We start from the raw sequence: 72,089 nt of genomic DNA, 5'->3' as shown, positions 1-72,089 counted from the left end.
TCCCTGCTGGCCCGCCCCCGCCCACCCAGGGTCCTGAAAAACGCTGGGATCCTGACCATCTGCGGGACACTCACCCTTTGAGGACGGAGGCGCCGGGATACGTGGCTTCTCAGCGCACGTGGACACTGTAAGCAGACCAGAAGGCTCCAAGGCTTCAACCCCTCGCCGCACCCGCTCCGCGGGTGCCGCTTCGCTGCTGGGTGCCAGCGCCAGCATCTTGTTGGGAGGAGACGCGAGGGAGTGCTAGCAGCAAGGCGGTAAGGGGCGCGAGGCATCAGCAGGGCTGCGAGCGTGCAGGGACTTCATTTCCCAGAAGTCCCTGCAAGACCAAGGAAGAGCTTCCGGTCCGCTCTCCCTGCTGGCCCGCACCCCACCCCTTTAGCCCCTCCTATAAAAAGCCATCTAACTCCCGCAGCGCGGGACGCAGCCCGGGCTAAGACCGGGCAAAGAGCGGGCCGTTTGAGGCCGTTCGAGGACGGCAGAGGACGGCCCCGGCCCACTCCCCTTATTGTTGATATCCTGCATGTTAGTGTATCTCCGTGCTGTGACAGGTTAGTTGAAACTGAAGACCCCCATTCAGTGAGTCGAGGGGCGTTCCAAATAACATTGTATCCACAATGAGTACTAGGATGACACGTAGCAAAGCTTCCAAAGGTGGCACAAAAATCTCTGGTCCTATGGACGACTTTATCACCCGCACAAACATAGCCATAGATGAGGAAATATCCAAACTCCAATCCCGGGTATCCCTAGAATTGATAGCAGCTCGCAGGCTGTCTGAGGTAATTGCCCTTTCCAAAAAATCTTCCCTTGGACATATAGCCTCTGCTGTTACGCCAGTACGCCCCGCTCGTCCAACAAGTATTACTACCCAGGTGGATCTACACCAGCCCCCGATCTCAACCAACCTCACTCCCCCCTTAGAACAATCACGTACTACAGAAGAGCTAAGTCTCCCTGTACCTCCCCGCGCACAGACCCCCATCCCTAATCCCCCTTCCCAAGTATTCCCAAATTCCTCCTGTGTTAGTGGTGCACAACCCAAAAGAAAACGACAATCACATTCAGCTTACTCGCGCAAAAAGGCAAAGGTGGCAGCCTCCCATCAGTTTTCATTGCCTAACGCCCAGGTTTGTAATGTTTTACCCGAGGGTTCCCCTCGCACGCAGTTAATATGCCAAAGTATGGGAGAGGGCCCAGCCATCATATCTCCAGCAAACAAGGGGGGGGCTCAGACACAGGACCAGGGAAGGAATGACAAGGAATTCATAGACCAAGTCTAGGAAACATTAAAAAAACTTCTCTCACCACTCGACTTAAGATTGTCTAGGATTGAAAACAATCTACTCGAGATGGAGAAGAGCATTATTGCTCTGGCCACTCTTGGCCTGAGAAATCTCGAAAACCAGGGCGTGTCCTTATCTGATCCACATTCACCATCAACTGTTTCGCAAACCGAACAGTATCCCCCACCACTACCTGCTGCTGAAAGGCCTGTGCCTAAGCCGAGGACGGTGGCCGTGGACCAAGTTTCCGTAACCGCCAATCCTCAGGCCACCAAACCACAGATCCCTCCACGGAACTCTAAGCCTGCAAAACCAATTTCAAACCCGGTAGCTCCCCCCAGACCCCTCCTTACCGAAACACAGGGTTCGCGCCCAAAAGAAAATTTTAGAGGTGGTTATATAGATCTTCCTCCAGAGGCCAATGACTACGTGGTCGTGTTGACAGGAGTCCCGGAGATCGGCACTGACCAACATGAAAACCACTGGTCATTGAAAAATAAAACTATGCACTGGCTTAACGTTAACAGGCCGATTCCGAATGGCATCAGAAGTCGAGTGATGATGGTCCGTAGAATACCCTGGGTGGGCCCAACCAAGAAATCTAAGCAAGGGGACTGCGTAGTTGTAACTTTCGAAGACCCACTCACGGCCCACCATATCTGTTCCTGGCCAACTAGTGAAGATTCCTTAGTCATTCCAAGGCCGCTATCCTTCTTTTATCCCCCACGCCAAGTACACACTCAAGTGGATAATTGGTCCTTGGTGCAGCACCATCCATGGAACGTCCACCCCACGAGGCAAAAGAATAATCTTCTACACTGGAATGGCCTTTCAACCTACAATAGATATGGAGGCTTGGAGGAGGTCGATTGACTTTCTATGTCCCCAGCATGCCCACAACTAGCAAAAGTTCTGTCCCCTCAGGCTACAGTCACAGCTGGAAACCCATCCAACGGCCCCTCAACAACTCATGCTGGACTTTTGCCTGCTCTGCTCCGGGCCATGGAACCATCTAAATTGGCTCTCCTAGATCACAAAAAAGTGGAAATGAGGCCAGTTAGCCCTTGTTTGATCCCCGCTCTTCCTGTACAACCCAAACCCATGGAGCCCGACCTGCTTGGTAGTGTTGCCTCTCCAGGCGATTCTTCACTGAAGGTCCTATGTTGGAATGTGGCGGGCCTTGCACGCAACTTTGATAACCCGGAATGGCATACTTTCCTGGCACCCTATGACATTTGTTTGTTACAGGAAACATGGTGCCAGGAACCTATACACAGAGTGGGGTTTTCGACCTTCTACGTACCGGCTGTGTGCCACCAAGGTTCTAAAGGACGTCCATCAGGGGGTCTCCTCATTTGGATCAACATTGCACTAGACCTCAGCGTTTCACAAAGGCCCACTGAAACACCTGACCTTCAATGGCTATCACTGCACTATAAAGGAGGAAGGAAACTAGAACTATTTAATCTCTACCTAAGGGGCACCAGGAACAAAGGGTCTCTAAGCTCCCTAGGCCTAACTAACTTCCTGTCTGCCTGCGACGCCAACTCTCTCGTCCTACTGGCAGGCGATTTTAACTGCTGCTTTGAGCCCTTGGCCAAAGAAGACATTCTGGACACCAATGAGGAGGACAACAGGAGGGGCATCCCTACCTTGAACCTTGATCCGATCCCTAAATGGACACAAATGGCGATCGACATAAATGCCCTTTGTATGGAGTACAATCTGAGAGCAACGAACGGGCGCTCCAAATAAGATCTCATGGGCGCCCATACATACAATAGGACGGGCCACTCATCCAGAATTGACTTTGTTATGCTCAACTATAACCTCTGGCCTTACCATCAAGACATGGAGGTTATAGAGACCTGTGACAGTGACCACAACCCTCTTGCTTTAACCATCACTGCCCCCTGGCAATCCGGGTCCCATGAAACAACCAACCAGTTGTGGAAAGCTACACATGAGGTTCTTCCATCAAACTGTGGCAGACGTCTCAAATGGGCAAGAGTCTTAGCGGATGAGGCCAGGATGTCTCATGCCGAAACAATCTTATTAGAGGCTGAATCTAGGCTTGCCCGTACTTCCAGCGATAGTAAGATGTTTTTATCAGTATTTACGGAAACTATTACGGCATTAAGTGGGCTGTTCATTGTTCCCAAACCCAGCTCCAGATCTGCTTCAAAGGGGACCTTGAGATCAAGTGAAAAGTGGTTCACACCAAATTGTCGACTTGCCAAAGGTAATCTTGTGGCGGCAGTAAAAGGAAAAGACCAAGCTACCATCAGGTCCGCAAGGCAATTTTATAGGAAAACTGTGAATGAGGCTAAGCGGTCACATGATTATAACTTTTGGCGGGACCTAACGGAGGCGAGCACAAGGAAAGATGCCAAGGGGTTCTGGGACTTGCTAAGATCGAGAGACAAGCCCATTGATCTGCAACTGACTTGTAACATCACTGGTGCTGCATGGTTTGCCCACTTTTCGAATTTGTATTCGGCTCATGCAGGGCCCTTGAAACCAGACCCGATCCCAAGGCCCAGCTCCACAGATCTCCTTCCAAACGAAAACCCATTTACCACCTTGGAAGTAGAGAAGGCAATCAGGTGTACTGTTTCCAACAAAGCGGCAGGCCCGGACGGGATCCCGGGCGACCTGGTAAAAAATAATCCCCCATTTTGGAGCAGACTACTTGCTGCTCTTCTTAATGAGGTTGTGATGGGGGGGTCTTTCCCTGACTCCTGGAGGGGGGCTGAAGTAGTCCCCATTTTCAAGAAAGGTAGCAGGGAAGACCCAGCCAATTATCGTCCCATCAGTTTGCTGGATTCAACGCAAAAGATAGCGGGGAAAGTGGTATTGGGCAGGATCCTGGAGTGGGTGGAAGAAAATCAGATATTGTCTGATTTCCAAGCGGGTTTTAGATCAGGGACAGGCACTGTCGAGCAGACATTCCGCCTGTTGATGCTCTATTGGAAGGTAGTGGTGCTAGGAGGGGGCAGTTTATATTTAGTCTTCATAGACTTAAAAACTGCCTTCGACCTGGTTCCAAGAGTGTTACTGTGGAAGGTCCTCGACGAGCTAGGTCTACACCCCTATCTGTTGGCCCTGGTGATAAAATTTCATGAAAACAACTTTGCCCAAATCAGATGGGGTGCCCAGGGCGAAAAAACCCTGTGTATTCCGGTAGACAGGGGCGTCCGCCAGGGGTGTGTGCTTGCCCCCACTCTGTTTTCGCTTTACGTTAATGGAGTGGTGGAGCACCTTCTCCAACATCCTGCAGATGCACCATCCCTGGCCGGAAGGAAAATCCCGACGCTCCTGTTTGCGGACGACACCCTTCTGATTTCGAAATCACCCGCAGGCATACAGTCTCTACTTTCCAGTTTTAAGGCCTTTTGCGACATCAAAGGACTGGCCATAAATATTGGCAAGACCAAATTCCTTGTCCTCAACCCGCCAAAAAAATCTGTTAAACCACCCACTCTTGACTCTGTTCCATTAGAACGGGTCAACGAATTCGACTATCTAGGCATACGTCTCTGTGATAGTATGAGCTGGAAGGCCCACCACCAAAAAGTGTTCCTAACCCATAAGAGGGTTGTTGGCGCTCTACTTAAAGAGCAGCGTGCTTCCTCTGTAAAACCCATTGGGGCTCTTCTTGACATCTATAGGGGTAGGGTTGTGAGCGCAGCACTATATGGCGCAGAACTTTGGGGTACCCAGAGAGTGGACACCTAGAAAATAAATTTCACAAAGATCTGATGAGGCTACCCCAGAGCACCCCCACAATGCCTATCTTCCTTGACGCAGGTACTCGACCAATCTGCGAGCAAGCTAAATTACGCCCCTTGCTGCTCTGGTCTAGAATCTGGAACGTCCCCGAGCTCCACAGTTATGCAGACGCCTTAAAAGATGTACTGTCCTTACCTGGCTGGCATAAGATTGCCTGGCTTCGAGAGGTTAAGAGGGCATTGTACAAACTTGGTCTAGGAGCTGCATGGGAAAATAAAACAGCACCTCCCAAACAAGTTCTGAAGAAGGCATACTGGTCTTGGGTGGATAACGAGAGATCTGCTAAATCAAATCACCCAAAATCTGTTGCAAATTTTTTAATGGTTAAAGACATCCCCTTCAGAGAACCTTACTTGGATTTGATCCACAGCTCACATGACAGGGCATTATATTTTAAATGCAGGGTTGGGGTCCTACCTCTATGTCAGTTCACCTCTACCTGGAAACCTCCACTTCAAACTGTACCGCATTGTCCATTTTGCGAGTTAAAAACTGAATCTGTTGCACACTTCCTATTCGAGTGTCAAGTCTATATGGCCCCCAGACGGAGGTGGTTAAAGCCTCTTTGTAGGAGCCTGGGAACTCGCTCACATCTGGAAGCTATAAGAATACTGCTCACAGATACGAGACCCTTTTTCGCTATTTGTCTGGCAAAGTTCCTAGGCTGGGCTTGGCGCATAAGATCTGCTAAACAACGGATGTTACAGTAGAGTGTCCCTTTTTAAATTGTAAATTTTGTATAAATCTTATGCTTCTCTTCTGTAAATAGGAATGTTTTAAAAGATAGTATGAATTGTAAAATGCTTTGTTTCAAGTATTGTTTTTATGTTGTCATGTCTTGCTTTTATGATATGTTTCTATATCGAAATAAAGCTTTACTACTACTACTAATAAACATTCTTCCTATAGAAAACAGGTCCTAACTATAGCTACCTACTGCCAGTAGGTAAAATGTTTGTAATTAATGCAAGTTGCTTTTTTGGTTGTCTTGTTAAAATTTTAGTTATATATTTTATTTGGGTGAATTGTAAATATTTTGATGATGTTATATTTTATATTTAATTTAAACATGTGTATAAAATGTTTTCGGTTTATTTTAAATTATATTATGCAAACAGTGTTTTTTAGATTTATTAATGGTAATGTGATTATTTTGGTGAAATTATTTTAGTTGATATTTTGTACATCAATATTTTTGAGATAGTATATCTTTGTTTCCAATATTTGTGTTTTTGAAATATAAATACAAATTAATATTTTTAACTATAATATTTGTGGTTTTACTACTTTAGTATAGGAAGTTGATATTTTTTGAACGATATTTCTCTTTCGATATTTTTGTGTATTGATATTGTGTGCATTGAGATTATGACATTTATCCGGCTGATCTCCTCTGTGAGCTACAGGGAGACAACAGGCTCCAGAGGCCTTCCTGCAACTGGTCAACTGAGTTGCTGCAACGGGGCCTGCTTTGATCTGCAAATAGACGTGGCTATGTCATGCTGGCCTTTGCTGGATTCAGACTCTTGGCTGGCATCAGAGTGAATTTCTCATAAAAAAAAATGTGAAAATTCTAAAGTCTGGCCTCCTCGTGACTTTGTACAGGCTTGCTTGTGCCAAGACTCTGCCAGCCACGATGCCTTCCAGCATGAAGCTCTGGTAAACTCTGCTCTTCACATCAACAGCAATCCGTGGTGATGTGCATCACGAGACCTGCAGTTTGGGCTACAGCACTAATAGCCAGCTCTAATCACCAACCTGAATCTACAGCAACAATCGTCTGCAACACTTCACCAGCTCTTCGTGCTACAGTGAGTACCATCATCAACGCTCTTTTCACTACAGCAATGACAGTCCACAATGATGGGGAAATACTGGCACCCTCCCAGGAGCAATTGAATGAAACTCACTAGACATAGCGGGTTTGCTCAGAAACAGAGTGAAATTTATTTATTGGTACCAAAAGCATGCATCATTGCTATTTAGCAAGGAAGAAGTCAGATCTGCCACCTTAGGGGCTCTCAGACAGCTTCTTCCTAGAGTGACATATTTCTAGGTGTTATATACCTAAAGGAATGCCATGTTAACGGAACTAGAGTAAGGCACCAAGCCAACTATGGCTGACATGTATGTGCAAAACAGCCAGATATGGGCAGACCAGAAAGGCAGGCTCTGCACTGTGTAACACTTGCATATCATGTAGTCATGACAAGCAAGGTGACCTGTAAGGGGGTACAGAATAGCTTGTTGAAGCTTGTTCAGTCAAGGACAGATAGGAAGCCCTTTTGAGCTCGAGGCCTCATGTTAATGTGATCTATCTGAGCATGATATCTTTTGAAGTGCATACACATGAATTTATAAGGATATTCATATATATTTTGTAACAATCCCCCCTTTTGGATAGACCTATCCAATATTAGTGTAAAACCAAAATATATATATATGTATATATGAAGGAAACATTGGTTACATATCTTTGGATGGCATTACACACTGTTTGCATAAAATGCATATATTGTTACATTGATACATCTTGATGAGATCCTTATTATATCAGCAGGCTGTTGTGATACCGGCAGTAAGTGTCCAACAAATATTTTTCTCTGTGCAATGCATAGTGCTACAGTATCACTTTAGTCACTCAGTTCCGCGGCACTTTCTGCAAGTGTCAGTAATTTAAAGGCACGCAGGGAGCGGTCACCTGCTTCTCCTCCTGGTCTGCAGCCATCTTGGTAAGGGGCGGTATCACGGACCTACCCTGCGTTGTCCTCTTCAGTCTATTTTTCTGCAGGTGCAGACCATCATATTTACTTCACTCGACAGCATCAGGAGATGTAGATGTCGTGTCGCTCTGGCACTTTATGATGGGCCCTCATGGAGCGTAGAAATGGTCTGGTCTGTCCTCCTCTTGACTGCTGTGTTGCTCAGGTCCTCTGGTGACAGATGGCCATCACTTTCTGGTAAACAAAAATAGGGTGGGAAAGGGCCTACAGGGAATTTAAAGACCTAGCAGTGACATGTTCCCTAATAGACTCAAAATACAAATAATGTTACCGGGTCTAAAGAAAGAATGTGGTACTACTGTCGGTGTGTTAAAGGAATTACATCTATGTGTTTGTCGAATTAGGTGGGCACCTTGTGAACTTTAACAGGGTTCCCATCAGTCACCACTCGGAACCGCCCTTCATCATTTGGGATTCCTGTATAGCCATTCATTAGGAGCCGGCATAGTGGAGGAGATGTTAAACCTCTGATGTTACCGATGCCGTCCTTGATGGACTGAGTCTCACAGGCTATTTTGAAGCTGGAAACAGAAGTGAGAGTGACTGAGTGTGCAGTGCATATGGTGAGAGTAAGAGTGAAAAGTGAGACTAAAATTGGGTGAGGGGGCAAACAAATTATTTTATTCCGTGTTTTGCCTACTCCACCAATGTTAAAAAGCAGTGGGGTAAATTAAACAAATATTCACCCAGAAATATTGGTCAACATGTTTCTGCAATTAGAGGACCACAGAGTCCATTGCATTCATCAGGACCTATCTTGACTTAAGCTACTGCAATAGTGAGAAATAATAAAAGTGACTACAAAAATAAATCTGCGACCTTAATGGAGATCACCTGGATCCTTTAGGTGTCATCTGATTCCGCAGTTTGTTGTATGTCACTACTGAAAAGACAAACATAACAGACAATAGTAACCACATTAATTTACATGCAGTTAGAATGAATACATATATAACTACATAGCCTATTCCTTTTTCAAAGGAGTATTATTAGGTTTTTCAGTTTATCTGACACATAAAGACTTCTAATGATCTTTTATGGCAGGTTACTTTATCTTACCATTATAGACAAAGTAGAAGGCTGCGCCTCGCCTGGCAACGGCTCAGGATACGAGGGAAGCACCGCTCTGAAAGGGGAAAGGAAGCAAAGAACAGGAGATGTCACTGCTCCTTTAAATAGTCCAATACTGGTGTCAGGGCAACTTCAAGGCTTTATCAAGTATTTACAGAGAAGAACGGCCGACCGTTATATCCATCAGCCATGTGCAATATTACCCAGTAGGTTCTGTTGGTTATCAACTGAGTACTGTGAATAAAACACATAACGTGTCTTGCGTCTTACGCGGCTAGTTTACTGTCAGCGAGTCAGCTCACAAAATGAGAGTCGCTCGGTAAAGCATAGTAAAAGCGCCAAGACCTGAGAAACCTACGTGGAGTCAGCAAACAAAAGTTAAATATCCTTGGGCATGCGTAGCGCTCACCTGTCCGTCGGTACCTCGCCGCCTTCCTCTGAGCCGATGGGGAGGTGGCGAGGCACCGCGGGCGCATTGGTTAAGAGCGCCTCAGTGATTGGACACGCGGCGGTCACATGGTGTTTGTAGACCAATCGGCGTACAGCTTTTCCTTCAGTCTCAGATAGGAAGCTATCCGCACCGTGATTCGCTGGCGCCCCGTCACGTGATCCGACCCTAGAACGAGTGTTTCTATTGGTTAAACCCCCGCTTCTATGGGAACGGGGGGTAAACATAAACACTCAGTGTTTTCATTTATATGTCGGGACGAGAAAGATTTTACTGTAGCGAATATTCAAAGTTAAGAGTGTAATAGGGCCAAGGAGACAGAAGGACAATTACCTTGTGGTATGAATTAAACTCATATTTTGATGTTTGTGTGGACAGTTAGTATCGGATCTTGCCCTTTAGTAGCCCTGAATGAAGTCACGTTTCTGTGGCTGGTGTTTCAGTGGTGACCTTCCATATAGGGTGTTGACTATCGAGATTTACATGAAAATCTGGCTTAACCAAGCGTTCAGATGGATTAATAGTAGTGAGTGTTTTCTCATGATGAGTCTCTTACCAATGTGTATATGCAGAGATTAAATGCGACAATGGTCCTTCAGATAGAGAGAGGACCAAGGGATCTCATCGTTGAGACCACTTCTATTCGTGCCCAGCCTAAACACCCATTTTTGTTCTCTACGCATGAGAAAAGTGGTGCGATCTGTTACATGCGGTGGTATGTATGGCTGTTCAAGAACGGTCCACACAAATGCAGTGGGGTCATGTTTTCTCTCTAGAAAGTGATTAGTCAGTTTGGTGGCTTGTCTTTTCCGACGGATAGTGCTCTTATGTTCGGAGATTCGAATTTTCACTTTTCGGGTAGTCATTCCGACATATTTGAGCCCGCATGGGCATGTGATCAAATAAATTAATTTGTCACTATTGCAGTTTGTGAATTTTTCTTGTCTCCATGGTTTATTGGTGCCAATGTCTACCTCCGTTGATTTTGTAGTTTGGGGACAGGCTTGGCATGTACCACACGGATGGTGGCCTCTTACTGGTGGCAAATTCCAGATCGTTCCTAGAGCCCTAGGTGTGTTGTCCCGTGGTCTAGTATGGACAATACGATCTTTTAAATTTGGACCTCTCTTGAAGGAGAAAAGCGGTTTCTCAATGAGGTCTCTCCCAGAATTGAGAATAGACCAGTGATTTCGGATTATCTTCTGGAGGTCATTTGAGAGGGTCCCAAACGTGGTGACACACGTGAGTCTGTTCAGTGTGGTTTTCTCTACAGGTGGCTCTAGAAGGGCCATTCTGTTATTGTTACTAGCACGTTTCATTGACTTTTTGACCAATTTAGGAGGATATTTGCGGTTTATCAGTTGTTGTTGTAAGGCTTTAGCATGTTTTGTGTAGCCTTCTTTGGTTGAACAGTTCCTCTGAACTCTTAAGAATTGGCCATATGGCAGATTCTCTTTAAGTGATTTTGGATGGTGACTATCAAAACAGAGTAAAGAGTTTTTGGCCATTGGTTTTTTGTAGAGCTCAGATTGTAAGCCTGCCGGGGTGGAGAAAATTTTGAGGTCTAAAAATGCAATGGCTGTCTTGCTTGTTTCTACTGTGAAGCGTAGAAAGTTGTTTCTGCTGTTGAGCCAACGGTGAAAGGTCATAAGATCTTCTTGTGTCCCTCTCCAAATCACCAGTATGTCATCAATATACCGCTTCCATATAATTATGGAAGCGATATACGGATTGGTATCCTTCAGGATAAACTCCTGTTCAAAATGATGAACATAAAGGTTCGCCAGGCTGGGGGCGAAAACGCTCCCCATACTGGTGCCAGACGTTTGGAGATACACTGTTTCTTCAAATCTAAAGAAGTTTCTCTTCATGGCTATGGTTGCACAGTCCATGATGAAACTGGTAGGTGTTATACTGTTTAGATCTCTTTGCCCCAGGAGAGAAGAGATGACTTCTAATGTCTCATCCTGGGGTATGGACGTATACAGTGACTCCACGTTAAATGAGACAAGATGGTCAGTGTCTACATTGAATTCAATCTCTGGAAGAAGGCGCAGCACATCAGTTGTGTCTCTGAGATAAGTAGGCATCTCTAGGACCATAGGACGCAGAAAGTGGTCCACAAAGGTGGACAGTGGCTCCAGGACAGACCCAATGCCTGATATTATTGGCCGTCCGGGCGGTGGTCTTTGCTCCTTATGCACCTTAGGAAGGCAATAGAAATAGGGCATTACCGGATGTTCCGTGCATAGAAAGGATGCTTCATTTCGAGTTACCCAGAAAGATATTGAGAGGCTGTTCTCAACCAACAAGGAGACCTACAATAATTTTTCAAAGCTTGAACAACAAGCCCTCAAAACTTTGACTGCCAACAATGAGTTAACCATCAAACCGGCCGATAAAGGCGGTGCAATAGTCGTCATGAATACCAGCGACTATCGCACAGAGTGTCTGCGACAACTGCACAACAGAGATGCCTATTGCCCCCTTGAACAAGATCCAACCCAAGAGATACAAAGGCAGATTAAAGTAATGGTGGAGGAAGCACTGGCAGAAGGCTGGGTAACTCGAAATGAAGCATCCTTTCTATGCACGGAACATCCGGTAATGCCCTATTTCTATTGCCTTCCTAGGGTGCATAAGGAGCAAAGACCACCGCCCGGACGGCCAATAATATCAGGCATTGGGTCTGTCCTGGAGCCACTGTCCACCTTTGTGGACCACTTTCTGCGTCCTATGGTCCTAGAGATGCCTACTTATCTCAGAGACACAACTGATGTGCTGCGCCTTCTTCCAGAGATTGAATTCAATGTAGACACTGACCATCTTGTCTCATTTGACGTGGAGTCACTGTATACGTCCATACCCCAGGATGAGACATTAGAAGTCATCTCTTCTCTCCTGGGGCAAAGAGATCTAAACAGTATAACACCTACCAGTTTCATCATGGACTGTGCAACCATAGCCATGAAGAGAAACTTCTTTAGATTTGAAGAAACAGTGTATCTCCAAACGTCTGGTACCAGTATGGGGAGCGTTTTCGCCCCCAGCCTGGCGAACCTTTATGTTCATCATTTTGAAATGGAGTTTATCCTGAAGGATACCAATCCGTATATCGCTTCCATAATTATATGGAAGCGGTATATTGATGACATACTGGTGATTTGGAGAGGGACACAAGAAGATCTTATGACCTTTCGCCGTTGGCTCAACAGCAGAAACAACTTTCTACGCTTCACAGTAGAAACAAGCAAGACAGCCATTGCATTTTTAGACCTCAAAATTTTCTCCACCCCGGCAGGCTTACAATCTGAGCTCTACAAAAAACCAATGGCCAAAAACTCTTTACTCTGTTTTGATAGTCACCATCCAAAATCACTTAAAGAGAATCTGCCATATGGCCAATTCTTAAGAGTTCAGAGGAACTGTTCAACCAAAGAAGGCTACACAAAACATGCTAAAGCCTTACAACAACAACTGATAAACCGCAAATATCCTCCTAAATTGGTCAAAAAGTCAATGAAACGTGCTAGTAACAATAACAGAATGGCCCTTCTAGAGCCACCTGTAGAGAAAACCACACTGAACAGACTCACGTGTGTCACCACGTTTGGGACCCTCTCAAATGACCTCCAGAAGATAATCCGAAATCACTGGTCTATTCTCAATTCTGGGAGAGACCTCATTGAGAAACCGCTTTTCTCCTTCAAGAGAGGTCCAAATTTAAAAGATCGTATTGTCCATACTAGACCACGGGACAACACACCTAGGGCTCTAGGAACGATCTGGAATTTGCCACCAGTAAGAGGCCACCATCCGTGTGGTACATGCCAAGCCTGTCCCCAAACTACAAAATCAACGGAGGTAGACATTGGCACCAATAAACCATGGAGACAAGAAAAATTCACAAACTGCAATAGTGACAATTTTATTTATTTGATCACATGCCCATGCGGGCTCAAATATGTCGGAATGACTACCCGAAAAGTGAAAATTCGAATCTCCGAACATAAGAGCACAATCCATCGGAAAAGACAAGCCACCAAACTGACTAATCACTTTCTAGAGAGAAAACATGACCCCACTGCATTCGTGTGGACCGTTCTTGAACAGCCATACATACCACTGCATGTAACAGATCGCACCACTTTTCTCATGCGTAGAGAACAAAAATGGGTGTTTAGGCTGGGCACGAATAGAAGTGGTCTCAACGATGAGATCCCTTGGTCCTCTCTCTATCTGAAGGACCATTGTCGCATTTAATCTCTGCATATACACATTGGTAAGAGACTCATCATGAGAAAACACTCACTACTATTAATCCATCTGAACGCTTGGTTAAGCCAGATTTTCATGTAAATCTCGATAGTCAACACCCTATATGGAAGGTCACCACTGAAACACCAGCCACAGAAACGTGACTTCATTCAGGGCTACTAAAGGGCAAGATCCGATACTAACTGTCCACACAAACATCAAAATATGAGTTTAATTCATACCACAAGGTAATTGTCCTTCTGTCTCCTTGGCCCTATTACACTCTTAACTTTGAATATTCGCTACAGTAAAATCTTTCTCGTCCCGACATATAAATGAAAACACTGAGTGTTTATGTTTACCCCCCGTTCCCATAGAAGCGGGGGTTTAACCAATAGAAACACTCGTTCTAGGGTCGGATCACGTGACCAGGCGCCAGCGAATCACGGTGCGGATAGCTTCCTATCTGAGACTGAAGGAAAAGCTGTACGCCGATTGGTCTACAAACACCATGTGACCGCCGCGTGTCCAATCACTGAGGCGCTCTTAACCAATGCGCCCGCGGTGCCTCGCCACCTCCCCATCGGCTCAGAGGAAGGCGGCGAGGTACCGACGGACAGGTGAGCGCTACGCATGCCCAAGGATATTTAACTTTTGTTTGCTGACTCCACGTAGCTTTCTCAGGTCTTGGCGCTTTTACTATGCTTTACCGAGCGACTCTCATTTTGTGAGCTGACTCGCTGACAGTAAACTAGCCGCGTAAGACGCAAGACACGTTATGTGTTTTATTCACAGTACTCAGTTGATAACCAACAGAACCTACTGGGTAATATTGCACATGGCTGATGGATATAACGGTCGGCCGTTCTTCTCTGTAAATACTTGATAAAGCCTTGAAGTTGCCCTGACACCAGTATTGGACTATTTAAAGGAGCAGTGACATCTCCTGTTCTTTGCTTCCTTTCCCCTTTCAGAGCGGTGCTTCCCTCGTATCCTGAGCCGTTGCCAGGCGAGGCGCAGCCTTCTACTTTGTCTATAATGGTAAGATAAAGTAACCTGCCATAAAAGATCATTAGAAGTCTTTATGTGTCAGATAAACTGAAAACCTAATAATACTCCTTTGAAAAAGGAATAGGCTATGTAGTTATATATGTATTCATTCTAACTGCATGTAAATTAATGTGGTTACTATTGTCTGTTATGTTTGTCTTTTCAGTAGTGACATACAACAAACTGCGGAATCAGATGACACCTAAAGGATCCAGGTGATCTCCATTAAGGTCGCAGATTTATTTTTGTAGTCACTTTTATTATTTCTCACTATTGCAGTAGCTTAAGTCAAGATAGGTCCTGATGAATGCAATGGACTCTGTGGTCCTCTAATTGCAGAAACATGTTGACCAATATTTCTGGGTGAATATTTGTTTAATTTACCCCACTGCTTTTTAACATTGGTGGAGTAGGCAAAACACGGAATAAAATAATTTGTTTGCCCCCTCACCCAATTTTAGTCTCACTTTTCACTCTTACTCTCACCATATGCACTGCACACTCAGTCACTCTCACTTCTGTTTCCAGCTTCAAAATAGCCTGTGAGACTCAGTCCATCAAGGACGGCATCGGTAACATCAGAGGTTTAACATCTCCTCCACTATGCCGGCTCCTAATGAATGGCTATACAGGAATCCCAAATGATGAAGGGCGGTTCCGAGTGGTGACTGATGGGAACCCTGTTAAAGTTCACAAGGTGCCCACCTAATTCGACAAACACATAGATGTAATTCCTTTAACACACCGACAGTAGTACCACATTCTTTCTTTAGACCCGGTGACATCATCACTTTCTGGTACCGTCCTCTCAGGCTTTGGGGTACTGCCTTGCATCTTCTCCCCTCAATCCATTCATGGCATTGGTTCACTGTCTGTGGTCCAGTCCACCTAGAACTAAAAGAAACAGCTTTTATTTTTCTCACAATGACCATGTATCCATAATCACTTTAGAAGTCTTTGCCACGTTGCAGGCAGTACTACAGTCAGAGCATCAGGCCCTTTCAGGCCTGTTCCATCAGTTGCTTTTACTAATAATCTATTTTGTATTTTTATTTTTACTTTGGAGTTTATTTACTCCTCCTGGCCTCAGGTTGGAGGGTGGTATGGGGTATGCATGTTATACTTTATTCCCTAAAACAACATCTTCGGCATAAATGTAGTCCCTAAGTGATCTCCTTCTATCGCTATTTATGCCCTGGTGGGTCCCTAGCCTTGGAGAGATGGATTTACTGAAGTACTGTACCTCAGTTGCTGCACCATTCTTCCATGCTGGATACACCTCCATTCATATTGAAAACATATCCACCCACACCAGCAAATATTTAAATCCATTCACTGGGAAGCAACATGCATCTACACATTCATCCTCCCTTGTGCAATATCAGAGGGTCCCTTTCACTGGGAAGCAACGTGCATCTGCACATTCATCCTCCCTTGTGCAATATCAGAGGTTCCCTGCTCCAGTCTTGTAAGGGAAAGGAACATACAGCGTGGGGACACAGGCATCTCATCCTGGTAGGGAGGCCCACTTTCCGCCTTATTATTCGCTCTTGCTATTGAACCTCTGGCTTGCAAGCTGCAACATCACCATCAGGATAAGGTACTTCAATGTAACTTATGCCAAATATTGATTTCCCTCTATGCGGATGATATTAACCTTTTTGTAAGAGACCCTCAGCAAAATATTAATCCTCTGCTGCCGTAACTCATTATTTTTTTGAAACTCTCCGGAATTCACATCAAGTGGGGGAAATCACAAATATTCCCCTTAACACCTTCGGTCTCTAGATTCCCCCTGGATTTCCCATTGGAATGGTGTGAAACCGACCTGCCTTATTTAGGGATATGAATCTCTGGTAACAGGGATGGATTGAAACGCCTCAATTATGGTACAACTATGGATCACCTTGCAAGCAGGGTCACCCGTTGGATCTCCTTGCCTCTCTCGCTTGCAGGTCGAGCTTCCGTGATAAAAATGGTGGTGCTTCCACACCTATTGTATTTCTTCATGAATATACCTTAGAACCCTGGTCGCTATTTGTTTAAGACACTTCGCACAGAAATGATACGGTTGTTCTGGGGTCTTAAACAACCGTGAATACAATGGGCCCTAAGCACAGGGATGGTTCGATATTCCAGATCTCAAGTTATATTTTACATGTGCACAAGCTCATTATGCCTATATTGGGATCTACCCCCTAGGTATATGCCACAGGTGGCGGCAGAAAACTGGTTAGCTGACCCTATCCCGTTGGATGGGATGTTGCATGCACCTGTTCGCACACATGACATAGCACCCACTACTATCACAGGCACGGTTGATGCTTGGCATCATATACTGGGGCTCCTCTGGGATCCCATGGTGTACTTGCCCCTGATTCCCCTGTCCTATCACCCCTGAATGCCCCTACTTCAGGAAAAGGGCTTTCTTAAAGTATGTGAGTGCACCAACATAACTAAATGAGGTGATCTCATTCATGATGGTACATTCTCTCCTCAGATAATTTTTCCACCGGATACAACCTTCCTCTCTCGACATTTTTCAATATGTTTGTCTCAGCAAAGTATAAGCTCTGTTGTTCCTGAATTCCCTCATACATCAGGTGCTGGGAGCCACAGAACGGGGGCACTTGGTCTCTACACTCTATCACAATACACATACACAACACCTGAGTCCCCTAACACCTCTTGTACACATAGGAACACAGACCTAGGGCATGACATAGCGGCCGAACAATGGCAATATTGCTGTTTACAAACTGAACAAATTTCCGCCAGCTGTCGATTGCATATTATCCATTATAAATTCCTGCAGAGCTTATACTACACTCCTGTAAAACTGTTTTGGTTCAAATTGAAAGACACAGATCGATGTGAGAGATGTAACAGTCCGGGGGCTTGTTTCCTGCAATTGGCCTGGGAATGTCCACAGATGCGGGAATACTGTGTCCAGGTTTACAACGCATTGGAGAGGATGACTTCTGTCTCATTGGAGTGTAGTACTCTAATTGCTCTGCGCAGGTCCCAAAAATATACCACCGATACATTACCATATCTCTATTGCTGGCTAAGCGTAGAATAGTGTAGAAATCAATGAAGTCTGGTAGACAGCTCTTGTAGTTGTGGTTTATTCTTCAAGTTACATCTTGGTAAATTCCAATGTAAGTCTTAATATAAGCCCCACCAGGAGCAGCCTCCTGGCTGCTCAGCCCATCTTCTCCAACAGCTCCACCTTCAATTACAAACATCCATAACATTCCAAATTACATCATATAGCTAGATCATCAGGCAGAGAACCAGGGCCAGGGAGATGCATTTCATAAGAAGCAGATTACTACACATAGCTTGTAGAAGGGGTAGGGGGCGAGCCCCAAAATTCAAGGAATGGCTTGATGACTTAGTAAACTTCCAGGAGCAGCTGACTATATATGTGGAAACGCTCCCAAGAGCATCTAGGCCCAAAGATATATGGGACCCTTTACAGAGCTATCTTATGGTAGGAGCTGCGGACGATGTACCGGATACAAGGATGGAGGAGGGAGCGTAATATGAGTTCTCCTTCATATCAACCTCAGTAATACTGTAATGTTGCGGGCCTTGGGATAAGAATGTACTACTTTTAAATAGCCCTTTTATGAAGATTACTTATCACCCCTTCATAAGTTCTGAGGTGGATATCATATGAAATATATTATGGCTCAGGTACACCACACTTCAGTATGATATGTTGTGATCAATGTGACTGTACTAAGGAGAAATATTTTTGTTATGACATGATATTACATTATTACTGATTCTCTCCCTACATTTCTTCCATTTGCCTTTACGAGACAAGAATGCTGAATTTGTACCCTGTTATTATGTTTGTAAATACCAGCTTTAATGACTGTACTGTATGCTATACATAACTAAAATCAATAAATAAATGTTTGAAAAATAAAAATTAAAAAAAAGAGTTTGGCGCAGAATTGTACCACAATCTTGGGTTTTAAATATCTTCATGGCAAAAAATGAATGAAGAATACTGACAACCACAATATTGTGAAGGCAGGTATATGTAGATGCAGATAGATTTACTATTCTTAAATGTACATTTGTGGACCTTGTTGATGCCGACATATTGAAGGTAGGAAGTTGTTTACCTCAGTGAATATTTGCTTATGTGTTTTTGGAAGACTCTGCCCATTGATAGAGGATGAGAAGGAAGACTGGAGTTTATTGTAGACTAAGTGGAGACTCTGATTCCCGTGAGGCAGCTTGTTAAAAGAAGCAATGTTGTGCATAATGGGCAGTTATACCATTTAGAAGTACATATTGAAGATGCAGGAGGGATGGTGGAGATAAGAAATAGAATGGTAGCTTCAGGAAATAGAAAATCAAATTGGCATTTAAAACCTTTGTATTACACACAGAATTTGAAATGGCGAAGAATAAAAAAAAAGCAAGATTCCTTAAGAAAATAATAGCAAAAGCTGCTTATAGAGAGTAACTAATGGTTTGTGAATATAGGAAGCTCCCAGAAAAGTTTCTATTTTAAATCTAAGCCTCTTTTTGTGAATATTGGTACCAAATAAGATATATTCAGCATTGGTCAAGAGTACACAAATGGCAAAAGTGTGTTTTATTAGTATTATGAATAACTATTCCCCAAGGGTATTTCCAGTTCTCAGATGAAGGGAAAGAAGGGCCGCTGAAATTCAAATATCCGAGTTTGTCAGAGCTTCTGTCATTGATACCAGAATTACCTTTAATTTTGCAGGAAATGATCATTATTAATTTAAAGCTGACTAATCTAAAAGATACTGCATATGAATATAGAATTTCCATGCAATTGCCTACGATTTTACTAGAAACATGCAGTTTATTCTGAACAACTGATACTAAATTCATATTGCAGTGCTACCAGAAAAAATAAACCCACCACACAATACAGACATATTGACCAATTTTGTTAGTAAGTATCAGATAATAGACAAGAAGAAGTCCTTCGATGTATAATCAGTAGATCTTTTTTCCAGGCTCTTTTGGACCAAACCTCGAACTGCCCTGATCAATGAGGGCAGTTCGAGATCAAGCAAGTACCTGGCATGGATGTCTGCATTTCATTCATATTTGAAGGTAGAATGTGGTAGTTTACACTTTTCAGCCCACAAGGAGTTTTCCTCAATTCGAAGACATTCTGGATACATTTAAGCACATCCAAGGCACATTGAACAAATATATAGCTTTGGGAAATCATATCAGAAAGTCTTAATAAAGTTATGCCAGTGGTGCTTTCATAGACTTACTATCTAGTGGTCAAGACTTGCTAGTAGAGTGTTTCCTAGTTTTAAAATATTACCAAATAAATGATCCACTATATTATGAAAGAATGCAGGCATCTATTATCATTCTTGCTGATCAGATGTTGTATTCTTCTAATCAATCACTGTGTTTATTTCCCTAATGTCTTTCAAATACTTAATTGTTCATGGGACTACAGAACCCCATGTAGATTACTTCAGCGTCTTAAATAGCTAGTGATTCAAGTGGGAAGGGGATTATCAGATATTAGGAATTCTTATTGGGCATCACTTTGTGAGAGATTGATGCATCTTATAAGAAGAAATGGTTTGGGCGTTTTATTGTTTGATCTACTGCTGGACAAGAAATAGTGAAAATACTAATTTAAAATGTGACATCGACAAATACTTATAAAAGTTTAGACTAAAATATTAGAGACAGTCCATATGGTGTGACATGATATTACCTTTGTACCATACAAAATGTTACAATGTACAGTCACAGTTTATGTAATGTGAGTGAACTATAATACAGCTTGAATATACTGGAAAAATATCCACAACTAACATTTTCACAATAGGTTGTTGGTTAAGTGAATTGCGGACAGTATATTTAAAATATTTGTCAACATCCACAAATGCAAGATGTATTGAGAAGGAGAAAGCTTCAAGCTCAGGCCCTGGTTGGAGGGTGTCCTTCCTGGGAAGATTTTGGTTATCGTGTCTTAAGGTAAGAGATCTGCTCTAATCATGTGTTGCCAGATGTTAGCCATTCAAGTGGATTTCATAATGCAATAATTGGATCTCCCAGAGCATGAGGAAAATGGAAAAGGGTCTTGAGGAAGAGGAAGGCATTTACATTTTTGGCAACATGTGGCTGAATGGAGAGTATCTGAAGTAGAGAATAGCAGTCAGCTTTTTGGAGGCATCAGGAAGCATATGAGGTATCTAGATTTTTTGGGATATGCATTGTTATGTTATGTTATGTTATGGAATCTTATATAGCGCATGGCTACCCCAGCGACGGGGCGTCCCAGCGCTTGCAGACATGTCAGATCCAGGAAGGTACAGGAGGTGCTAGATGGATGCAAACAACCAAGTTTTTATAAGTTTTCGAAATTGCAGATGATTTAGAGTAGCCCGAGCTTTAGGGGGGATAGAATTCCAGAGCTTAGGGGCCAGATACCTGAAGGAGCGGCCACCAGCTCTGCTCCTCCGAATTCTGACAGTACAGGCCAGTGAGAGGTCCGCTGAGCGGAGTGCACGCGTGGGAGTATAGAAAGAGCACAGTCCTTGCAGAGTATGGGGGCCAACATTGTACAGGATTTTATGGGTAAGGCAGAGGGTTTTAAAGTGAATGCGCTGTTGTATAGGGAGCCAGTGTAGTCGACGGAGAAGGGGGGACGTGTGGCAGGTTTTAGGTAGAGCAAATAGAACGCGGGCGGCAGCGTTCTGTGCTCTTTGCAACCTATTTATTGCAGTCTTGTTAGATCCTAGCATGAGGGCATTGCAATAATCCAGGTGAGATAAAACTAAAGCCTGGACTATGATCTGGCGAGTGGTAGGCTCAAAAAAACCCAGAATGGGTTTAAGAGAGCGAAGACGCCCAAAGCAGGTGCCTGCCACTTTTTGAGCATGAGACTCCAAGTTGAGTGTATTGTCCAATAACACCCCCAAGTTTTTTACTGACTCCTTGGGTAAAGGAGCAGGTCCCAGCGCCAGAGGCCACCAGTGCTCTTCCCAAGTCTGCGTGCCATTGCCAATCAGGAGAACCTCTGTTTTGGAGGCATTAAGCTAAAGGCAGTTGTTAGATAGCCACCTTGAGATCGCCAGAATGTCTTCCTGGAATTTAATTTGGTCCTCCACATTGTTGTTGGAGAAGTTGAAAATAAGTTGCGTGTCGTCCGCATAAGATGTTAGTAAGATCTTACGTTCCCGGGCCAACAAGGCCAGGGGGCGGACGTACACATTAAACAATGTGGGACTGAGCGCAGACCCCTGAGGCACTCCACATTCAAGAGGGAGCTTGCTGGATGAGTACGGCGGGGCGTGCACCTGGAAGGAGCGATCAGATAAAAAAGACGCAAACCAATCCAGGGCCGTTTCCCTGACTCCGATCTCCCATAGTCTCTCAAGTAGTATCTTGTGGGAGACCGTGTCGAAGGCCGCACTCAAGTCCAGCAAAACCAAAATAGAGGTTGCGCCCGTATTAAGTGAGGCCCTTAGATGTTCTGTAACTGTTAACAGGGCAGACTCCGTACTGTGATTAGCACGGAAGCCATGCTGGGACTCATCAAGGATCCCATTGGACTCTAAATAGGCAGTCAGAATGGAATTGATATGTGCTTCCGCTACTTTCGCAAGATAGGGAAGCAGCGAGATAGGTCAAAAACTGTCTGGCCTTGAGGGATCCAAAGTAGGTTTTTTTAAGAGGGGTAGTACTTTGGCATGTTTCCAGGATTTGGGAACCTCGGCTTGCTGTAAAGATCGATTAATCAGCTCCCGCCCTTCCTGCAGGACAGAATCATGAAGTGCTCTGAACAGATCCGGCTTAATGGGATCATCCGGAGAGCCTGATTTTACTCTTAAGGCTAGGTGTTCCATCCCTGACTGATCTATAGAAGGGAAACTCAGGAGAGAGTAAGGAGGGTCAGAAATGACTTTGCCAGGATTAGAGGACCCCAGCGGGCTGTCCAGTTGTAAAGAGTCATATATCCCTTTAACTTTGTTTATAAAGAAGCCAGAAAGTTCTTCGCACTGTGCGTCAGACACTATCAGATTACCTGTGCCTCCCGGGGCTTTAGTCATGTCTTTTACCAGGGAAAAAATCGTTTTGGAGCGATTTGTGCTTGAAATGATTAGGTCAGTATAGTAACTGGCTTTAGTTTTCTTTATAAGCTTATGATAAGCTTTAGTGGCCATTCTGAATTTAGTTTTAGCTAGGGGATCATACGATCGTCTCCAGGTACGTTCTAGGAGCTTACAGTGCTTTTTAGTTTCCGTAAGAGTCTCCGAGTACCAGGGGTGGGTCTGAACTCGCCTAGGTCTGGAGTATTTCATGGGGATAAAATGGTCTAGAGAGTTATTTATCCACTCTCTGTAAGCATAATCTGCTTCATCCATGTTACCTGACCACACAGGACGGGTCTGGTTAAGCCTAGCTTCAAACTGAACTTTATCTAGGTTGTTCCAGGGACGCCTCCGAAGAGAGGGAGGAGGGATCTCCCTACCATTGACTGGAATCCTAACTGAAACGGACACCAAAAAGTGGTCGGTCCAGCTAAGAGGGCTAGGGGATTCTGCTGTAACTTCCTCAATATTAGTAAAAACTGGATCAAGGAGATGGCCTGCCTGATGAGAGGGTCCCATAATCAGTTGGCGAAGCTGACAAGCTTCTAGGTCGCCAAGAAACTTTGATATATTGGGGGAGTCTTGACGCTCGAGGTGAAGATTGAAATCACCAAAGATACTAAAGTTAGCTGATTGAAGCGCCAGTGACGAAGTAGTTGCTAATAGCGACTCTTGAAATGCACTTGCTGATCCTGGGGGATGGTATACAAGGAGCCCTGTAAGAGTGAAAGTATCAGAGACTTTTATATTAAATAGTGCGCATTCGCTATTAGATAAACTAATGACCTTAAGGGTGCAAGTGTATTTAGACTTGTAAATCACCCCTAGTCCGCCACCCCTACCGATAGGTCTGTTTTGAACACATATATGATATTCAGGGGGGAGGGCCAGAGCTAGGGTAGCCGTAGAATCCTCAGAAAGCCATGTTTCTGTCAAAAACAGAACATCAGGCCTTTCATCTAGGAGGAGCTCATGAACGTCCTCATGGTGCTTTACCAAAGACCTGCAATTAAGACTTAGTATATGAAGCTTGGAAGAGCAAGTGGGCGCTAGGGTTGAACAAGATAGTGGAGAGCAAGCCTCCGAAGCCTTAAATCCACAATGAATGCAGTTTATGGTAGAGGACCCAGGGTGGCAAGCATGCGCCAGACACTTAATCTGAGGTCTAAGAGCAAGCAGCTCATCCCTGGCATAGGGCGCCATCAAAAATCGACAATCAGGGATCTGGGCGACAGGCGACGGACCAGCGCGGACGGGCGCAGACGGGCGCAGACGGGCGCAGACGGGCGCAGACGGCCGCAGACGGGCGCAGACGGGCTCGCCTTTGGCGAGCCTTCGGCGACCCGCCGCGCGAGTCCGCTGCGCGGGAGGTAGAGTCTCCGCCTAAATAGGCACCGGTCCCGCCTCTGGCGATAGAGTTACACCCTCGGGGGCCGTGCAGCAAGGTCAGGTACGCCCTCCACACAATCGGCACAAGCCGTGGTGGAACGGGGCGGCGACCTGGAGGAAACAGGAGTAAGTGCGAGTATGATTAACTCGGGAAGCGCTAATGAGGAGTTTTAAAATACATAACAATTTGCCAAACACATTTAAAACCAAAGGAGCAGAGCGCCGTTACAGTGCCTCGCGTTTCTGGCAAGTCCGCTGCGCGGGAGGTAGAGTCTCCGCCTAAATAGGCACCGGTCCCGCCTCTGGCGATAGAGTTACACCCTCGGGGGCCGTGCAGCAAGGTCAGGTACGCCCTCCACACAATCGGCACAAGCCGTGGTGGAACGGGGCGGCGACCTGGAGGAAACAGGAGTAAGTGCGAGTATGATTAACTCGGGAAGCGCTAATGAGGAGTTTTAAAATACATAACAATTTGCCAAACACATTTAAAACCAAAGGAGCAGAGCGCCGTTACAGTGCCTCGCGTTTCTGGCAAGTCCATTGGCAAATTGTGACAAGGTTTAGACACATGAGAAGGTCCAACCCAAACAATATATGTAGTATTTAGTATTTCACTATGGAGCTGAGATTTGGAACAAGAGCATTGCTAGGGTGGGTAGTTAATAAACTTCTGTTGTATTAACAATGTTCCAGTTACCGGAAGGTATATCTACACAAGAAGAGAAATGGAGGTATAACCACTGCGCACCCTCCTAGGCAAAATGTGCAAACACTAAAGGTACAGTGGGGAAGACAAGCAGAAACCATCTATTTGACCAATTGATTTATCCCCTAGGATGACAACCCAATCTATTGAATGAAGAGTCCTCACCAACAGAATATGGCATATTTCGTCATTAGCAAATCCACCCCGTCCTGGTAAGATGGTGCTGCCAGGGTTCACTCAAACTGTTTAGAGGGAGTTCTTTATAAAGTTTCTACTGGATAGAGCTGGGATCCAGATACTCAAAGAATACCTCAGGGAAACCCTTAAGGAAATACCTTTATTCACAATAACCCCAGGTAAAATAATAGTTGGGGTGAATTTGGGTACTAATCACCATTCATTCAAAAATTAGCCATGCTTCTGGCCATTATAGAAATCATGTCAGGCACATTTGTCGAGGCTTGAAAAGGATCCCTATTACAACACTAGTCTATTTATTCACACGTAGTAAGTGGATTATCCTACCTCCATAGCGTTAAATTCAGGCCCCAAACATAGGTCTATTCAAACTTCATGGCTTGACTGGAGCGGCAACTCCTGAAGTCACACATTAGTCAAGATAGTGGCCATGGCGGTTATGCCTACACCCTCCTCCGTGTCCAGCCATCATGGTCATATGAGTGAGGCCTCCTCATCCAATAAGATTGGATTTTCACTCTAGCGGATAAAGGTATTGATAAAATTAATCATTTCTGCTACACCAATGCACCTTTAGAGTTTGCCAATTACTGGAAGGTCCAAGCCATGATTACAAAGTAGAATATTCTGGGACAACTTTAAAAGTAAATGTATATTAATATTGTAATTATTTATTGTGCTGTTGTATACCGGGAATCTAACATTTTGTTAATTTAGATTTCACTAGCTGTAACATCAAAAACTGCAAGCTTAACAAATAATACCAACTGACTTGGAGACAACTTTAGGTGCTTGGTTGATTTTTAGCTATTTGACAAGAAACTATTGATCCTTGTTGCCATATTATATGCCGAATATAAGTGATATGTTATGTTTCGTATTTACAAAGTGAACTTATACCCAGAGGTCTCATGGTGCTACAAGCAAAAAGGTGAAGTCCTTCAACAAAAGCAAAAATTATGTAGAAAAGAGAAAAGTCTTTTAGTTTCTTTATGAAAAGAAAGTGAGACAGAATAGACCGTGGTTTAGCTCTCAGCTTATTTAAAAGCCCTGGAGAAAGTAGTAAAATGGACTTTAAAAAAAAAGTAGATTTATTAAATCCAGGCATAATAAGAAGATTGGGCAATGAATAACGAAAATGAATCAATGATGGACCTGAGAAAATATCATTAAACCATCACAGGAATATCAATGGATATCACGGGAATATGAATGCTTATCACAGGATGTCAAGTAATCAGCTTTGGATCCTATTGGAGGATGTGTATGTATTTGAAAGATGTATATTACAAAATTGAAAGTCAAAGAAAAGTGGTGCGGCATGGGTCCAACTGAAAATATTAGGGCCCACTCTCATGGACCCCACAATCATCTACTTTGGTACTAAATTTCGGCCAAAACTGGAGCAAAATGGGCCTCTCAGCCCACTGAGCCCTAGCGCTACTGCACCTACTTCGCTAATTATAGCTATGCTCCTAATATCATGCATTGATAACGGGAACCACCAATCATCTATTTAAACCCAATAAATGCTAAAGGCACACTGGCAAAATCACAGAGGGTGCAATAAAGCCTAATAAACTTGAAAGTTGTAAAATAACAGTGTCAATTTCCATTTCTCCTAATTTCTCTTAAGCAACCTAATTTTTTCTAAGTAATATATCTAAATGATTCTCCTGGTAAAACGCAGCTCTTCCAGCTAAAGCAGGTTTAAAAAATATTTGGAAAGCGTCAGAAGAATATATGAATGAGCACCTGCTGCAGAGATCCACGTGCAACCTAATAGTCACAAATCAAATTTTGTTTGCCAATGCTACTCATGGGTAAATACAGTGAGTCCTATTAAATTGAGTAATGACAACTGCTATTTAAGGGAAAAGAGTGAAATCATTTTTTGATGTGCGTGCTACATACATGTTAAGAAAATCTTATGATATGAGAGGCAGTTTCCCACTTTGACAGTTAGCTGTTCCATTTTACAGATGCATTTTTTCTTCGGATGCAGCTCCATTTAATTTCTAAAATTATTTACTCAGCAGAGTAAAGAAGGGTTAAGCAGCTGCAGCGAGAGAGGCTAATGTGATAAACTACAAGAAGAAGACACAGCAAAAAAAAGTGAACGAAATGAAGGAAATATGCAGAAGGCATTTGGGGAATACAGAACTCGGAGAGAGAGAAGTTAAACCGCTGACCCATGTCGGCAGAGAGAGGCGGGAGATTACAAAATGTTTCATGGTAATTTCCATGGAGATTTCTTTAATTTATTGAAAATGACTTTCTCCTGCTTTGATTTGCCCAGCAGCTTGCCCCCTTGCAGGTTTTTTTTTTCAGGGTGGTCTTCCCCGTCATGCTGCGAGGAGTGCAGGCCCGAGCAGCCTCCACGCTGGTCCCAGGCATCTTGAGATTACTGGAGCGTCTCTGACGTCTCTATCAGCATGCGCCACCTGAATGCCCTCTCTCCCGCTCCGTCTCATCCCCTCCTGCCAAGGAGAGGCACGAGGCCTGTCACATGAGGGCTTCACCGCGGGCCCTGCGCCGAGGCAGTTTCACCTCTCTACTGATCCCTGCAGCTCAGCTCCGACCGCTGCCATGAATACCAAAGGAGGTGCCTTGGTCGGTCAGCAGCAGACATGCACCATTAAGTGATCAGCCCAATTCATTTCCTCGTTGTTCTTCTATTTGTGCGTATTTTGCTTATTGTGAGGAATGTGTATATGAAATGATCTTGTCTTTTTGACTGCAGTGCATGACTTCTCCATTATACCATTATGGTGTTGGTGTACAACATTTAAATATTTTTACTTTTTTAAAGACTGAAAAAAACAAAGTCTGCAAAGAAAATGTATAATGTATAGGATGTAGCGTAACTGCCAGAGCTGCCGACTTTGAAGGTGGGGAACAGTAGAACAATATTTTCGTCATTAAACACCGTCACAATCTTGATATTTTTTATTTCAAATAAATCAATGCCTTTAATATCGTTGCAAGTTAAAAACAAATGACAAAATGTCCTGCAAACTTTGGTGTATGTAACCAGTCATGCCATTATCATATGTTGGAAAACATCCCTGCAGCAAGAAAGTAAGCCTCCTGAAATGTATATTGCACTCATCAAAAAAAAAAAAAACATCTCAGCAAAGCGACACACCTAACTAACTAGATAGGGGTAATTGACTAATGAACAAAGCCTCTCTGAACTTGCCAGGTGCCATAGTTGGGGTCTTGAATGGGCTCATTGGTAGTAAAGTAGAGATCTCCATGGCATCCAGCAATCATTTTAACAATTTGTTACCTAAATCATACGTTATACCTAAAATCTGCAGTTTCTGTAGTGTCAGAATGTGCAAATATATTTATTTGATGTTTTCATATTTCATCTTGTCACTAGAACAGACATTAAAGCGTTTTACAGAGAGCCACATATAACTTACATGTGTTTAAAAGACTGAAGAAGGGGACAGGGCGTGAAGATGGATGGAAGGTGATAAAGGGTGAGCAAGCTAATAATAATAAAGAGCTGACAAAACAAAAGTCCACATGGCTGGGTCGGAGACAACAGGTGTTTCCAATGGGAAGAATGGATGCATATGCAATTTGTCGACTTCCTGGGAGCTCGGCTACTCTCCGCTGAGTTAATATCTGAAAAGGTAGGTCTGGAGGTCGTTTTTCTGAAAAATAAGGGGCCTCATTTATGAGGCTGTGCGTCACTTTTACGCAGCCGGTGCGTCACTTTTTGTGACGCACCAGTGGCGTAAAAAATGCGCCTTCTTGCGCTATATTTACAAAGTGACGCATCCAGATAGATGCGTCCCTTTGTAAACCCCTGTGCCACATTATACCTGCGCCAGGTATAATGTGTGCAAGGGGGGCGTATTGACGCAAGGAAGGGTTGTAGAAGTGACACAGTGAAATGCCATTGCGTCAAAATCTTGCGCCTGCCTCACAGCAGGCGTAAGACTGATGCAGGCCCTTTCACATGGGGCTTGCCCCATGTGAAAGACGCATTGCTGGAGTTGCGTCACTTTTGTGACACACTCCAGCAATGCGTCACTTTTGCGCTTACAGATACGTCAGAAATACTGACGTATCTGTAACTCCTTGCGACATGATGCGTCATACATTAAATATGACGCATCAGGAATGTCGCAAGGAGTGCACACTGAGAAGTGACGCATCGCTGCTTTCACGCAGCGATGCGTCATTTCTCATAAATGAGGCCCAAGATGTCAAGACTGTTACCTAGATCATGGGGAAAATAATTCCAAAAACAGAGTGCCACTCCCAGTAGCTGCCGTGGAGGGAGTTCTGCGGGGCGTTGGGGCGGGACGGGGAGGTGCAGGGTGGGTGGTAAATAAATAAATAAATACATCGAATTTCATTGCGCTCACGGAAATGTATTTGAGGAGTGGCCAGAGCGGGCCGCTACCGGCCACTCCCCAGATGGACTGCTTCAATGCCAATGAGGACTTGAATATTGGCATTTCTAATTTTACATTGATGCGCTATGTTTCTATTGTCCCTCCATAGCCAAAGAACATTTCTTTTTAGTGTCATTTTACAGCCGTGCTATAGCTCTAGGCTTCTGTACATGTTTCATCACTTGTTCAACTATCTTACTTTAATCCTCTGTTCTGTTCTTGTCCTCTCTATTTGCCTTTTTGAAGTTAACAGTTTGGCATTACTAGTAGCATGTTTTACTGTATAAAATATTGTGGTCTTATCACTAAACCATTACATTTGTGATTATCCGTCCATCACAAGCCATCCATCAATAATGGATCATAAGATGTCATTATGTATTTGTCATATTAAAATCTAGCAGATATGCCAACTACTACCTTTAAATCACAGTCCTACTGTCTTTGGCACTGAAGGATTTATATTACCATTCATGCATTAGTGATAATGTTACGCTTTATTATGTATAATTTAAATTCTGTTCTGCTGTATGTTTTATTTTTTAAATGCCTGCACTAAAAACAGGGGAGAGACAGAAATTAAAAATGCTCTCTCTTTCACCTTTTGATCCGCCCATCCTTCCTCTTTTCATTATCTCTTCATTTCCCTTGTTAGGTTTTGCCTGCACAGCACTTACGCTGTGCTTGTGAAATGTATTTCATTCAATATAAACCCTAAAAGGGGCTTACATCCCACCCCTTTGCTTTCCATTGGTTTCTTTGCTAGCCACTTACTTTTCATCCTTATCTATTGGCTGTAGCATACTATTTCCTATTAGAACATTGGAATGTTGGGAGCTCCATTGAAAACAATGGAGTGCTCTGGGCTTATAATGGCTGGTATAAGCCTGGAGCTCCAACATTCCAATGTTTCTTTGTTCACAGCTCTGGCTGTGAACAGAGGCTTCAGGGAGCCTGAGGGGATTCCAATCCTCTCACGCTTCCAAAAGGCTTTGTTTTTTTTGTTAGAAAATTCTGTCCTCTAATGACAGAATGTTCTAATACCCTTATAGCCCTTCGTAGATGGGCTATACCACTATTAAAGTCCCTCTCCCTTGTTAAAGGCCCTCGCCTTCGGCTCGGGGCCTTTAACGCTGGAGAGGGCCTTTAATAGCTGGTATAGCCCTCTACGGCGGGCTATAAGGCTATATTATTCCTCATGTGTTTGCTGTTATACTGATAAGAGACCCAAGGCCCGAGTACTTTTTTCATCCGCTTTAGGGGATGTTTATTTTGTTGCTCCCCCTCTTTTCCCTCCTCCCACTCGCCACTAGCAGCTGAAATGCCGAGCTTAGCTCATCCTGCACATCAATTGACCTGTGCTTGTTTACGGCTCTCTACAGTTCCTCTCCATCCCTCATGTTGCCCCCCCCCCCATGCACCACCAGTAGGTCAAATATCAAGCTTATCTTGGCCCTTGTGAGGCTGCTGCTATCTTGGAATTAGGCAGGAGTCACACTAATAACAAATCAGTGGGGTGAACTTCTCTTATTAAGTTAAAGCAGAAGGTATCAAGCAAGCTTGTTTTACTTTTAGACACACACTCTCTAAGAGTGCATGTGTCTGCAGTTCATCTGTCCCCCCCGCTGTCTGTGCTTTACTTGACTCCATCCTGCCTCCCAACATCCGTTAGGTATACATCACCTTGTCCTTATATAGGCACAGAAATCATGGCCATATTTAGACACAGCCCAGGCAGTCCAAATACGGCATGGATACTTCCACTAGTTCTGAAAATCCACAACGATTTCTTGGAAAACTCGGCTTCAGCAGTTAGGGACTTCCCCTTGCTTGAATATTGATTTGTCCAAGAACTCATGGAGTTTTCAAAGAACTACGACTCTTTGATGACGTTATTATGTCCAACTGTACGTCATACTCGGCACTTTCAAGGTATAAATATGCCCACACTTGCCATAGCAAACACACAGTGGTTTGGAGCAGTTCGACTATCTACTTGCCCGACGCATCTCGCTACAGCAAGTGCCGAAGGAAGCCAACCCTCCAGCAGATGAACTGAGAGAGACGCTGTCTTTTCTCTTGCCGAGAAATCCAGCTCCAGTGTTTCCAAGCTCCCCTTACGGGGTGTTGGGAAATCGAGTCCTGAGACAGAGAGATACCAGACCTCCTTCATTCTAAACCAAGGTACGAAGCTGATTAGACCCTAAGAGAAATCTTGGATAGATTCTTGGCAAAAGAATACTACAACTTTGCTATACCATACTTACTTCTTCCCTCGTACTAGACTTAGGTTAGGTACATCGGGGTACGCGTATTTTAGAAGCACCAGTTAAGTACTTTTATTCTTTATTTATTTATGTATGTATTTTATGGCTTAGAAACCATACCATGCTTTTACAGTATTATTTTATAATACTCTTCTTGCTGTACGCATTATACTTTACAGCCAGTATTACGATTGTAGCAGTTCATTTCTTCTGCATGAGAAAGAAGACTGTTCAATAAATACTTTTATTGAAAACGCCCATCTCTATTTCTCTGCACCTCTGGTGAAACGAAGCATGCACGAATGACTGGGTAAAATATCTATCTATTGTTTCCACGACTCTGAAGATACGTTTTATCTTGGTTAAACAAAGTTGTCATGTTTATGCAGTTGTCAGAAACTAATCCCTTCTTGTGAATTCGAGAAAGTGTCTAGTGACTTCTGAGCTAGCTGGCACTCACAATTAAGTTTAATATATTCGATAGAGACCTAGTAGACATAAGTCCTACGTCACATCTATAGGATATATTATTCCAATGCGCAGAGCCGATTGGGAATATAGGAACTACACTACCAATAATATAGCAAAAGAGAAAAATCTCCTGGAGAAATCACCAGTCAGATCAATCACACTTCACTGTATAATCTATTAGAAGCTACTTACTCTCAGTCTTAAAAGGACCTAAAAGGCAATTGAATAAAATCTGTTTAATCAAGCATAGACTTCAAAAACCATGGAACAATATAGTTAAAAACATTCCAAAGAATCTCATACAAAGCATATTGTATACTAATTATAAAACATCACAAATAAGAGAGACAGTTTTAGATCTGGGGGTCTCTAGTTGGCAATGGTATCGACCTTTGTCCAAATAGGGACCCTTACTTCTAAATCAGGATAAGGGGATTACACTCCTTAATAACCCCTGCTCATCCCCTTGGTAGCTTGGCACGAGCAGACATGCTTATCTCAGAGGCAGTGTGTTAAGCATTTGTGAATATACACAGTAATGCAATGAAAACACTACAGATGGACACAACACAGGTTTTTATAAAAATTAGTATTCTTTAAATAGACTTAAACACAAGACCACAAATGACAAAAATGCACAATACTACACTTAAGATTGCTTTAAAGATGATTAAAGTTGCTTAGTTCAAGTTGATGATAAATGCGACAAAGTTCTCAACAAAGTACCTGAATGCATAACGCACAGTAAATAAAAGGCTCGCAAAAGGAGTAGATGCATCGGTTCCGTGATCCGGGGGAGATGATGCGTTGTGTCTGAATGCTTGCACAGAGTAGGGGAATGCATCGTAATCCTTACTGGTGCGCAGGTGATGCGTAGATTCTCGGCCATTGTGCCCTTTGCCGTGCGCAAGATGGCGCCTTGATGCGATGCGATGATCCGGTTGCGATGCGATAAGATGGCGCCCTTGTTGGGCCGATGCGATGCGGTGCGATGACGCCCTGGAAGCCTTGCGACAACTCTGTACTTTGGAGACGCGACAGGCCCTGCGACACGCTTCTCTGGTGATGAGATGGCAACTCTCATGATGGCATCATACTTCTCCGGTGATGCAACAGCAGGCAGCTTCGATGAACACACGCTTCCAGGGAGATGCGGCGAAGGCTTGCTTCCCTGGCGATGCGACGATTTCTGCTGCGGGGGCGACACGCTTCTTCTCGGTGCGTCGTGCTTCCAGCTCCCAGAGGCACGAAAGTGTCTGGAGTCAGAATTCCCAGCAAGGAAAATCAGTGGGGCGCTGGAGGTGAAGTCTTTTGTCCCTGAGACTTCAGGAGGAGGCAAGCACAGTTCAAGCCCTTGAAAAATATTCTGTAGATGAAAGTCCTTACAAAGTTCCTTCTCCTTTCCTTTGGTAATGAAGCAACTACTGCAGGCCAACCCAGCAAACAGCAGACTGGCAGAGGGGCAGTAAAACTCCTGCAGCTTCCTTGGTTCTTCTCCTTGGCAAAATGTTTCTTGTTCAGGTAGTGATCTAATTCCTTGGGATCAGGGTCCCAATATTTATACCCCAAAATCCTTTGTTCTCTGAAGGAAGAGAGGCCTCTGCCTAGTCCAAACCAGTTCCTGAGCACTTTGTTTACATGACTCTCTTCTTCCTTTCACTGTGCAGGGCAGAGACATCAGCCGCCCCACAGGAGGTGGAACCAGCACAGGGGAGGGATGATACAGCTCTGGAGCACTCTGTTGACATGACTTCTTCTCTCCTTTCACAGTGCAGGGCAGAGACATCAGACAAGCCACAGGAGGTGGAGCCAGCATTGTAAAGAGAAGGCCCAGCCCTATTCAGGTCTCAGGTGCAACTTCTCTCGCCCATCTAGATGCAGATCTCTCTATTCACCACCGAGCTTCCCCAGCCTGTCTCCTGGAATCTCCCAGCCCTGTCACTCACAAACCCAGACAAGGAATACATAACCCAGCAGAGGCAGGCCTGGATAGTTAGGCAAGAAAATACCTACTTTCTAAAAGTAGTATTTTGAAACACAGAATATTAAAACCAACTTTGCTAAAAGATGTATTTTATTATTCTGAATTGAGGCATACTAATTTCGAATTTCCACCATGTTCCCTGAGTCAGTTAGGATTATAAGAATATAATAATCTAACTGCCCATTCTGGCCTATGAGAACAGGTAGCCTTCAATAGTGAAAAAAGAAAATGGGTGCAATTCACTATTAGAACATGCTACACACATCAGAGCATGTCCTACCTTATACTTACAATGCACCCTGCCATTGGGCCTACCAAATGGGTGTCTAATATGAAGCAAAGGGAAGGTTTAGGGACTGGCAAGACGGTGCACTTGGCTGAGTCGACATCGCAGTGCTAGACTACACATAGGCCTTGCAATAGCAGGCCTGAGATACACTTTACAAGCTACTTCTGTGGGTGGCATGACCAGTGCTGCGAGCCTACCAGCAGCATTTGATTTACAAGCCATGGGCAGACATAGTGCACTGTAATAGGGGCTGACATGTAAATCAAATAACCCAATCATGGAATCACCAATTAGTACATCAATTTAACATAGGGAGAACTTGCACTGTTTAGCAGTGGCACAATGCCCAAAGCATAAAACTAGCAAATACAAATCAAAACAGAGGAGGCAATCCGTCAAAAAAATGGAAAGGAGACACTCACTCCAATGATCCCAGATCTAACACATGTCCCCTCCAGCTGAAATGTGGGGAGAACTATCCTTCCCCATAGGAGTTCTCTTCACTAAGGTGGAAAAATCTGGACAGACCATTAGCGTTGGCGTTTTCTGTACTAGTGCGGTGTTCAACCGTAAAGTCCATACCCTTTAGGGAAATGGACCACCTCAACAACTTTGGGTTCTCACCCCTCATCTGCATCAGCCATCTGAGGGGTCTGTGGTCGGTCTTAACCAGGAAGTGAGTCCCAAACAAGTATGGTCTCAACTTCTTCAGTGCCCAGACCACAGCAAATTACTCACGCTCAAATGCACTCCGCCTCTGTTCCTGTGGATGTAACCTCCTTTTGATGAAGGCTACAGGTTGGTCTAGGCCCTCTTCATTAATCTGTGATACAACAGCCCCCACATAATGCTCTAAAGTGTCTGTCTGTATAATGAATTCTTTTGAGAAGTTTGGCGCCTGAAGCACCGTTGCTGTGCACATGGCAGTCTTCACGGCGTCAAAAGCCTTCTGAGAGGTGTCAGTCCAGTACACTTTCTTGGTCTACTTCCTGGAAGTCAGCTCAGTCAAGGGTGCAACAATGTTGCCATACCCCTTGACAAACCTCCTGTAGTAACCCGTGAGTCTTAAAAAGGCTCTCACCTGTGTCTGAGTCTTTGGGGGTCCCCATGCCAGGATAGTATCACTCTTGGGTTGTAGGGGCACCACCTGGCCGCTTCCTACCTGGGGACCCAAGTGCACCACGGAACCCTGCCCGATCTGGCACTTACTTGCCTTGATCGTGAGGCCTGCCATGCACAGTGCCATAAACACTTCTCAGAGGTGCTGCAGATGTTCTTCCCAACTGGCGCTGAACACTGCAATGTCATCCAGGTAGGCGGCACTGAAATCCTCCAGCCCAGCCGACACCTGGTTGACCAACCTCTGAAAGGTGGCAGGCGCATTCTTCATCCCAAAGGGCATAACCTGGATTTGGTAGTGCCCATCTGGTGTGGAGAATGCTGACCTCTCCTTAGCCCCTTCCGTCAAGGCGATCTGCCAGTACCCAGACATCAAGTCAAACGTGCTGAGGTGCCCTGCAGCCCCTAACCGATCTATGAGCTCGTCAGCTCTGGGGATGGGATGTGCATCAGTCCTGGTGTCTGAATTGAGCCCTCTATAGTCCACACAGAACTGGAGTTCAGGTGTGGCTCCCGACGAGGCAGCCCTTGGGACCAAGACCACTGGGCTGGCATAAGAACTGTTGGAGGACTCAATGACCCCTAAAGCAAAAATCTTGGAGATTTCCTCCTTAATGTAAGCCTTAACCTTGTCAGTCACTCTGTAAGCCTTGTGCTTCACAGGAGGCATGTCGCCAGTGTCCACATCATGGACGCACCACTCGGTGACACCAGGACAGCTGGCAACAATCTTGCTAATGATCAGGGGTCAGTGTGGCAGAGAGGCTGATACCATCCACTGACCCATCTTGCTCTGTTGCAGACAGGAGGTCAGGAAGAGGCTCTGTCTCCTCCTCCATTCCATTATCTGTCGCTAGGAGCATGCCCACTTCGGACCTTTCTAAGTGGGGCTTTAGGTGGTTCACATGCAGGACCCGCAAGGGGTTCCTGGGAGACTGCAAGTTCACCAGATAAGTAACATCACTCTTGTGCTCCACCACCTCATATGGACCGGTCCACCTGTCCTGGAGCGCACAAGGCTCCACAAGGGCCATGACCTAAACTTTCTGTCCAGGTTGAAGCTCAATCAGAGTGGCATTCTGATCGTACCACCTCTTCATTTCCTCCTGGCTGGCTTCCAGATTAGCCTGAGCGAGATCTCTGAAACGCTGAGTCTGATTCCTGAAGGCCAGCATGTAGCTATATACATCCTGGCAGTGGTGGCTGGTGACATTTGTAAGTGGTGGGGCGGAAAATGAATTTCATAAGGCACCGTAGCGAGCGAGCGAGCCCGAACAACCAAAGGGCCGAGCAACGTTAACAAAATGCTCATGTTAACGTTGCTCAGCGCCCTCTAAAGTGCACAATCACAAAAACACCTCTTCGTCTGTTAGTATGACTATATCTAATCATAATAGTAGTCCTGCGAAAGTTAGATACAACAAAACATAATAAGGGAGTGTAAGTTAACCATTGTTTAAGTTGACAAATGTTTCTCTGCAATTATTTCTGCCTACAGATTTAAAGGGCCAGATGCATCAAGCATCCATTTTGCGATTCCTTATTAGCGAAAAATAAGGAATCGCTAATAAGGAATAGCAAAATGGAATGCATCAAGCAATCACTATAAAAATAGCGATTCCTTAGAATTCCTTAATTGCGACTCGCAAATTGCGAGTCGCAATTAATGAATACCTCCCCTTTAATTCCTATGGGCCTAGAGGCCCATAGGAATGAATGGGAAGACAATCTCAATTTGCGAATCACAATTAGCGATTCGCAAATTGAGATTGCGAGTTCAAGGGTGCAGGGGTGTCCAAAGGACACCCTGTTACACCCCTGAATGTGATCTGTACACATATGTTGCGCACACACATGCCCTTAGGGCATGTGTGTGCGCAACATGAAACTTTGAAAAATGCACAAAAGTGCATTTTTCAAAGTTTTTGCAAATTACCATGAAGTTGTACTTCGTGGTAATTTGCGTGCCCTATTAGCGATTTCGCTATTTTTGATACTTTCATGCATTGCATTTAAGGAATCTCAATTTGAGATTCCTTAAATGCAAACAATCACAATTTAGCGAATTCTCTATTTGCGATTTTTGCATTTGGGATGATGCATCCCAAATGCAAAAATTGCACTCGCAAAGGGCCAGATTCTGAGAATCTGGCCCTTTTGCGAGCGCATTTCGCTTGATGCATCTGGCCCTTAGACAGTTCTTTCGCATTTCTGTATTGGTCAAGTGACAAATTAACAGAAATACGAAAATGTAAGCATCATTGATGAAAGAAATAATCTCACAGGCAACGGTAGAGGCGGGCAGGGGTGGGGTGGAGTGTTCAGTCAAGAGAAGAGATATCGTAAAAAAACAAAAGCAGAACTCATTTGTGGCTGCCCTATATTACCATGCCAAGATTACCTACAACCAACGCATACGTTAAAAAACAGAATCCATCTTGCCTCTGAAAGGGAACCACTAGGCCACGCCATGTGTAAACTCGAGACCAGAGGGAGGGCTTCACTACAACGGCAGAACAGGAACATTAACAGTACACATAATGCACCGTCACAACTCCTCAGCCAAGAAGACCTCTGAACACCAGCCGAGTTAATCACAATGGAACAGAAAAGTACATGTTTGTATCCTGTGAAGAAAACCCCTACGCAAAGCAGTCACAGGGAGAAAGAAGGCCTCAAAACAAAGCTCATGTCTCTGCAGTCACGTCTCCAAGAGCCCTATAATTTGGAGAACCTCCGCTTATTTTCTAGGGGGGGAGTGATTCAGCAATCCAAACTCTAGCAGAGTGGTGGGGGGTTTCAAAGGATGAAGACATGCCTCACCCACTTGAGAAGGAGCCACCTCAACAATCCCCTGCGTAGCTGCGCCGGCCTCACCGGACCCAGAGCACATTAATGCACGCGCTTCGAACACCTTCCTGTAAACTGAGACTGCACACAGCGCCAGACTGCCTGCTCAAGGCCATCATTTATTACTTGCTCCATTTTTACAGGTAAGTCAAGATTACTGCCAGCGAGAACCATCAGCATCCCCACCCACAGGCCACAGCAAGTAAACACCGCAGCCAATGGTCAAACCATTCGAGCTCACTTTACGCCCGTGCTCCTCCGCCCATGCTCCTCCCTCCCCCAGACAGTGCCTGCCTGTACGTCTAAACCTCGCCCTACCTCGGAGAAGAGGCATAGGAATACCTCAAATATTAGAGGAAAGGAGGATTTACTATTAGTGGGTAATTTGCAAAAATAAAAGGTGCCGGGGCTCGCGTCAGGAGGCAGCTTGATCCACTGTATTTCTCCGCTGCGAATAACTTAAATGTAAGGTAAGAAAATTCTTCAAATTTGTACAGGTAGTGAAGTACTTAACTTACCTTATTATGTGGGGAAGTCTCGGCCAGCAGCAGTGAGTCTCTTCTTTCACGGAGCCACCCACCCACGACGAGCAGTAGTAGCAGGCAGCCTCAGCCCTCGCACCAGAACACGAGGTGTGTGTCGTCATCGGGTCACAGTCCGAGTGTCCAACTATGGACTCCAGTTAACGTTTAAGTTTCCCAAATCCCATGCCTCGCTGTGACTAAGCCAATCCAGACGCTGCCCCAGCAGTGCCAGGATTGGCTTAGGCAGGGGTACACACTCGCCCATTAGGAGACCGGGGGCTGCGCCATGAAGCAACCCCCACTCTTTTAATCTGCAGACTAAGGCACATGTGCGCCACGGGCTGGTCAGAAAACGGACCACCCCAGAACTGAGCTGAGCATGCGCACACCTGACGTCACCAACCCCCTTCTCACGTCACCCCCCCACCCCCCCCCCCCCTGTCCTGATGATTGCTCGGGTGTCGCCCGGTGATCGTCAGCAGTGACCGTCACCGCCCGGTACAGACTTGAAGTAAGACACTTGTGTACGTCTACCAGATGTACAGGAGAGGAGTATTACTTTTTGCATTAGTGGGGCAATGCCCCAGCGCCCCAAGGGACGCACCGCCGCTGCATCCTGGGGAAGTTTCCTGGGAGATTGCTCCCAGCCTTCCTTGACCAAACTCAAAGGTCCTCATACCGGGTGACTATACAAAAGCTCAAAGGGGCTGAACCCTATAGACTTTTGTGGCACCTCACGGTAGGCAAACAGAAGGCATGGCAAGAGGTCGTGCCACTTAAGCCTCATTGGTTCTTCAAGACCCATGATCATGCCTTTGAGGGTCCGGTTGAATCTTTCAACCAGCCCATTACCTTGTGGGTGGTAAGGAGTGGTAAACTTGTAGTTAATACCACACTCCTTCCACAGAGACTTCATATAATTAGAAATGAAGTTTGTATCACGGTCAGACACCACTTCTCTGGGGAACCCCAAAGGGAAGAAGATCCCCATCAGTGCACGTCCCACCACGGGGGCCCTCACTGTCCTGAGTGGAATGGCTTCTGGGTACCGGGTAGCATGGTCCACCAAGACCAGGATAAACCTGTTGCCCATGTCTGTCTAGGTGTCCAGTTGCCCCACAATGTTAATCCCCACCCGTTCAAAGGGTACTGACTCCAGGGAAAGGTTGGAGAGGGGCCTTGTGCCTCCTTCTACTTTTCCCACTTGCCTGGCAAGTTTGACAGGTCCTGCAGTGAGTATCTGAACTGTTCCGTATCTGGGGCCAATAAAAGTGGGAAACAAGCCTTTCAAAGGTCATTCTGCCCTATGAGAACAGGTAGCCTTAGTGAAAAAGTGAAAATAGTGAAAAACGAAAATGGCTGTAATTTACTATTAGAACATGCTACACACATCAGAGCATGTCACACCTTATACTTACAATGCAGCCTGCCCATGGGCCTACCATAGGGGTGTCTAATATGAAACAAAGGGAAGGTTTAGGGACTGGCAAGAGGGTGCACTTGACCAAGTCTACATGGCAGTGCTAGACTGCACACAGGCCTTGCAATGGCAGGCCTTACACATGCTTTACAAGCTGCTTTTGTGGGTGGCACAACCAGTGCTGCAAGCCCACCAGCAGCATTTGATTTACAAGCCCTGGGCACACACGGTGCACTGTACTAGGGGCTGACAGGTAAATCAAATAACCCAATTATGGAATCACCAATTAGTACATCAATTTAACATAGGGAGCACTTGCACTGTGGCACTGATTAGCAGTGGCACAATGCCCAAAGCATAAAACCAGCAAAAACATATCAAACCAGAGGAGGCAATCAAAAAAATGAAAGGGAGGCTCACACCAATGATGCCAGGTCTAACAGACAGCAATCCAGAAATATACATTTGTCATTTGAAAAACTGTTAATTTGAAGAAATCTGTAAGGGAAAGTGCAAAATGACACAAACTGTTTATTGTTCCTCAAATGTAACAAAACCAAGGGGGCGTTGATGCGTTTTGGTGGACAAACAGTATAAGACCACCTTCGTAAGGGCAATAGTATAATACCCCCTCCCACTCCGGCGCTGTTGGGGAATTACCCTGGCGGCGAAGGGATTAAAAAACGTTATTTAAACATTATATATATTTTGGACACAGAGCTATACAGCACAGATAAGAAAGTGTTTCAAATTCTACTCCGGTGGCACATGCACTTTGGCCCACCAATGATGAAGCTGTCCATATAGTCTGCCCAGCAGCTCATCTTGTAACTAAGAGTGAAGCTTGAGTGCTCCTGACACTGGAAGCAAGTAAGTGAGATATCACACTGTGGTCGAATCTTCGACCTGAAACTGATGAGCTTATGAGCCTTGTTATTGTTTGTGCAAACACAACAGGTGATGGACCGAATGTGGATCAATGTCACACACTCAACCCAGTCCAAAGATCTGGGCCCAAATCCATCGTTTTTTTGCACTCCAAACCACCCTGGGTTAGACAATGGCAATATGCAAATCAGCTCTTACCCTGTGCCCCATGGGAACAGTCCAGTCCGAACTACAAAAGCCATGTCCTTCCCAGAACGGAATCAAGAATCCGAGGACCGGACAGGTTTCGAGGTAACACCTCTCATCAGCCTGGCTAGCTTGACTCCAGTGGTGTGGAGTGCCTGGGACCCACGTCTGGGCATCCCCAGCGCACTTAGGGCAGAATATGCAAACACAACAGGTGATGGACCGAATGTGGATCAATGTCACACACTCAACCCAGTCCAAAGATCTGGGCCCAAATCCATCGTTTTTTTGCACTCCACACCACCCTGGGTTAGACAATGGCGATATGCAAATCAGCTCTGACCCTGTGCCCCATGGGAACAGTCCAGTCCGAACTACAAAAGCCATGTCCTTCCCAGAACGGAATCAAGCATCCGAGGACCGGACCGGTTTCGAGGTAACACCTCTCATCAGCCCGGATAGCTTGACTCCAGTGGTGTGGAGTGCCTGGGACCCACGTCTGGGCATCCCCAGCGCACTTAGGGCAGAATATGCAAACACAACAGGTGATGGACCGAATGTGGATCAATGTCACATCTTTTGTAGTTCGGACTGGACTGTTCCCATGGGGCACAGGGTCAGAGCTGATTTCTATATCGCCATTGTCTAACCCAGCGTGGTGTGGAGTGCAAAAAAACGATGGATTTGGGCCTAGATCTTTTGACTGGGGTGAATGTGTGACATTGATCCACATTCGGTCCATCACCTGTTTTGTTTGCAATACCGCCATAAGTGCGCTGGGGATGCTCAGACGTGGGTCCCAGGCACTCCACACCACTGGAGTCAAGCTAGCCGGGCTGATGAGAGGTGTTACCTCGAAACCGGTCCGGTCCTCGGATGCTTGATTCTGTTCTGGGAAGGACATGGCTTTTGTAGTTTGAACTGGACTGTTCCCATGGGGCACAGGGTCAGAGCTGATTTGCATATCGCCATTGTCTAACCCAGGGTGGTGTGGAGTACAAAAAAACGATGGATTTGGGCCCAGATCTTTTGACTGGGGTGAATGTGTGACATTGATCCACATTCGGTCCATCACCTGTTTTGTTTGCAATACCGCCATAAGTGCGCTGGGGATGCTCAGACGTGGGTCCCAGGCACTCCACACCACTGGAGTCAAGCTAGCCGGGCTGATGAGAGGTGTTACCTCGAAACCGGTCCGGTCCTCGGATGCTTGATTCCGTTCTGGGAAGGACATAGCTTTTGTAGTTCGGACTGGACTGTTCCCATGGGGCACAGGGTCAGAGCTGATTTGCATATTGCCATTGCTGATTTGCATATCGCCATTGTCTAACCCAGGGTGGTGTGGAGTGCAAAAAAACGATGGATTTGGGCCCAGATCTTGTGACTGGGGTGAATGTGTGACATTGATCCACATTCGGTCCATCACCTGTTTTGTTTGCAATACCGCCATAAGTGCGCTGGGGATGCTCAGACGTGGGTTCCAGGCACTCCACACCACTGGACTCAAGCTAGCCGGGCTGATGAGAGGTGTTACCTCGAAACTGGTCCGGTCCTCGGATGCTTGATTCCGTTCTGGGAAGGACATGGCTTTTGTAGTTTGGACTGGACTGTTCCCATGGGGCACAGGGTCAGAGCTGATTTGCATATCGCCATTGTCTAACCCAGGGTGGTGTGGAGTGCAAAAAAACGATGGATTTGGGCCCAGATCTTTGGACTGGGGTGAATGTGTGACATTGATCCACATTCGGTCCATCACCTGTTTTGTTTGCAATACCGCCATAAGTGCGCTGGGGATGCTCAGACGTGGGTCCCAGGCACTCCACACCACTGGAGTCAAGCTAGCCGGGCTGATGAGAGGTGTTACCTCGAAACCGGTCCGGTCCTCGGATGCTTGATTCCGTTCTGGGAAGGACATGGCTTTTGTAGTTCGGACTGGACTGTTCCCATGGGGCACAGGGTCAGAGCTGATTTGCATATCGCCATTGTCTAACCCAGGGTGGTGTGGAGTGCAAAAAAACGATGGATTTGGGCCCAGATCTTTTGACTGGGGTGAATGTGTGACATTGATCCACATTCGGTCCATCACCTGTTTTGTTTGTTATTGTTGGTGCAGCACACTTGATAGTCATTTATACAGATAAAGCAACGTGAGTGGGATTTGTTCGAAAGGAAAGGGCAAGTCTACAGTTGACAAGTTGAGGCTTAAGTACCACAGGACAGCTCAATGTCTGTCTCTATTTGACCAACACAGACACGAACACACATGTCGGTGTCGCTCATATCACTAAACGCCAGCATTTTTACCATGCCACTGACATTACACCGAAAATGCATCATGCATTTTCGTTACATCTGTGTTTGTGTGAATACAGTATAAGCTGCGCGTTTTTGTGGCTGTGCTTTAATTCATAGGCTGAGAGGACTCGGCTCGGTGCCGTGAAGCTGGTGCATTCTCAACCCTTCAAGTTCAGTACACTGTCTTGTAGCTTTCTGTCTTCCTAAATACTCCTTGCCCTCTACATTGGTGATTTGTTGCTATTTCGCGAGTATGTTTATATCTTGTTGGTGTGCTGATGTTTATTGACCCTCTTTGATTTCTTGTTAACTATCTGTCTCTGGCTTTGTTACCATTTCCACTGGTGGATCTTTTACCTTTTAAATGAGTGTTCCTTCGGTATTTAGAACGTCGGTGAGTTGCTTGTTGTTTTGCAGGGTGTGTTGAGAATGGTAAACAGTCAAAATATCGACTACAAAATATCGAATGGACATAATATCGAGTTTTAAATAAAGAATAGACCAAATATCGACTGGACAGAATATAGACATCAAAAATATCGTTTTTAAGGTAATTAATGTAATATTGAATGTTAAAAATATAGACAGTTAAAATATCGAAGTATATAATATAGGTTATTAAAATTATCGCATTTTTAATAATATCAAAAAAATTATAGTGTTTTTTATGTTATTATATGTGTGAAAAGTGTGTATTTATGTTATAATTTATTTTAAATAATGAAATTTGTTTTGTTAATTTTTGCGTAATTTAATTCTGTAGCGGGTTGTGGGTTTATAGGGGAATAGGGTGGGAAGTAATTTAATAATAATTAATAAAATATATAAATGTATTTATTGGTATTCATTTTTAATTAATTGCTAATTAATTTATATTTGGTAATTAATGAAATTTTATTTGGCAATTAATTTTAATTAATTGATTAATTGTTAATTATGTTAATTTTACTAATTTATTTTCTGTAGCGGGTTGTGGGTGTATAGGGGAATAGGGTGGGAAGTAATTTAATTATAATTAATTAAATATGTAAATTTATTTATTGATACTCATTTTTAATTAATTGTTAATTAATTTATATTTGGTAATGAATTACATTTTATTTGGCAATTCATTTTAATTAATTGATTAATTGCTAATTATGTTAATTTTAATAATGTAATTTCTGTAGCGGGTTGTGGGTTTATGGGGGAATTGGGTGGGAAGTAATTTATTTATAATTAATGAAATATGTTAAAATATTTATTGGTATTGTTTTAGAATTAATTGTTAATTATTTTTTATGGGTAATTAATTAAATTTGAATTGACAATTAATTTTATTTAATTGATTTATTGCTAATTATGTTAATTTTACTTATTTATTTTTTGTAGTAGGTTGTGGGTTTATAGGGGAATAGGGTGGCAAGTAATTTATTTATAATTAGTTAAATAAATCAATTTATTTAAGTGTATTTAATTTGAAATAATTGTTAATTAATTTTTAAATGTTAAAATATGAATTGGTAATTTGTAATTAATTTGTATTAATAGGTAAATAATTGTAATAATTAATTTTAATTTGTAATTTTAATTGATTAATTATGATATTATATTAAATTGTTAATTGTTTTTTAATTAATTTTTTTATATATAATAATTTATATTTATTGAAATAATATATGAAGTATTTAATTTCCCTACTATTGCACTCTCTGGAGTGGGAATAGAAATTTGTACCACTTTGCTATCCAACGCTTTCCCTACTGTTGCACTCATTGGAGTGGGAATAGTAATTTTTACCCCCACGCTATCCCACGCTTTCCCTACTGTTGCACTCACTGGAGTGGGAATAGTAATTTTTACCCCTACGCTATTCAACGCTTTCCCTACTGTTGCACTCTTTGGAGTTGGAATAGTAATTTTCACCCTAAGCTATCCAACGCTTTCCCTACTGTTGCACCCACTAGAGTGGGAATAGTAATTTTTACCCGTACGCTATCCAACGCTTTCCCTACCGTTGCACTCACTGTAGTGGGAATAGTAATTTTTACCCCTACGCTATCCAACGCTTTCCCTACTGTTGCACTCTTTGGAGTGGGAATAGTAATTTTAACCCCAACGCTATACAACGCTTTCCCTACTGTTGCACTATTTGGAGTGGGAATAGTAATTTTTACCCCTACACTATCCAACGCTTTCCCTACTGTTGCACTCTTTGGAGTTGGAATAGTAATTTTTACCCCTACGCTATCCAACGCTTTCCCTACTGTTGCACCCACTGGAGTGGGAATAGTAATTTTTACCCCTACGCTATCCAACGCTTACCCTACTGTTGCACCCACTGGAGTGGGAATAGTAATTTTTACCCCTACGCTATCCAACGCTTTCTCTACTGTTGCACCCACTGGAGTGGGAATAGTAATTTTTACCCCTATGCTATCCAACGCATTTCCTAATGTTGCACCCACTGGAGTGGGAATAGTAATTTTAACCCCTACGCTATCCAACGCTTTCCCTACTGTTGCACTCTCTGGAGTGGGAATAGTAGTTTTTTACACTTCTGCTATCGTACGGTAATAATATTGGATATTATTTAATTATATTATGTTACTATATATATATGTTTTAACAAATATGATTGTAAAAATTTTTTTTTATAACTTTCATTAATTATTTTATTATTAAAAGTTCATTTAAGTATTTTCAAGTATATTTTAGTAATTAATTTTTAATATTAATTTAATTTAACACTGTTTTTAATAAAGTCAATATTTTTATAAACAATATTTTTGTAAACGATATTTTGTACTCGATATTTTTGTACGTACCTGTTTGTAGATACAAACTCGATATTCTGTCTGTCGATATTTTGGCATCGATATTTTTGCTAGTCGATATTCTGCCCCTCGATATTATGTCAGTGATCCGTTGAGAATATCGGTGTGTAAGCATGTTCGTGCTGACTGTACGATGTGACCTGTTGTTTTCATGACTGATGTCTCTATTGTGCATCACGTTTTGTTGTAATAATACTGACTGGGTTAGTTAAGTATTATGTGTTGACCTGTTCAGTCGTTTGAAGATTACGAAATAAAATCCAGATAAGGCCAAGTCAAGCTTCCATCGTTCTTAGGCCAATAAAGTAAATACAATTAAGTCAGAAATAGTTGTTTATAGTGCTTAGAAATGAAGTATGAAGTGCTATATCAAAACATAATTCAAATCTGGTTACTTTATTACTGTGAATTGTGCTTTACTCCTTTGTTGTTGACGTCATACATGTGCCAGGCACACTTCAAATGAAAAGCACATCTGACGTTTGCGGTATACGTGAATGTCTCCTGCTTGTCCTGTGTGCTATTTGTGTCATCCAATTGATAGCACCACAGTATATTCTCACAACAGGCTCACTTTGGGCTATGATGCATGAATCTCACTTTCCACCATCTATTATGCTGTTAATTGTTTCGTACAGATATCATTTACTATCTTTATGAAGGGGATGCTTGGTCGTTTTTTTGTTCATGGTGTGTATTATTTCGATTGTTTTTGTTTACTGCTGGCATACATGCACGTTTGTCCGGTCTTGTTGCTGGTATACTATTTGTTGTAGGCATGTGCAGGTAGCAGTTGCCGTCGCCCACTGTCTCTATATTATTGGTCACTGCCTGTTCCCTTTCATAACATGTTTGAAGCCCATTGCTCAACGCATATAATTTACTACGATCCAATCCAAGATTGTTTTACAATTTCCTATTTGCAAAATACTTTTCGGTCTATATGAATTTCCGAGTTTCTTACTTGCTCAGTCAGACCCCTACAATTTTCTTCCATCATAACTTTCCGTTTTTCGTTTTCAATCAATCTTTAAACTGCCCGCAAAACTACATTATGGGATCAATTGGAAATGTTTTAGTAACTCTTGATATTTGTGTAGAATATGTTCCAAATTCATTGTTCGTGTGCATCACATGAAAACAAAGTTTACATTAAAAAGTCACTGACGACTTCTCTATTTTCCCCTTGAAGCGTTATCAGCATTCACAACACTGATCAGAGATTTGTCTGAAATCCTTGCTTTAGAGACTTGCTTGCTTTTCAAAGCAGTAGAATGCACTTTGCCCTGCTGGGTTTTAAATGTACATAGATTGGCACCCTGATCCTGCTTAAATAGTTATCTCGTAAAAAAATGGGCAGTATTACCACTGGCGAATTGTTTTCTGATCCATTTTCTGTTATGACTCCCTCAATTTTTCCCTGTGAAGTACAGACCTATTATCAGCTCCCTTCTTTGTTTACCCTGATGAACTACTGCTTTGTGCTTTCTTGTGGTTGCACCTGGTCAACTCTTGATTTATTCACTCAGCACATTATATTTTGTCTTATTCTTTACATGAGCCTGATGGTTACGGTGATATTTTTTTAATGTAATTAAATGTGTTTACCGTCTATTTTGTCCATGAGTCGCCCATTTGTGGTGGAGAAGGAAATGGGGATTTTAATCTGACAGGAACCATGGTCCCTCAGTTTCCCCTTCTTTGGCACAGGTTTGAATCTCTTAACATCTTGTGACTTAGCTTTGCTGTTGAGACTGTACCATTAACAGTGGAACGTGTAGTGTCCTACCCAGGACTCTCTGTCAGCATGTTATGCTACGTTACCGAAATTTAATATAGTGTGATGAATCACTGACCCAGAGGAAGGAGTGCAGTCAAAAAAGCAAGATTTTGAGTAGCTTTTTGAAACGAACAAAATCAGAGCATGCACAAATGTGAAACGGAATTCTGCTCTAGTAAAAAGGAATGATGTTTATCTATGCACCACTATCGATAATAAAAGTATTGGCAAAACAATTCACCTTCAGTGTGTTTTTGAGGTAATGTCCAAAAGAACATGCTGATCTCGCTTGGACATGGATTCTTCTCTGCATGAAGCCAAACTCACGTGCTTATGTTATTCACCATTCAACACCATCATCACACAGCCATTTTCTTCACTGTCACTCGACAATGATGTTGAAGAACCTTTGGAAGATGAATTTGATGACGATTGACTTTGTTTAGTTTCCACTTGCCTCAATTGGTGCCACTGCTTTGCCTTGTGGTCGTGGCTAGAGGGTTTCTGGAACTTTCTGGCATCCATTTTCTCTTCTCGATGTGATGCAGTCAGTTTCTCTTTAGCTTGCAAACCATTAGAACGTGGTTTCCTTTCTCGCAGCCTTTGCATGTTTGACCAATGGCAGGACATTTACTATCATGGGGAAAGGAGAATCCGCATCGGAAACACAATTTCATTTTCCTCTGAGAAATCACTTTATTGCCCTCGACCTTATGGTGTTGCTCACTTTTCATGTTCAATGCTGATTCTCTCTGGGTTGGATCTGAATGTTCTTGTGCTCTGGCAGCCATGAGCACTCTACAGACTGAGTATCTCATGCAGCATCCATTGTCTCAACTAGTTGGAAAGGCAACCCTTGATGACTCTCAGATGGATGGCTTCTTCATCATTGAATTAATTTAACTTGCAATACTTGATGAGGCCTCAAGTCTTCCAGCAAACACATCCATCGTTTCTCCAGTTTGCTGTCTGGCTTGGTTGAAGATGTACCTTTCATAGTAGTCGCGCAGCAATGGCTTGAATTTGAATCCTAATGCTGTCTTATTCTGACGGTAGGATGTTTCATCTGCTTGTGGTATTTTATTTATCGCTTCTTTCACTCTGTCATCTGCAATGTTCTTTAAGTATTTGATGATCTTTTTGTCATGTGTTTCTTCTAGTGCGTCAATGAAATTATTGATATTTTTGATCCAAGCAATCCATCTGGCTCCAGTATTCAGCTTTTTTGGTGGTATTGAATTCAAGTGGTGGTTTCAAGAAAATGACAGCATCATAGACCTCACTGATATTGAAAATAGGGCCATCTCTGGCACGTTCTGCTGCCCGTGAGGAGCTGCTCCATTCATACCATCTATAAAGCCCCAGCTGCGTGCTTGCATCAGCATCATTGCAGCTGATCCGATATCGCATGGCCTCTTTTTCATCTTTGGTGGTGAACAACTGTTTAGTCTCCTGTACGTGGTCATCACCATTCTTAGCCTCCTGCATCAAACCTCCTTTTCACTACCTTTAGCTCTATCTCAATGTATGTGAGCTGGCTCTGTGTTTGAGGCGGTGCAATACCTCTTCTTTTAGCCTTACTAGCAAGTTCCGGGCAAACTGTGACCGGAATTTCCGTCATTTTGACTCCAGATATGCCAACTGTTGACTGCTTCACTTAGCCTGCGGCACACGTAGTGCACACGAGCAGTATACTGAACCTCAGCAAACTCTCAGGGAAAGCACTCTTGTTGCATCAGATTGCAGATCCCCTAACTTACCACCAGTTATTGCGTCCTCCCCAACCGGTTGCACGTAAATGACTGTGCCATACACAGAGCACTGTAGTGCACGTCTTGCTTCTTCAGAGTACAACCATGAACTAACTGTATGCACTGTGCCATGAACTTTATTAACCACACCCAGATATACACTAACAATTACGTCATTCTTCTATGAAGTCCATCAGGGACCAGATGAGTTCCGCTATACATATTTATGAGACCCTACAAAAAGCATTCACATTTTAGGAAGTATATGTTCTGTTTGTAAGCTATCAAGAAAAATACTTTTTTTACAGTGACCCAGAAATCTCCCATGCAGTTGCTTTCATATTTTGGAGGGTACAGATCCTATACAGTGAAGGTTTAGCAATTCTGAAAGTGGCTTATTTCTAAATATAGCTTAGCATGGTGGTACTTAACGATAACGTTTGGCTCATGATGAGAGTGGTGTGGGGAGTTTTATGTTCCATCTTTTGCTTTTTCGAAAGAAAAATAAAAACCTGACTCTATCCGAGAGTTTAATGCCTACTTGTCTCTGTTATAGGTTTCTTTTCCATCTCTTTAGCTCCAGGATACCCAATGGGTTGCAGTGTGTGTGCTTTTATAAGTACATTACATGGATGGCGAGCAGGACAACATTATGCTCAGAATAAAAACTCTGCTTGTACCCTTGATCACACTAGGAGAACTTGCACAAATCACATTATTTCACTCCACAATCGTTTTTTTGTAATTCTGTTCTAACTAAATTTTTACATTGAAAAGGAAAGCTTTGTATTTTAAGTCATTAGCATAATGGAGGCGGTTGGTAATTTCAACCAGGACATTGGCTGATAAACATCAGCCTTGCCAAGTTTCCTAGTTCCATGCATAATGTACTGCTCCAGTCCAGGTTCTTTCTATGAATTTTGGGAGCTGTAGACTTGTTTATTCCGTTATAAAACAGGACTACAATACCCAGAATTCAAGGAGAAAAACCTGAACTGGAGCAGTATATCACACATGGACCTGGGAAACTTGGCAGCTTTGAAACCCCTGCAATATAAAAAGGTAATTAACATCAGTTGTCAAGTGTGTCTCCTGTCCCAAGGAGATACTCTGAAACTCGACTAAGTTAGCAGGCAGTCAGTTATTTTGAAGTACTTACAATTTTCCTAGCGATTCATGTCAGACAGCACTGTCAGGTGACTATCACCTCCAATAAGCAGCACAACAGTATTACAAAAATGTCTTTTGGTGCTAAACACCATGAAAATCACATATTCATTGGTATGTAAACAAGATTGTCAAAGCCAATAGGTCTCACCTATGTGAGAGCTGTTGGCTTTGCCAATATCTTTTAGTTTTAACCATTTTCTACTGCAGTGTGGCTGCTGTGCATCATGGCTAAACATATGCAAAAAGTCTAGGACCCGGCCAGTGCGGGTGAAGGTGGACAGCTCTGAAAATTGGGGGAGGGTAGGAGTGAATGGGCAACACGGACAATGGGAGGGAGAGTGTTAAACAACAAGACAATAAGCAAGTGCTATAAGGTGGCCAGCTCTGGCCGCGTCATAGGTCTTTTTTCTTATTAGTTATGGTAGGTGGAGCTGGGAGGGGTTAAAAGCAACACGGACGAGGGAGGATAGGGGGCTTACAAACAACATGAACAAGGGTTGAAGGGATGAGTGGGATAAAAAACAACATGGACTATGAGGGAGTGGGAGGCAGTTTTACAGCAAAAACACATAAAATGGAGGGAAAGTATAAAATGAACACTGGAGGGAAGAAGCAACATGACATGAATAATAAAGAAGCAGAAAAATAGTTTTTCTATATAACAGCATGAGCAGAGGAAGGGCCCCATTAAAAATGAAGCTATCAGTACTTCGTTCATAATCCATATGAAAGAAGAAGATGTGAAGCCGGCACATGCCGGTCAATTAGGGGGCTACAATTAGGAGTGACAATGAAACCAATGAATGGTAAGCAATGGGTGAGATCCCAGCCCCTTGTTATATATATTATTACAGTATATATAATATTTCTTGCAAGTGAGAGCATATGCAGCTGAGGGTAGATCCTGGGTTATATTTCCACAGGCTGACATTACCAGCACACAGAAGTAACCGTCAACTAATAGATCATTGTACTACTTCACAACTTCTCTAAATGCACCTCACACACTTGGCCCTGCTGGGTTGCAAATTCCCTGTTAACCTCAGATATGTAGTCTTTTGCATATTAATATGTTGTTGTTGTAGTACTTTATTCGATAAAAAACATTTATCATAAAAGTAAAAACCACTTTCAAGTACCAACAACCCTTAAAATTCATACAAAATAGGATACAGATTTTATATACATTCAAAACAAATGTACAGTTAAAATTGCATGAACCAGTAAGACCATTAAAAATAGGATAGCAGCGTGGTCAGACACAGTTAACCTGAGATATCATTTAGCACCCTCATTTGAAATCATCTTTAGCTGCTTAGATCTTATCTGCCACGCTCTTCCCAAATATTTCGCGACCCCACACACCAAAGTCAATGATAAAACATCTGTTGTAAGAATGTGCAGGGCGTTAAGGTGCTGTCTGAAGCCCAACTCCCTACAAATTGGCCTAAGCCACCGTCTTCTTGCACCCCTATAGGCTCTACAAGCGAATATAAAATGTGCTAAAGACTCTTTGGGACATGGGTAACATGGGCATGAGGAATGGTCAGGCAGGGAAGGTCTCCACTTTCCAGTAAATTAATTTAATGGTAGGCTTCCATATCTGAATTTTAAGAAAAGTGTTCTGTCGCCAGGTGATTGAATGAAATCCAGAAATGGTTCGAACTTTCTGGCAGACTTATTGTTCAGAAATTGATCGGTCAAAGGTCCCCACCTATGTCCCTCCAATTCCTCCTTCAGAACCCAGCCCCGATACAATTTCTTAACAACACTTTTTGGTGGGGGGGACTGAGTCAGCCAAAGCTCGCCCAATCCCAACCATGTGACCAACTCCTTCAGCTTGCTCAGCCATCAGATCTTAGCACAGCCGCCCAAGCTGATGAGTTCATTCCACTCTCTTGAGGTTCAGGAGCATTTTCGAGACATGGGCGTTCCAGGTCATTATTCATTCTTATGCCCAAATAGTCGAAAGCCTCGATCACCTCCAGAGACGCCCCATTAAGTGAGATGTTTAACCTTTTTACTTTTTTAGATGAGGACAGTGCCATCAGCTTTGTTTTGGAGGTGTTGATGGTTAAGCCACACTCTACACAAAACAAGCTGAATTTGTCCAGAAGTTTCTGGAGACCCATAGGTGTCTTTGAGATCAGGAGGGTATCATCTGCAAAGAGAAGGGTGGGTGTTTTCTCTCCAGCCAGGACTGGGGCGTCGGCCGGGTCCTCCCTCAAATGGTCCACCACCCCATTCACAAAGAGGGAGAACAGGGCCATCACACAGCCCAGGTGCACCCCTCTATTCACAGTCACCCTCTCTGTCAGGTCTCTCTGGCTCCCCCATCTAATCCTAGCATAATTGCCCTTGTGAAGTTTCTTTATTAATTCCAGGAGATAGATCGGGAAACCCATGTCGTGCAGCACTTGCCATAGTTTGTTACGGGGCACCAGGTCAAATGCGGTTTTCAGGTCAATAAAGGCCAGGTAAAGGGAACCCTTCCCGATGGACACAGATTTCCAGAAAACCGCAAAGAATCTGAAAACCTGGTCCATCGTACCCACCCCCGCCTAAAACCTGCCTGGAAGTGTGACAGAATACTTCCTTCCTCCAGCCATGCTCCCATTCTGGAGACAATGACCCTGCCAACTACCTTCTGCACCGCGTCGATTAAACTAATCGGCCTGTAGTTGGCAGGGTCCTCTCTATCCCCCTGCCATGACTCCGGGACATTTTGGCCCTGGGCAATTAGGTTCAACAAGAGACTTATGTATGCAGCCCAGATCTCTGGGTCGTGTAAGAGTAGGTCACCAGGCAGGCCATCCGGGCCGGCAGCCTTGCCTGGGGCCATGGTTTTCATGGTTCACTCAAACTCTTTAGGGGTGAAGGGGTCTGGATCAGGAAGGCTTTCCAAGCTAGATTCCTGGTAGGGCACAGCTATAGGGTCTGGGTCCAACTCCAAAACCTCATCACCACAATATAAGTTGGAAAAATGGGCATGCGATTGTTGAGCGGTGATGTGTTTTACAATGGGATCCGAGCCTTTCCTACTAGAGATGTTGATTAAGTCCCAAAACTTATAAGAGTCTTTTGCTTGAGCTGCAAGTTTTAAATTTTGCCAATGGTCTTCCTCCCATTCCCGTTTTGCCACCCTTAAAATATTGTTGTAGCCCTTCCTTGCCTCTCTTACTCCGTACATATTTTTTGACCGTAGTGCTAGGGATATTGCCTGTCTCTTTGTCCTACATAGGGGGGTATACCATAGGTTCCCCTGCTTTGAGCCTTTATTATTTTTACTTTTTGAGACATTTACGAAGAAAAACAACCCCAACTTCTCCATCATTTCCCTGTAAAGATTGCTTGCCTGGGAGGTCTGTTTAATGGAGAAGTGTGGCTCACTGGTTAGAGGATATTTACAACAAGGGGTGGTGAGGGACAGAGTCTCTGAATTAAGCAGAAAGCTCTCACCCCGTCAAGAGATCAGGGCTAGATCCAACACCGTTTTTTAGCTCACTGCACCATCCCTGTGGTCTGCTTAATTCAGACACTCTGTTCATCACCACCCCCTTTTCTGTATCAATTTTGGCCACTATAGGTGTGGCAGGGTATACTCAGACATGAGTCCCTTTCTCACTGCTCCATCAGGATTCAAGCAAGCCGGGCCGAAGAGGCTGAAATGCCAGAAACCGGTCCCTGGTAGCTTGTCTCCTTTCTGGTGAAGAATTGGCTTGGTAGTTTGGTCTGCCCTGTTCCCATGATGCACTGGGCCAGGGACAGACTAATTTGCATATAGCCAGGTTCTGAGCTGGGATGGGGCAGTGAGATAAATAACGGTGATGGATCAAGCCCGGATCTTTGGACTGGGTAAGAGTGGTCTGCTTAATTCAGACACTCTGTTCATCACCACCCCCTTTTCTGTATCAATTTTGGCCACTATAGGTGTGGCAGGGTATACTCAGACATGAGTCCCTTTCTCACTGCTCCATCAGGATTCAAGCAAGCCGGGCCGAAGAGGCTGAAATGCCAGAAACCGGTCCCTGGTAGCTTGTCTCCTTTCTGGTGAAGAATTGGCTTGGTAGTTTGGTCTGCCCTGTTCCCATGATGCACTGGGCCAGGGACAGACTAATTTGCATATAGCCAGGTTCTGAGCTGGGATGGGGCAGTGAGATAAATAACGGTGATGGATCAAGCCCGGATCTTTGGACTGGGTAAGAGTGGTCTGCTTAATTCAGACACTCTGTTCATCACCACCCCCTTTTCTGTATCAATTTTGGCCACTATAGGTGTGGCAGGGTATACTCAGACATGAGTCCCTTTCTCACTGCTCCATCAGGATTCAAGCAAGCCGGGCCGAAGAGGCTGAAATGCCAGAAACCGGTCCCTGGTAGCTTGTCTCCTTTCTGGTGAAGAATTGGCTTGGTAGTTTGGTCTGCCCTGTTCCCATGATGCACTGGGCCAGGGACAGACTAATTTGCATATAGCCAGGTTCTGAGCTGGGATGGGGCAGTGAGATAAATAACGGTGATGGATCAAGCCCGGATCTTTGGACTGGGTAAGAGTGGTCTGCTTAATTCAGACACTCTGTTCATCACCACCCCCTTTTCTGTATCACTGGTTAGAGGAGGCATACCCTGAAGCAGAGGTCAGACCCGGGACCAGGGTTCAATTCCCGACGCGGCAGGGTCTTGAGCCCAATTGTCCACGGACTCGATAATTCTCGCTTCGGTGCCCACTCTAAGCACGGGTTCACACTATGCAGCTCTGGGCAGTAAGCTTGCTTAATCTCCACAACGGCCCTCCCGCGGCGGGATGCCTGGCTTTCACCTTGGGGAGGCCCAGTACGGGTTATCTCACAGGGAAAAGCCAGGACGGGTTCCCAATGCAAGCGCTGAGATGCCCTAGGGTAAGTCGAGCGCTATATAAGAACACACACATACATACATACACATACACAATGTCCGGGGAAGCATTAAGAGTGTTAAGATCTATATTTCCTCGATCTACCAATTCTAGTGTGTCTTTTTGGCTTACAATATTAATATATATTTTCCTTTATATAAACATAAGCATAGAGTTAGACCTGACATCCTTTGTGTGGGTTCCCCCAAACATTGTGCCTTCGCTCTCTGATTTTTGTGGAAACTTTTTTTGTTAGCATTAGGACTCTGTATATTTTACTTCTGCTAGCCAGTGCTAAAGTGCTTGTGTTCTCTCCTTCATACATGGTAAAATTGGACTACATGTAATTGACATGTTTAATTTACTTGTAAGTCCCTAGTAACTGGTACCACTTGTAGCCAGAGCTTATAAATGAAATGCTACTAGTGGGCTACAGCATTCCTTCTGCCAACAACTAAAGAAGCTTTTTAAAACATGTCTCTGGCCCACTGTTGCAGCCTATAGTACAGTTTTAAACTGACATTTTGACCTGGCAAAATAAACCTTTACCAGGCATAAACTTTCCTTTTTCATACGTATAAGTCAACCATAAGGTAGGTCCTAAAGGCTCATAGGGCAGGGTGCATTGTATTTAAAAAGTAGGAAATGTGCAAATGTGTAATTATTTTTACATGTCCTGGCAGTGGAAAACTCCTAAAGTAGTTTATCACTGTTGTACGGTTTATCACCCATTGACTTACACTGGAGTAGCTTGTTACATTTAAGAAGCACTAACTTCAGATGAGGAGCTAATGAGATATGCTGTTTATGAATTGCAATTTAAAATCCTCTTTATTGCTGAAGCTGGATTTTAAGTTACATCTCTGAAAATGCCACTTTTAGATAGAGCGACTCCAAGGATCAGTTAGCTGACCGCCTGTGTGAGCTACAGGGACACAACAAGTTTCCAAAAGCCTCCCTGCAACTGCTCACCTGACCACCTGCAACTGTACCTGCATGAATCCTGCTGCTGATTGCCAACATGTGCCCCCCAGATCATGGACTTTGGCAGTTATCCATAAGAGTTCTCCCTGGTGTATAAAGTGAAAATATTGAAGTTTGGGCTTCTCGTGACCACGAACTGGCTCATTTGTGCCAATACTATGTTTCCTATGCCAACCGCCAACCAGAAGCCATGGTAAGATCTGCTCTTCATGTCGACTGCGGTATTCTGCACCTATCAATCAGTGGCAGCTTCAGCAATGACAAGCTCTTTTTGCTACGGTAATGACTGACCACAAACCCGACCTGCTTTCCGCACCAAAAGTCTCCTCCTCTTTGCGGCCTCGCAAATGAAAATCTTTATTCCAGAAATTGAGAAGATTACTTTTCAGTGGCCCAAATCTGATCCAAGTATCTAGCCCATGCTCCATCATAGTCAGTCTGAAATTGTGACTTTTCCCCTAGTCTAGGGCAACCAGATAATAGGAAATGACGCTTTCTTCTTAGTGGCACTATATTCACTAAAATATAAAAACATCAAACTTTCCCTTTCTACTGATTGGATTTTGTTTGGTTTCATGTCTTTTTATTTATTAAAATTTACTCTAAATTGGTTTGGGACTTTTCTTCTGTTGTGTTTTCACTTTATTACTGTTCGTGTGCTGCATACATACTTTACACATTGTCTCTAAATTAAGCCTGACTGCTTTGGTACCAGACTGCCAGAGGGTTAAGTAAAGGTTACTTTAGTGACTTTTGTGGGTTGCCCATACACAAACTGCTGTTGTTGCTTGAGTGGGGCTTCCACCCCTCTCAATCAATAACACATTGTATTTCAACATTCTCCCTACGGACGTTCACAGGTGAACCATCAAAAAAATCACACTGTACATTTTATTGATTTATTGTTTCCAGTACCTCACTCAGAGTCTCCCTCATCACAAAGTTCCTTCCATTATAATATTACTCATTTATCAAGGTTTACCCCTGCACTTTTTTTTTACTAGGAGGGATGATGCACCTGATAGACTAGGGGACAATGCCAAAATGTGGGCCTAGTGCAAAACCAACAGTTGATGGACTGAATGCAGAACAATGTCATACATTCACCCCAGTACAGAGATCTGGGCCTAAATCCATCGTTTTTTTGCACTCCACACCAACCCAGTTCAGACATGACCATATGCAAATCAGCCTTGACCCTGTGCCTCATGGGAACAGTCCAGGCCGAACTGCCAAGCCATGTCTTTCCTGTACCGGAACCAAGCACCCTAGGACCGGTTTCTGTCTATCAGCCGTCTTCAGCCAGGATAGCTTGACTCCAGTGGTGTGGAGAGCATGGGACTCACGTCTGAGCATACCCATCCCACTCGGGGTGACAAATGCAAAACCAACAGTTGATGGACTGAATGCAGAACAATGGCATACCTTCACCAAAGTACAGAGATCTGGGCCTAAATCCATTGTTTTTTGCACTCCACACCAACCCAGTTCAGACATGGCCATATGCAAATCAGCCTTGACCCTGTGCCTCATGGGAACAGTCCAGGCCGAACTGCCAGGCCATGTCTTTCCTGGACTGGAATCAAGCATCCTAGGACCGGTTTCTGGCTATCAGCCGTCCTCAGCCAGGATAGCTTGACTATAGTGGTGTGGAGAGCATGGGACTCACGTGTGAGCATACCCATCCCACTCGGGGTGACAAATGCAAAACCAACAGTTGATGGACTGAATGCAGAACAATGTCATACATCCACCCCAGTACGGAGATCTGGGCCTAAATCCATCGTTTTTTTAACTCCACACCAACCCAGTTCAGACATGGCCATATGCAAATCAGCCTTGACCCTGTGCTTCATGGGAACAGTCCAGGCCGAACTGCCAAGCCATGTCTTTCCTGGACCGGAATCAAGCATCCTAGGACCGGTTTCTGGCTATCAGCCGTCTTCAGCCAGGATAGCTTGACTCCAGTGGTGTGGAGAGCATGGGACTCACGTCTGAGCATTCCCATCCCACTCGGGGTGACAAATGCAAAACCAACAGCTGATGGACTGAATGCAGAACAATGTCATACATTCACCCCAGTACGGAGATCTGGACCTAAATCCATCGTTTTTTTGCTAGGAGGGATGATGGACCTGATAGACTAGGGGACAATGCCAAAATGTGGGACTAGAGCGCTGGCGGTTCCCGCTCCACCTAACTTCACCTAAACTCTACACCCACATATGCCTTTCACTTCATGCCTGCAGACATAACCACAACATAGGATGTCAATGTCAAGCCATAAATCCCCTCTGAGTGCAAGGAGTGAATCAACACTGGAAACTTTTCAACCCCACATATTCCCTCTGAATGATATTTAATAGCTTGCCTTAATTTCTTAAAAAATTAATTTTAAATGCCAGATTTCGCTGTCTTGATCCACTGTTTTTTAAACTAAGATCATCATGCGAGAACAATGAAAACAGTTTAGAATGAAGATATATTTTTATAGAAAGGTAGCAAAAGGTCATATGCAAACAGCAGCAATGGGGAAACAAATGAATCAATTCAAGACTTTGTGACTCGTGAAACCTTCTGTATGGCCCAGAGCCATCCCGCTGAACCCCAGCGTGAAATAAAGTCCAGCGCCCAAAATTGAGGAATTAAGGGTATTTTCCACACACTTGCCCTGCACGGGAAAATCTGAGAAAACGGCTTAGTGGCTTCTGAAAGGCGTCTAAAGGCTTTTATTTCTGCTAAGGATGGACGATCTTGAATTGAAAAAAAAACCAAATACGTCAAAGAGCGCACAGAAAAAGAAAAAAGAAACTATTTTCTTTTCTTTGCTGTTTCAAAAATGTGACCCACTTAGAACTGCGAGTGAGGAAGGATAGCAAGTGTCACATTTAACTACCGAGGTAATCACACAGCAACAAGCCGTGCTCTTTACCGCTGAGTGGGCTAAAAAGGATAGGACACAACTGAAAAAAAGGATACAATTATCACAAAAGTCGGGTCTAGTTCAGCGTATAAATATAAGAACAATATCCACCGTTGGTTAATAACTACCTCTGTTACTTACACACCCAGTATTAAATGATAGAGCGTCATAATAGCCCGCTGCCAAGAGCTACAATGTTTGTTACCTTGCTCCTGCCTCTATCAGGAGGAAGGGCATGTAACATCTATATAGTCGGAGGCACAAGTCTTCTAAAGCTTTTAGAATACTCTACCTACAGCAAAGGAATGAGAAACATTCAAGAGACCACTTAACATTACACTGTTCTGATGTATTTTAAATTATCTTTAATTTTCATCAGGCTTTAGAATAACACAGTGATTGGTTTCAAAGACACACTTGAAGTTCATACAAACAGTAAATATATATCTATCACTTTCACTGACTAAAGGTTAAAGTGACATTATAGGTAGGTCGAACCATCTGTTAAAACATAATATTTTAAACTATAAAAAACACTGACGTTCACCTGTTATAGTTAACTGTAGTAATTATAATTTAGACCCTCAAGATATATAGTGTAATCGATTGCTATTTTAGATGTCCTCAGTGATGTTACCAATGATATCATAAAACATGTCATGAGTGATGTAATGTGTGAGTTCATAAGCAGTGCATGATGAGGGTGCGAGTTATAGCCACTTCAGTTAACTATAACTATTGAATTTCAGTGGGTTTTTTTTAAGTTTAATATGTTGCATTTTAACATACTTTTCCTCCTAAATATTGGTATTGTTTTTTTCAGTGAATTTCTGATGTTTTTCTAACGTAAAGTAACAGTAAAGTGAACCCTATGCTGTGCATGGCTGAAGACCATATGAAGTGTTGGTTTGGGCATCCAAGGGTGGGGCCAGAGCCCAGGTGCTGCATCCATTCCCATCCAATCTCCCGTTCCGCGGAGATTAGGACCGGACCGATCCAACTTGCCGAATACAGCCAGATTTCACACGATCTTTTCCCAACCGGCATTGTCTATTCCCTGATGAAGGGCACACCTTTAATGCCCGAAATGCATTGGACATATTTAAAAAGACAATGCCTGAATTAAATTGCTGAAACTGATTTTGAAGAAATCTGACTAATCAATATAAAATTGAAAAAATGAATCATCAAATAAATTAAAGAACCACAAAGAACATTGAATGAAAGTCGTTTTCTTGATTTAAGGAATGACAAGCATGTGTGTGCCTGCGAAGGGAGGAGACTAGAGGTCCTCTAGCCTCACATTTTCAAGCATCCATTCCCTTGCCATGCACAGTGCGGAGGTTGGGTGCCTGCAGGGATTGGGCGCAGGGTCTGGTGAGAAACCAGAACCTGCAGACAACCCCATGTGATGCACAGTTTAATCCATGCACTGTAAGGGGTTGGGAACCTGTAGCGGGCTGGGAACCCGAAAGAGGTTGGCACAGAGCCTGGGCTGGAAACTAAGTCCTGCGGCCAACACACTGGTGCACATGGCCAATATGTATGCAAAGCAGGGGAGTTGGGTGAATATAAACCAGAAATTGGCATTATAGTTAGGTTTGGTGACGCGATCTTACCTTGCTGTTTAAAAAACCTGAGAAAATCATTGAAAAATACAACGGTAAAAGTGATGCTACAGCTATGTGTTAAAATAACATAAATACTAACATTCACCTTTTGTAGTTTACTGAGATAACTATATATAGACCTCATCAATGATGTCATTTAGCATGCCATGAGTGATATAGTGTGTTGGAGATCTGTCTAAGATGGAGGCCTATCCAAGATGACGGCATAATGGAATGCGAGCTCCGATCTGCAACTCATGACAGCATCCTGTCTCCAAAGCGCTGCCCCTTGAACATTCAGAGGGGCGAAGTGTCTAGACCCCGAGGGACCGAAATCTGCTCTAGAGGTCCCCTCACCACATTGCTGGGGGGCCACCGTCCGCAGTGGCCTATGCACGATTGGTGCACTCCGGGAACCCTGGTGGGGAGAAGGTTATGGAGCCAGAGATCATGGCTGTGAACTCCTCCCTCATCAGGCATCCTAATCATAGCCCAGACCGACAGGACGGGCAGCCATCATGGCCACATTGAAAAAGAAGTAAGGTGAAATAATCACTGCCGGGAAAGGGGTCCCACTGCACCAGCCCAGGAAACTGCACTACGTCAGAACTGGAAGAGAGGGGACTCGGGCTCAGCGACCTTGCCTACTCACACACTTCTGACATGCTACCAGCCAAGAGACTGCTGGGACATGGAGACCAGCGGCGTAACAAAACATGAGGGGCCCCCTGCAAGATACACTGAAGGGGCCCCTCACACTCACATTAGTAGGGGCTGAAGGGACCCCCTCCAGTATGGGTAAGCCTGGGAGGCCCGCCGCACTGTGGGGGCTGCGGGACCTTTGTTATGTCCCTGATAGAGACCTTCCCATCAAGGGGTGCAGGAACCTATGTGGGGAGTTTCTGGGGGATCAAAGAGAGGCAGCACAGGTGGAGTTAATGGCTTTACATGGCAACTGTACAGAAGGCCTTTTATCCTGCTAATCAAGTCACTGTTAGAAATCCTTCACAGGCTGAGTGACAGCGGCCATGAATGGATCCTGGTGAGCGAGTATCACTGAGGACATGTGGGAGAATGCACTTTGTAGATTGCTCTAGCCATGCCCTCTCTCCCACTACCTCTCCCACCTTGAAGATGAACAGATTCACTGGGATACACAAATCTGAGCCTTTGGTGCCTGTCCCCCTACTGGATACCACTGTTTCTGGTGAGAGTATGGTGGACATCCCACCAGGCAAAGCTCAGAGGGCAAGAATGAGACTGAAATGCCACAGACCTGGGGACCCCTCAGGACTCCGGGAGTGGACTGGGCAAACAAGACAAATCTGTTTCTGCCACTACAGTGGAAAACACATTACAGGAGCACACAGCCAGATTGGGTATCCCGCTGCAGGTGGTGAGAGACCTGCATGCAGCACAAGAGCCTACATTAATTGCCTTAGTTGTAGATGTTTGACTGGTCCATACAGACCACAAGAAACTAAAAGAATGGGCAGAGTCAATCATGGCAATGCTCCAAAACCAATAGCAATGGAAATGGACTTCACAGTCCACAAGCTACTAGAGAAAGCATGGTTCCTATAATGGGAGATCGCTCGCGCTGAAACAGCATACGGATAGTGGGTCTCCTCAAGAGCAGGAAGGGCCCCAGCATTGACTTTGTCTTGGAAGGCTGGTTGGCCACTGCAGTAATGGAAGGTAAATCCCCAAGCTTCTTTTCTGTTGAAAGGGCACATTGGATCCTTGGCAGACCACCGCCGCTTGGCTCCCCACCCAGACTGGTGGTGGCCCAATTGTTCAATAATAGATAAAGAGTTAACATCTCACAGGCTCCCAGAGCTAGAGGCCTCTGGACAATCAATAACAGATGTGTCAATATTTTTCCGGACTACACAGTGGAGATACAAAACAATGTGAATCCTTCGTGGCAGTAAAGGTCCATTGAGGACAATAACACTCCAACATGCTTTAACTGTGCCCAGCAAAGTTGAAAATGATATGTGTTTGAACTAAGCATGGGTGAATTTTGCGAATCTGGCGTTCGCGAATTTTGCCAATTTGCGAACTCGCAATCCGCAAAATCCGCGAATTCTCGCGAATTTGCAGATTTTTTTTTTTTTGTGTTCGCAAGGATTTCTACAGTTCGCAAGGATTTCTGACAGTTCGCGAGGGTTTTGTACCAGTTCGCAATTGCGAACTTACATGTCGGCTCACAACGGTCACGATTATGTTGTTTCTACGTCTGGTTCATCATCACAGGTTCCCACCACCCTCTGTTTCACCCCTGCCACCCTCTGTTTCACCCATGCCACCCTCTGGTACATCAATGCCACCCTCTGGTTCATCATCACGGTAGATTATGGGGGGAAAAAGCAAGCACACCTGCCTGCTTCAACTGACATGAATTAATTTGGGGTTGATTTATTAATGTGTCACTGTTTTAAAATTCCTGTCTGGCACCTGCTTCCTTATCTATAATTTGCTGTCTGTTGCAGTGCAATTTTTTTCCAGGACCTTTGTGGCCTACTTGTAGCTATTCTATGAGCCTGCTGTGAGGGTCAGAGCAGGGTCATACAATTGTTGCAACTAGCAACTGAACTCTGGAGGGGCCCTTGTCAGGAAGCACTACAGGGAATGGTTACTAATGATGAGTTTGAACTTTTGAACCTGCTTTCACTTTTGCAAAACTCGTTTTTCTGCAGAACAGCATTACAGCAACTGTAATGCCCCAAACAAGCTTATATGAGAAAGTTGATTTCTAATCCAAAAGTTATCCAAAGAAAATCAAAAGGCCTCAAATCCAAAAAAGTGCAGGCAAATGTCAACCTGAGGAGTTATTCTGATAAAAATCATCATTTTCAGAAGGTCTATGCTGCTTGCTAGTAGATTTCTTGTGCAGAATTGCAATTTTTGTAATTTCGCGAGTGCGAGATTGTTGCTGCCCGCCGCACCTACATGTTCGCAATTGCGAACTTACACCGCACGCCGCAAAATTGTATCACCAAGAAAAGAAAATCCACTGCGTGCGAATTTGCGGATTTTCGGTAAATTCACGAGCGTTCGCGGATTGCGAATTTACTGAAAATCCGCAAAATCTGCGAGCGGAACGGATTTTCCGCTCATGCTTAGTTTGAACATTTGCAATGCTAAGAGAAGCTTGGGACTGGTTGGAGACAAAAGGGATTTCCAAAACCCTCATCACCAAAAGGATAGATGACAGAGCTTCAAACAACGGAAGAACGGGACATGATGGAGTCGTCCCACAAAAGAACAGGAAGGCAGGGAATGAGTCATTGCGGTGACAGAACTGGGACTCCATGGTGGACCGTTCAAGGGTATATGATTCCCCAACCTCTGCACCAAATATAGAACTGGGGGGATCGGAACTGCGGAGAGAACCAGACGTCACCCTAATGACTGCCAACATTAAATAAACGCAGATTAGAGGGAGGAGGGAGCCATGGGCCATGCCCTGTGTTTGGAGGATTCAGACAACTTACAGATTACTTGCACAGAATTCTAGGCACCCCTCTCGATCTCCATACCAGATAAGAATGCACACATACTGATAAGGTTTCATTGGTGATGGAGAGGCCTTTGGCTGAACAGACTGAGAGGGGAGTTGGGATTTTTAAAATGTATAAGTTGCTTTTTTACATGGTCATTGGGTCTGTACCCAACAGTCAAACAAATCAGAATAGCTGGGGGCAAGAGGGGCCATGGCGGGCCCAACACTATCAACCCAGGTAACCCTATTTACCACCTGCACATTAAATGGTATCAGATAAGTACAACGTCCTTACTTGGAACGTTTGGAATACGGCATCACACATTAAACAATATTGTGTACTCTCCATCCTTAAATGGAGGTAGATACACTTTGCCTGCCACCAGGAAACTCACCTTCTTACACAAGAGCTCGTCAAAATCAATAAAAGATGGTGAGGTACAGTGGTGAGATAAAACCAGAGGGGGGAGAGAGAGAGTCAGTGGATTCAGTCTCCCTTGGCAATGCGATTAAACAAAGTGGAATCCACTCAGAGAGTGGTGGTGGTCCCTAAAGTGATGGGGAACACACAGTGTTGTTTAAATGCCCCTCACACACCAACAGGCCCCTTGGTGTCATGCTTCATCATCGGGGCCTTCGCACCCCTCTACGGGATGCGGCGTGCTGCGACTCACGACTACGTAGGAGCACTAAGCAGTGAACTATGTGAGGGAGTGTGTTTCTAAAGGAAAGTGTGCGTATTAGGGTATTACAACCACTTAGAGTGACACTCTAAGTGGTTGTAATACCCTAATACGTATACCTACAACCCCACTCTGCACCTTTTTAATAATACCAGCCGAGGACTTAATAAATTATATTTTTCTCCCTCGTGCCAGGTATTTTTTAAGTAACTCACTTTTTTCACCTCACTTCACTCACACTTTCCTTTAGAAACACACTCCCTCACATAGTTCACTGCTTAGTGCTCCTACGTAGTCGTGAGTTGCAGCACGCCGCATCCCGTAGAGGGGTGCGAAGGCCCCGATGATGAAGCATGACACCAAGGGGCCTGTTGGTGTGTGAGAGGCATTTAAACAACACTGTGTGTTCCCCATCACTTTAGGGACCACCGCCACTCTCTGAGTGGATTCCACTTTGTTTAATCGAGGTACAGTGGTGGGCACCTCCTGCCTGAAGTATTCCAGAGGGTTCTTGATTTGGAAAGCACCCGGGGTACACTTTACACTTACTCACTGGTAGATCAAGAGGACAGATGTAACATGGTAGAGGGTGTATTAGATGGTGCTCAGCCATCTCTGGTAGCGCTTTATGCCCCAAACACTTTCATGCTTTGCTGTGGTACACCATGCACCATGTCTTTGCGGAGGTGACTTCAACAGGGTTACTGACACTATGCTAGAAAGGTTGAATCCTCTCCTATGGGACACTTACACAATGACAGCCTTCAGATCCGTATATCAATCAGCCACCCTTGCCCAGGTAGTTGAGCAATGGTGGGCACACCACCCAAACAATAGAGCCTTTTCCTTCTTCTCAAGCTTAAATGCTCTACACACCAGGATTGATTTATTTTACTGTAATACAGAGGCGGGACAGAGTGTGATGAATGTGGAGTGTCTAGGATGCACTCTGTTGTATTATACTCCCTGAAACTCTTGCTCTCATGGAGCCCACAGCTTACACACATACCCGTGTGGCACCTCAACATGGAGGCGCCTAAAGACCCAGGCTTCAGAGGAGTAGTGCAGGGATTTTATTGACCAGTACTTCACAGTGAATGAGGGAAATGCCTTGGACTCTACGGTGGAATGTGATACTTTCAAAGTGGTGATCGGCGACCTGTGCCTCAAGACCACCTATGGGTAAAATTGGCATTGTTGAGGGAGTTGAGCTACCTAGAATTGGGAGCTGGACAGGACAGGGGCCTCGTGCAAAAGCTGAGCGACAGTAGAAAAGAATACAGAGAGCTCCTTGATAAGTTCATTCACATTGAGTGTACAGAAAATGTAATGCATCAACATAGAGAGGGCAACAAGGCAGGCAAACTTGTGGCCTGGCTGCTCTGCTCCGAGCAAGTAGAATATCCCATCGGAGCAATACATACCTGCTGAAGGGACATGGCCGTACCCAAGAGGACATTAACATTGCCTTTAGGAAATACTATAGTGCCTTATATTCCATCTCGAAAATACTGACAAATCCCTCATAGCTGCCTATCTTGACAGGATCACACTACCCCAGCTTTCAGATGATAGGGCCTACATCTCGAGGACCCAATTTCTCTCGAGGAAATAAAGTTGATGTTTCAACAGCCAGTAGCAAGTCACCAGGAAATGACGACTTGCTTGTCGAAGTATATGCAACATATGCCTTACAACTAGCACAAGGTTGTTGGCAGTACTAGAGGCTTTTAATACTGAAGGACTACTCCACACTTCCATGATAGAGGCCTTACTAGTGGTCCTTCTTAAACCTAGAAGGGATCCCCTAGAGGATGGGCCCAATCGCCCCCCTGTCACTACTTAACCTAGATTGTAAAGTGCTGAGTAAATTCTTGGATAATTAGTTGATGCCCATTATACACCTCTTGGAACACATGATCAGAATGGGCTAATGGAGAGGTGCAACACATTTCTCAATCTGAAAAGACTCTTCAAGGTCATGGCCCAGGATGGGGTAATGGGGTTACTGGTTGGCCTCCCTAAACATTGAGGAGGCCTTCAAAACATTGAGTAGGCCTTTCCTTTTGGAAGTTCTGCACAGACTGGGAATACGTCTGGAGTTCTTGGGCTGCTGCATCTTCTTTATGCCCAACCGTTGGCAAGGGTCCACACAGGAAAACTGGTTTCTGAATGAATCCCTATTCAAAGGGGGACCAAACAGTGATGCCTGCTCCCACTGTTGTTTTTTCCCTGGCAATGAAACCCCTACCATGTCTACTAAGAACGAAGCCCCCCAAATGGGACCTAGAGGTTGCGACCTGCTGGCATATAATACCATTCTATGTGGACGATGCACTTGTATACCTCTGACATCATGTCCCTCAAAATGACCTCCTTGGGTGAATTCAGAGGGATAGACGGCTTCCATAAGAATTTTAGAAGTCCTACTTATTCCTGCTCATAGCCCTATCAGACGTACCTGATTTCGGGGTACAGTGGAGGTTTGACACATTTAAATATCTTGGGGTTAACATTTATCATGAAGAGCATGACCTAGGAGACGGTAATTTTTACTGGGCAGTAGTGGCGGTGCGGTGTTGCGCTCTCTCCCCTTTTGCAGCTCACTTCCTGTGTCACTGATGGGCAGTCGCTATCTCTGGAATGTGAGTCCTTCCTCGTGCGTTATAATTATTTGCGACTTTGCCGGGGATGATCTGTAGACTATTTTTAGAGACCTTTGCTCCTTGTTGACAGACATAGGGTGTCCCTAGTGAATCTCTATGTGCCACTAATGGAGCGGGGCCTAGTGGCTCCAAGTAGGGGCTGCTACCAGACACAGATGGTGAGGTAGGGGTACATGATGGTCGGAACAACAAATAAAAAATAACAAGTCCACTTACCTGGAACAGCCGGATGCCGCCTCTCATGCGTCCTCCGTCATCTTCCTGCAGACTCCCGGCCAGCAGCAGAAAGCACCCAGCACGGAGGCTCCCCTGAGCCAATCACAATGCTGCGATGCAGCGTTGTGATTGGTCTGAGAACCGTGGATTGGCGCTCAGACTCGAACGGCCTGTGCATGTTCCTGACTAGGCTGTGCAATATATCCTGGTAGGAATATACAGCGTGCGAATGAAATGTTTGTTCGGCCCAAAAGGGCCAGCCAAACAGTTTATGCTCACTTAAGGAGTGCACACCATTCCTCCTCTACTCTGGCCAGACCCACCCCGAGAGCCACTGACAGCAATAGGAAAAATAACATGATAAAAACGATAGTTATTATCAATTTATTTATCCTTTTCTTCAGTGGGGCGATGCTCCTCCGCTTTAGTGGAGGAGCCGCCACTGATGGCTCCTAATTATGAACTGTACTGTAATGCAGCCCAGCTCCACGTCTGTTGCGATGGAGAGCCGATGACAGAAATCCAGACCAAGCTGACGTCTTAGCACGACTGGATGATCCCACCATTTTAAGATGGCTTATGACAAGGAAAGGGCAGACGATTCCAGATGATAGCAAAGTGGGAATGGGACACATATATAACACCACATGACACCATATGCAGCGGAGATGCTGTTATAGATGCTCCATGACTGTCTTCAACTCACATATCACCATGAAATTCGCTCATGGCGGGAGGCAGTGATACACATGTGGGGTGATCTGTTTCATGAGGGCCTGTGGATCCCCCTGTAAAGACAAGATATATCCGCATGACATAGGAGCAGGCAGCTTCCTCTTTCACTGCATTACAGACTTTTTTCCTTGTTGCACTGAAATCCTTCCCATCAAGTGCTTCTATATAGTTTTCGAAAATGTCTATCCATTCATCCCACTCAATGGGTGGATCCCCAGTTGTTTGTAGGAACACAGGAGGTACAATGACATTAAGGTTTTCCATTTTAAAAGTTTTACTTTTCTCTTTTCTTTTAAGTAACCTCTACTAGTTTACACACTCGCAGTCTAACACTTATGCTGTAGCGTAGGCACTGCTCCTTTCTATACACAGGTGGTCTATAGCCTTGATGTGGATAGTCTTTTAAATGAAATACAATCCAATACTGTAGGTTCACTAAGCTAGAATATACTTCCAATGTCTCAATATGATACCTCAACACTTATTACGTTTACTCCTGTGAATTGCGGCACTGTTTACCATTCGAGTCACTTTTCATTTTAAAAGTTCACTGTTAATTGCGCCAGATACTTCTTACCGTCACTTTAACATGCCGTTTTTATGGTTCTGTTATTGTTTGCTGTGGCTTCAACACGGAGTACACCTCTTACAACGCGTTGCTCGGGTCGCTCGGGTTGCCTAGCAACCGGAAGCTAAACACAAAATGGCGTCCACGTAGCGTCGTTACCTCACTTCCGCCTGACGCTGCTTGACGCTGGTCACTGGTACGCTTTCTCTTCCTGTGTGACGTCAGGGAATGTCGATGGCTCCGTTCAGACGGTATCACACGAAGAGTTCCACAGTGAGTAGGTTAAAGTTATTCTGCGTGCGGAGAACTTCAAAAGATGCTGGATATTCAAAAGATGCAGCGAATTGTTTAAATGTTTTTTTTCTTTGACTCGAACGGCAAATTAACTTTAAGTGAAGTGTGGGTATCGAAATTGAAGATCGACGACACAATAGTAGTCCGCTTGGTAATTTTTTTTAAATGGAGATACAGTTACTTAAATAGGCATCGTTCTTCCCTTATTTTAAGCAGTAAAGTCGAAATTGGAGTACAATGAAATGAAAAGTCTCTCAAACTCACCGCTTGTTAGAGCAAAGTGTCAATTGCAGGTGTCAATTCCAAAGGTTGATTTCTCTTTTTTTTAAAGTTTTTTTGACTAGTCAAATCAGTTCTTTCTTCACTGCTACGCTCTTACTTGAAGCTGCTATACTTTTACTTGAAGTGTCTTAATGTTCCAAATGACTTCTCACAGATCCTCTTCTTTGTAATTTTCTTTTCTTCTCAGTTTCTCTCTTCCAATTGAAAATTTACCAAGGAATTTTCTTCTTTTTTTTAAAACGTGGTTCTTCTCTCACCAGTGGAGTTCTTCTCCCTCTGTAGTTGTTTAGCTCCCTCTGCTCATCGTCGCCATGTGTTGTAAATGAAGTTGTGAGACAAATGAAGGAATAATAAGCATTTATTATGCACTACAGAGAATAACTGGTGTTCCCATCAGAAAGCAGGGAGCTAACTGACCAGAAAGAATACAGTAGAGTATGACATCAGAAACATGGAATGTAAGTCTTAAAGAGATACAACAAGACATAAGTGTAGAGAATACAACACAGACCTGACTTCAACTACGTTGGAGCAACACACAACCTCCATTGTACAAAATAATGGTGGACCAGAAGTGGCCTATGACCCGTGATGTATGTAACAATCTCAAATTTATTGTTGGAAAACTAATAAAAATCGAAATTAAAAAAAAGACATGAGTGATGCAATATATGACGTCATAACCACTGCAAGGCATATAGTTAGCTCAGCAAAATATATCTGAACCTCAATTATTTTTTTTAAGCATTAGTTTTTTGTCATTTCGACACATCTCTAACCTTTGTCAGTGAATTTCTTGTTTTTTAATGCAATCTTAGCTCGTTTGCCATACATATCTATAATGTCACACTAATCTTTGTTTTTTATTGAAGTTCTGAGATTTTTGGGGTAATTGTCAGCCAACTCCCCTTCTAAGAATGGCTTTTGGGCATGCACAGCAAACAGTTGGACTCAGTAGCCTGGTCTGTGGTCAGGCCCTGCACCCAATTCCCATGGGCAGCCAACGCCCACTTCACAAAAAACTTTGGCCGTGTGCAGTTGAGTGTTGGCTGCAGGGTCTGGCCTCTAGCCAGGACCTTCACCCAACCATCTGCTGCAGGCAGCCAACCCCACATAGACATTTAAGGGTGATGCCCAAGATTATAACTACAATGAAGAACAAACAAGGCTTGGGCATGGAAACAGCATTTTATGTTGAGGGAGTGATGAAGAAAACACGTCATGTCAATATTTCTCCTCAACCCCTTAATATATGTTTTAATTATTACCCTCACCAGTACTTGGACTTTTAAATAATTTCTTCCTTTTCTGTTTTATTGCTCATTTTGAAGAATACCAGTTATCTAATGTAAAAGAATGGGATAGCTAAGCTGTGTTTGCTTTTAGCAAT

Source organism: Lissotriton vulgaris, chromosome 2_1 (genome assembly GCF_964263255.1).
Source record: "Lissotriton vulgaris chromosome 2_1, aLisVul1.2, whole genome shotgun sequence".
Lineage (NCBI taxonomy): Eukaryota > Metazoa > Chordata > Amphibia > Caudata > Salamandridae > Lissotriton > Lissotriton vulgaris.
The sequence above is the reverse complement of the archived record's forward strand: the minus strand, read 5'-3'. Positions refer to the sequence as shown.